The sequence below is a fragment of the Homalodisca vitripennis genome, unplaced genomic scaffold, assembly GCF_021130785.1.
Source record: "Homalodisca vitripennis isolate AUS2020 unplaced genomic scaffold, UT_GWSS_2.1 ScUCBcl_4868;HRSCAF=11293, whole genome shotgun sequence".
NCBI lineage: Eukaryota > Metazoa > Arthropoda > Insecta > Hemiptera > Cicadellidae > Homalodisca > Homalodisca vitripennis.
In genome coordinates this window covers 1,645-73,733 of record NW_025781005.1, presented here as the reverse complement: position 1 = coordinate 73,733, position 72,089 = coordinate 1,645, and the positions used below count along the sequence as shown (strand labels likewise).

The window sequence follows — 72,089 nt, the reverse complement described above, 5'->3', positions numbered from 1 at the left end:
ATTTCTGACCTGCAAAATACAGTACTTCCATTTTCTCCAGATCTATTTTCAGTATTTTTTTTATTACAAGCAAATTTTACATTAACTGAGTTACTATGGTCAAGAACTTTTGAACAGTTACACAATAGATCACTCTGTATATTTTGACAGTGAAGAACTAATTGTTCGAGTGGAACATCTTCAGAGTTATCTAACTCTATATCTGTTTTAAAAGGCACTAGCATACCCCATCCATGTCCTTGAACATAATGCAAAGGCATTGATTGCCAAGTCAACGAAAGCAATTTTGGAGCTATCTGCATTCCTGTGCTTATTAACTGAGGACCTGCTGCCCAATCCATGGATGACAGCTTTGGACACAACTTAGTATACCAGGCTGGATATCCTGGAAGATGGGGAGTCCTTACTGGCAGTAAACTCTTCATTTCTATCAAATCTTTAAATTTATTTTGTAACTGTTTATATTCAGGGCTTTCATCTTGAGTATCATCATTAGCTGTTTGGATGTCTGAGGCAGTGGGCATTTCACTTTCATTTTTATTCTTTACCTTTTTTGTGACCTTCTTTTTTAATACTAAATTTCTAATGTGCCAGTCTTGGTCCCAAAACCAAAGATTCTTTTTATATTCATCATTATGTAACAACTGGCATGCATGGTCAGCCAGTTGAGATAATATCAATTTTGCCTCACCGTCAAGGTCACTGTAAGTCTCATCGCAATCTTTGATATACTGATTCCAATTTGAATTTACAGGCAAATAAGTTAAACCTAACTCTAAGATACCAGCTAGAGATACAGGATGAGGAAATCTTGATAAATACATTGGGAAAAGTTTACAGAGAACTCTGTGAGTAGCAATAACATCATTTGCACAATAGGTCATTAAACTCTGAAAATTGTTTGAGATATCTGTAAGTGTTCCCTCGACGAAAAGATCCCTTTCTTCTTTGGAAAGTTCAGAGCCACAATACAAATTGTGCACTTTACTCAAACTATTCAAGGAACTCAACTTGCTCCACTCATCATCTTGGCCTAGACCTGCTTTAAGCAGATTTTTCTGATAACTTGTAACACCACTCACAGAAATATGAAGTGACATTGTATCTAAAAACCTCAATCCAGTTCTTTCTATCCAGTACTGTTCTTTAACTCGAGCTCGATCATAACTAACATTATGACCTATAACTATTCGAGGTTTCTTACATTTCTCCTTTAAACGGATTCCTTTATCCTCACTGTTACTCTCCAGTGAGATTAGACGATCCAATGTGTAATGATTGTTGGCAGCACTCTGGCTACCACGAATAAGGTCAGAACTTACCCAAGCATACCATGCTTTACTACTGACAGCTGTTGCCAATGTTGGCATTTGTCCCTCAGAACAACATACTTCAACATCAAAAACTAATGCATCTTCTTCTGGAAACTCTACACTGCATGAGCCCTCATTAGTATATTTGGTCCACCCTTCTTTCATTTCCCATACTTTAGGAAGTACAGGTAATTCCACCAATAAATTCATAATGAGCTTTCGATATGAGGCACACTGGTTTTCTCCAATATTATAGAAATGATCTTCAATTGTTTCTCCTTCAAGTTTTGGTAAATTTAAATCTATATCTGGTACTTCTTTAACATTAGACATCAAACCATGTTTTTTTAATTCCATCTTTACTTTATTCAAATCTTGTAGGTTACAAAAATTACTTTTTATTTTATTGCCAAATAAATGATCGCACATAGCTTCAGATATCATCTGTATATTGAAATCATTAAATCTAGGACTATCTTTATCAATGACTCTAAATGAACTCTTAAAACTTGGTGCTGGGTATTCATTTTTTGTTATTTCTATAGTCTTTGAATCCTTCTTCACTGATTCAACCTTCTTTGGTTCAATGACACTGTCCAGCTTAAGTGGTATATCACTTACATGACTGAGACATCTACAGAACACATGAGGAACGCTAGAACGTTTAACGGGTGTCAGATGTATCATTGCTCTTGAATAGCATCTCTTCAGCAACCAGATTGTCTGCAATGGAACCAAAAAATTCCATTACATTGTGAAATCAATCTGACTTGCATTTTTCTTACTTACTTAGGGTAATCACATTACTGTCTATTTCAAGATTCAAATAATTAGCTTATACACCAAAAGAAAAATTAGCCTATATTTTAAAAGGTTGCACAATGTGTTGAAAATTAAAATTTCTTCTATTTCTTTTTCTTTTTTGTTCAAAACAAAAGAAAGCTGAGCATATAATTTTCATAGAACACAACTCTAGTGTGGTCCATTACATGTCCACTGATATCTATCTTCAATGCATACTACATCAAGAGTTCAAAATAGACCTAGTTATTGCCTATTACAGAACTATTAGAAAATGCTCATTTCAGTGAACTATAATACATTACATAGGTCATACACACATTTAGGTTTTGAAATTGTTATAGAAATCAGAATTAAACTATGATATTTTATTATTCAATATGACTTTTTAATCAGTTTGTTTGACAAACTAATATTATAATTATTACCATTACAATACTTTAATCCCTTGAAACAAAACCAAAATTAATCAATTTTAATTTTTTTCTAAATATATATATATTTTTAAAATTGTTATAAATAAATACTTTGAATTTGATTTGAACAAAAACGTTTTTAGAGTAGGCCTATTATTAAATTATTTAGAAAAAGATTCATGAACTTAATCTACTTAATAATTAATCAAAAATGTTAAAATCTTCCACACACAAAAGTATAAAAATTACAACATATAGAATAAAAATATAAATCACGTGCTTACACATGTATATGACAAAAACAAGAGACTTGGAAGGCTTTAATTATCACAGTAATAAAAGTTATCATTGTTAAATCTTAACAAACCAAAATTGAAATTGTTTATTTGTATATAGACAAGATAGAGTTTGATGAGAGTGCATATCTCTCCATGGGATTTAAGTAGTCATTAGGAACACCTATAACTCGGGTTGATATCTTGAGAATGAATTGAGCTAATTTATAATCTTTTGTCTGCCTGTATGTCTGTTTTGCACTGGATATCTCAAGAACAAATTGAGCAATGAACTGGTTTACTCCTACCTTGTAACACATTAGGTTCTAGTTTAATATTTCGGAGGGGTAACACATTAGCCATAATGATCTAAAACCACTTTTCAAATTTCTTAAAATACATATATGTTTTAATTTCTGGAATAATATGTTTTATTCCTAATTGTTCGTAACTGATAATATGGTTGAACTTTAAAGTTATATCCCAAACAGTTCATCAATCTAGGAGACACAGATATCAGTGTTTCTGGGTGTGGGGACTATGGAAGCTCTAATGCTGAAATGATGTAAAGAGTTCATTTTGAACTTCTGATTTTTTTTGGATCTCTTCAGAGCAACATGATTTTACATCAAGTCTATGACATCAGAGTCCAGGCACTGCCTAGAGGACGGTGAACCGAAGATCACTCAATATTCACCTGGCCTATTATTGCCAAAATAATAACAATGCCCAAATTATATAGCCAAAACCCATTTTATTGTCTAAATACACACAATAATTTAGTAATACAAAGTATTTAGTCTAAGTATTGAAAAAATTCAAGTAAGGAATGAAATTGTTTTTGTAACTACGCTTAAGTTTCAATTTAAATCATCTCCAATTCAGATGGTTAACAATAAAAACTCATATAAATTACTTTTAAAACGTGAATACAATTAATTAGTTCTATAATTAATAGTAAGGTTTTAATAGTATTAAACTAATTTTTATATGAAATTGTTGAAATGTAAAATGTGTGATTTAATAAATGTCACTGAACTTCATTGTTACCCCAATAAATAGATTTTCATTCAAGTGCAAAACATTATTTTTAGAGCCAAGAAAATATGGTAAAAAAATATAACTAAAATGTTAATATTATTCTATTGTGTAATTTTTTATAAATAGAAAACAAATCCTACAACTGAACTACTTAAAGGCTGAATAAGGGATGGTTACATAGCCTACCTGTACAAAGCCAAATATCAGAAATATTGTTAATAATCCCTCCAGCCATCAGTGCTAAACTACTTGTTTTTTATATTCTAAATCACAGTACCATTTATAATAAACCCTTCAGAAAAATACAGAGAAAATAAACTTATATCAAGAGATCTGCCTTTTTATAAGATTTCTGGGGGAGAATAATAAGCGGCCTATACTCGTTATTCAATTGCTATCATCGAACAATTCAATATACTATCCAACTTTGATATGTAAAAATCATATATACTCTACGATAAGAATTATAATAACTGTAACAAGAAGAATCTCGTACATTACAATTAAGAGATTTGTTTTTTAATGTTATTGTAAACATAAGTTTAACAATAACAAATTACAACATAACAAAACCAACTATGGCCTAGACTTATATATCAAAGAAACCAGACAGCATTAGGCTATAACTTGCCCAGCTTAATATCAACGATTTATCGCTATTGTGAAATAAAGGAAAGAATTCTCCCCATGGGTTCCCAGGAGCCAAATCCACATGTTGAAACCACTTAAACAGTCGCTTGTGAAAAATATCTGGGTAGGGTACAATAAGCGGACCCAGTTTTTTATATCGAAATTGGCAAACCATATTACTTAATCATAACCATAGATATAATCAATTGATACTGATTATTTTTAACGATTAATTAAATAATCTATATCAATCAATAGCTGTAAACACTCAAATAATACTCAAATAAATACTCTTAATGTATTATTTCAATTTTTGGTACTTTGGGATTATACCGACCACACTAGTATGAAGAACACAAAAATAGAAATTTATAGAAACAAACATGATAGAACGAAAAAACAACTCTTCAATTACAAAATTACAAACTTACAAGCATTTCCAGGTATTGTGATCGTTATTGTTGTCGCTGTTATCTTATCTTTCTCGAGAATCCTGATTACGGCAGACCGCGCGGCATCACGTGATTTGCACGGTATATAATTGCCTTTCCATTACAATTCAATTTATATTTCTGATTAGCCCCTCTAGAATTTGATATTTTACTGATAGGTACTATCTCGAGGGATGTTTTTCTTTCGTCGACATCAGCGCGGGGCAGCACCGAAGGTGCTGCCAAAGCCCGCGCTGATGGCCGGAGGCACTCGCATTTTGGGTGGCGGAATATGATCAAGAATAAAAACAAGTTTTTAGTGTTTTTTTAATAAAGAGTTTAGTTTGGTAAATGTTTGTTTTTGTTGAATTTTTGTGTTTGGAGAAATGTAGAGGTAAAACACGGAAGTACAACAAAGCGATGCACCAGCTGAACGGGCGGCGAGACTCTGCAATCACGTTATCTACTAGACGCTCGACTTTGACCTCTGTCTGAGGATGGGGAGGGGTTTGCGATAAGACAATTCCTGTTTTATATTGACGAAATATTGTTCTACGCTAATCTAGTAATCAGTAGAAACGAAATGTGAAATAACGATTCATGTCTGGGTGTGGTCGGTATAATCCCAAAGTACCCAATTTTTATATAAGTAACATTTGATTACTGTATTAAAAATGACAGTCAATTTTAGAAAACTACATGACATTGCTTTGAAAGATGGATAAGATATGTTTTTCATGACTTCAACATGTTGGACTTGTGTGGAAAAACCCATTATGTGAAATTTGTGGGAAAGAAACAACTGTAACTGTGAGAGGAACAAATATGGTCATCTTCAGTTTTCCTAATTTTGGTTATAATAATTTGTTTGATCACTGCAAATATTAGATTCATATTTTAATTTAAAACATATGATTGTAATTGAGAACTATAGATACTTTATATCGATTGATAGTCTAGCATTTGAGATGCGAATATTAGGTATCGATGATTACATTCTTCAATAAAAAATCGGGTCCGCTTATCGTACCCTACCCAAATATCTAACATATTTCCTCATATTTATCTCTATTTACAAAGTTTAGAAATATTAGTTACTTCTTGCTGTTTATTGTTTACATTAAAATTACTATAACTAATAAGTTAAAATCATATGCTAAGTTAAATAAATTGTAATATTGAATTATTCCTTTGGATAAAAACAATCAAACCATTCGATAATTTAGCATTTGAATAACGAGTGTAGGCCGCTTATTTAAGTCTACCCGTTTTCTGATTTTTGTCAAATTTGTTACAAAACCCGGGTTATAATCACTATTTTTGTTAAAAAAGCAACAGATAATTTTTAATCCCTCAACTTATTTTTTGGCTTCCAAAGGGAAGGTTACTTGTTACAGGAGATGATGTAATTGGAAGGGGTCACCTTAAAAGTGTAAGAATAGCATCTTAATTTTTCTTGGTTTTTCCCCTCAAAAAAAGGCATTTTAATTTTCATGAGCTAAGTAACAAACTCATGACTGACTATTCAATATATAAGAAACTAACAGTTAGCATACAAAGAATGTAATTTAAAGCCCACTAACAATTGTTTAACCTGTGAAACATCCAAAAAAACATACCTTGGGATAATCACAACTTTCGAAGAATGATTATTAATAGGGTATGTATCTTTAATTTACACTTCTTTCCCTCCTTACAGCACTTAAATATCACTTATATTCTAAATTAAAACATGTGAAATCGAGGCATGCAAATAGGCCTAGGCCTAGTAATGTTACTTACCATCAAATACTTTTCTTCTTTAGGACGTTAAAAATTAAAATGTTATATAACTTCAACTAAAACTCCTGTATTCTTCACAACTGTATTTATCAATTGGTTAATTTGTTCATTTACGTGTAAACCAAGCACATTTTACTTTATAACCACAAATACCTAATCAAAACAATGGTGTTGTAATAATTCATAAACTGTAAGTTCACGTTGGTTCGATCACAGCCATGGAGTCTTGCCAATTGCCAACCTACCAAAAGAATAATATTCCCTACACTATATTACAAGAATGCATTAAGGTGGTGTAATATATTTTGGCTATGGAACATAGTTTTTAATATTAATTCATAGCTCGATAAATGTTCATACAGACAAAGCAGGAAATTTGTTTTTCCTTCTACGTCTAATAACATGCATTTAAATAGTGATCAAATGTATAAGATTTTTTTATATTAAAAACAAGTTATTTTCATAAATACTCATGTTCATAAAGTAGACATACCAAATTTATTCCTTCAGAAGTTTTTATTGAGCCTAATTTATACATTCCATACGTTCCTACTTTAAGTTCTTGTAATTTGATATAGAGTATCAAAGACCCTTTTTCCTACTTTTTCTGTATTCAGGGGAGTTATCTTAAAGGGGTATAAATTTAATATTAGGAAAATGCCATACCTAAAATTGTTTGCATTGCCTTAAGGAAAAGAATAAATGTAACAATTAGTACTGTTATAATACTAATTAGGAAAAATCAAAATAAACTCATGTTACATGAGCTGCTTCGCATGGCCAGTTTGCTACTAAGGTACTATATATTCGGGCTCCGAGAGCCAGTGAATACTGTGTAGTACGAGTGAAAAAAATTAAATACACAGATGAGAAAAAGGAAGGTTTTGGGGAGTCGGACATGCCTATATTACCCATGTTAAATTTGCATATTTCATGTCCCTTTTTCTCAAAAACTGTTCACAATAGAGCTATGAACTTTTTACTGTGGTTTCTGTACATCATTATCTTGTGATTGACAACTTTTAGTAAGAAAATATTAAAAACTTTTTTTAATAGTTTACCAAATTATACATAAATAATTTGTTTAAATATATGTGAAATTTATTTTTTATTTTATTTAATATTCAACGGAGTTTCACAAAAAGTTGTCAATTTGCACATCTACGTGTGTTATATGCGTGGTAAAAGTTTCACCTTGATATCTTTAACAGTTTTAGAAAAAAGGTACATATCAGTAAAAAAACTGCTTTTCGGTAAAACGCATTTAAAGGTTTAACAGGACAGTTTTAACATATTTATTACGCTGTTTTACTTTACTTATTGTTGTAAATAAAATCTATTTATGGTGATTGATTGTCCGAAAGTATGAAAATTATAATTAAATTGAAATTATTTTATATGTGTTCGAATTGCTTTGATATATATTACACGAAAAGCTCCACGCCAGGGAGGGAGTCAAATTAACTATTCTGTTAGAAATATATAAATTATCATTAGTATCAAACTTGCAAGCATGCTGTAAATCTAAATATAACTATTTGAGTTTTCTTTTTCAACAGTTTTGCATTATAAATAAAATACAATTGTATGTACGCTATAGTAAGAAATATGGACTACTGATAGCTTTATAGTTTATTCACGACTTTAAAAGTGAAATGGTAGTTGTTATCGAATTTAAGGGTATTAAACACATATTTTAATACAGATTCTGAAAAAAGTTTGTAATCAATACAATTACGTTGTGTTTACGTATCAATGGGTTTAATAAATACTCTTGTTTACACATGACATATAATATTATGAAATAATGCCATAATGTAACTGTTCCGTACCTTAAACTAGTGTTTCGATTAATTGAGAAAGTGCAAACGATTCAAAATAGCCTACATACAGATTATCATTTGTAACTGTAATAATTTTAACTACCTACGTATGTTGTTAATGCTTATAAACCATCCGAACTATATAAGTTAGTACATTACTATTTATTACTGGTCAAATTATATTATCGAACTCTTTAATAGGTTCAGTTAAGAAACTTTCACAACGAGATTAAATTTGCGGCTGAAAAACGACAAGAAAATGCACTACTATGCTATTGTTACTTATTCAGTTCATGTGCTTACAATTTAATTTCATTAACATTTTCTGTATTAAAATATAACTTATATAAAGTATTAAATTTCTTTAAATTTATGGATAGTATCCAATTGAATTTTTATGAAATATTAAGTATGTATGAAATTGTAAACATAGCTGTTAAGGCTGCGCTCTACCACTCTGGTGAACGCTGATGCAAGGGGTTTAAATCTGCCTCATTGTAGGCTCATTTTTTGAGCTATTACAAACATATTGATGTCACTTAAGTAACTAAATATTTGTATACGTGCATTAGTTTTTGAAATTTCAATTTCGATTCAACTTAAGCTGCACATCAGGTGGAAAGTTTTAAAAAAGGGTATTTTCAACGTTTCATAAAATAAAAACGTGAATTTTTATTAAAGAATAAAATACAGACATTCGTAGATTGGAATATAGTAAGAGTAAAACTGCAAACGGTTTATTAAAAATTTCTGAAGTTAAGGTACAATAAGGCAGATATGAAAGGTCTGCAAGCGCTATTCAACGCTCTGTCAGGTGGCGCGCGTGGCGGCTACAGCCGGAAACTGTAAGCAACTCTCCCACCACTACCTGATGGATATTGCCCCTCACCCGCTTTCGCTAGGTTATAACGTGTGGCCTTTCAGTGTTGGTGTTCCTTCAATTTGTTGATTTATAATATCTATTCATACATTAATAATCAAGTTCCTATCTTGCACAAATGAAAAATTGTAGTAAATATTTTGTTTTTAAATAATAATATATTATGAACAAGTATGTATAAAGTATGAACTACAATATTTTTATTTATTCGTCATCCGATCAGTGTGAAAGGATAGGATTGCATAGGATCACAGGCGCCACTGAGCTCACGGGCGGCGGTGTCTAAGGATCGCGCCGCGCCGGGTCTTTCCAGCGGCCATGGACGAAACACTACTTACGCGCCACCGTTGCGCGCCCATGTAATGAATGATCGTGTCGTGTGGAAGCTCTCATATACATCTTCATATCACCGAAATAGTGTTGGCGAACTCTTTCCGTAACAATACATTCGTAACGTGTAACGACTACCTCTACCTCCTGGGGAACAATAAATTATTGATTAATGTCAATATTTTCAAAATATGAGTGACATACCTAATTATGAGGTATTTTGTTTAGGGCAATATTATAGCCTAACTATAATAGGTTTTATTTGACTTAATGTATGATTGCTTCATTTGATTGTTAAACAAATCTCATTACATGAGCAGCTATTACCCATTACAAAATAAAGGAATTAAAATGTTAACATTTTAAATTAAAATCCACTTTTAACTTTTTACCACAAATGCATATTGCCAGAACTAGTTGACCCAAGATATCCTCGAGGGCTTCCTGTGAGAGACAGACTAAATGTTTTATAACTACAATCTTATGTTAGTATAATGCAATAGACGTGACAAGAGCAGCTGATATAGTAATTCATTTAATTCACATGTATACCTATATTATCCCTTACACTACTGGAGAATACGCTGATATGCACTTTATTTACGGGTTTTGTGATGGAAATGTGCATTGAACTCCATGGCAGCCTACACTTGACTAAATTGAGCAGAAAATAGTTTATTGGAGGTAGAAGTAATTCATGTGGACACTGGTCTTACAAAACAAGATAAGGAATGAATGTACAATACTGGTGAAAGTGATAAGATAAGGAATTAAAACATTGATAAAGGATGTGACCATGAATCCGTAACTAGCATCCACAAAATTATTTTAAACTGCTTTACTTTTTTGTAATCTTCAATTCCTTGTTTTATGAGGCATTTTATAAAATATAAAAATTAAGTACAGTTGCTATTAAATTGTTTTAATCTTTTTGTAGCTTGCGTGTTTTTAATATTCAAACCGATAAAAGTAGATAACAGAATACTTAACTATGGTCATATGGCATACTATTTTAAAGCCTATTAAATGGCAAAGTTTTTAATATGACTTGACACATTCTTGTGTACAGCGTGTGGTAAAATGATGGGGTTCAATGATATTTCAGTTTTTCTTAAACTTAGCAACTTTGCCATTTGAATCGACCTGAAGCTTAATTTTCTTTTCTTACCGTTTGAACCGATAACTTTTTCAAAATTTGAATTGAAAATTTAATGGAGAATCAAAAAATGATGTAGTTTGCTCACATATGTCTATACTTCACTGAGAAATATTTACGTACAAAAACACGGGTTTTTTAGAAAAACTGAAAATAATTAATTTCAGACCTAGTTTTTGGAGTTAGACTTTTTTATAACCACCATTGTATCACATTTACATTGCATTATAACCCAAAAAAAGAAAGATTATATTTACAAGAAAATGTGTGGGTTTACATTATGTATCAAAGAATTAATAAAATTATGTTAGTTTTGTTGATAACATTAAAATTATTTAATTTTTTTATGGTTTTCATAACAATTCCTGTCTTGCCCAGTTTTTCCACGTATTCCAGATCGGTAGACACTCTGACCTGACAATATCACTGGAATGATTACGTTTCTGTTAGTTTTCAAATATTTCAGTAGACTGAATTTAAATTAACAAAAATAAAATACATTTTACTAAAACGTTTTATTGCATAATTATAAAAGTATGTTGTACCAACGAGTAACGGTAGAAAAAGTACCGGTTACATTTTCATACTGATTTAGCCGATTTTACTTTGCTCCTATCAGGTAGACTTTGCTCCGTGGGAGACATTTGTTTTAATTTTGAGGGAATTATTACAAACTGAACTTATAGTGTGGTATATTTGATTTTTGTAAGTTGGCTATCCTGTCTTTACATCGAAGCTATTCTTATGAAGCTGTGTCATCATTGGCCTGTTCAGCGATTACTTGAAAATCATCCTATTATTTTGTTAAATTTTGAACAAACAAATTTCACATCTACAAAATAACTTATTCGTCATTTTCAAGTAAGTATTATGTTTTTCTTACCTTAGTTTAAGCATTATTAAGATTAGTGACTTATTAGAAGCCTAGTATTACATTATACAGGTTAAGCACATGTTTTTGTTAAGAGAGGTTAGATTTTTCATTCTATGGGGAAACTTTGCTCTACGGTTTTTTTGGAGCAAAGTCTACCCACTTCACTACATTTTTTACTTCTGCAAAACATGTTATATGCATTGATGTTTTCAGGTGTAAAACATCGACATTTAACATAAATATTATTGAGCCATCGATATATGTGGTCAATATTACCACCAATGTTAACAGGATGTTTTTCAATCGATGTCAACTCCTATTGAGTTCTGAAAGTCTGGTTTTGTTTCAGAATGCCAAGAACGTACAAAAGAAAACAAGGATCGAGGCGATATTGTGATTACAGTTTAGATAAGCTAAACCATTGCCTAGAAGCACTAAAACAAAGAAATTACTCAACGAGAAGCGGAGGCAATCTATAAAATACCCCGTCGAACTCTAATTAACAAGCTCAAAACAGGTACTACAGGTGTTCAACATGTGAAAAAACCAGGATATCAACAAATATTCTCACAAGAAGAAGAAGATGCTTTTGAAAAGTGTATTGTTGGATTTTGTGAATTCGGCTTTCCTTTAACAAGTTTTGATTTACGGATGATAGTACATTCATATTTAAATAAAATGGGTAGAGTAATTAAGAGATTTAAGAACAATGTTCCAGGCAATGAATGGGTGCAGTCCTTTCTCAAACGGCATCCAAAACTGAATGGCTCCAGGTTGGCTTCTAACATAAAAAGAAGTCGGGCTCAGATTGATGCTGATGTTCTCTATGAAAACATTGACAATTTAACTCCTATTGCAGCTGGTGTACCTCCATCGAACATTTTTAATTACGATGAATCAAACCTTACAGACGACCCTGGGAAGAAAAGAGTAATCGAAAAAGGAGGATGTAAATATCCAGAATTGATTTGTAATAGCAGCAAAACCAGTATATCAATAATGATGTGTAGAAGTGCCGCAGGAGATCTACTTCCTCCTTACGTTGTTTACCGTTCAGATAAACTATGGGATTTGTGGACTGAATGGACCAGCTGGAGCCCGTTACAATAATAGCACTTCTGGATGGTTTGATTCCAATATATTCACAGATTGGTTCCAAAGTTTACTTTTACCAAAATTGAAGAAATTAGATGGAAAGAAAATTGTTATTGGTGATAACTTGCCTCCACACATTACTCCTGAAGTATTACAGCTATGTGAACAAAATGAAATATCGTTTGTGTGCTTACCCTGTACTAATAGTACACATCTAACACGGCCACTTGATGGGGCATTTTTTGCCCCGATGAAGAAAGCTTGGCGAAAGATTTTAACAGAATGGAAGGAAAATGCTGGTATTAAAAGTGGAAATCTTGAGAAGTCACAGTTTCCCAGGGAAAATAACTGGTTATAATGACAAGGAAGTGAACATAAGTTCAATGCAACGCTCACTGAAGTCCTGGTAATGGCCTACCCCAGAAGACAACCATAATTACTTATAGGAGGACATACTTGGGGGAAAAATGCACCAAAGAAACCTTCCAAGCGTGGTTCCTATGAAGTACCAGAGCTAAATCATAGTCTTTAGAACTAATTGATGTTGTTTTCAAACTATTTTTAAGTTTTCAACTAATTACTTTGTGAAAGTTACTATTTTATTCATCATCAATACAAAAATACATTCAGTATTACAATTACATCTGGAGCATTCTATACTCTATTATCACCCTACAATGCACTTAATATAAGTTTTTGGTTGGTTTTACTGATACTTTTTATGTTGGAGCAAAGTACAACCCCTTCCATTGGTAGAGTTTGCTCCAATTTTCAACAATTAATAAATCAGCCTTTTTAAAAATATAATACAAAGAAATTATCATAAATTAATTGACTCATATATAATTTTTTTTAAATTGTAAAACATTTTATACAATTAAAAAATTAACAGAAATTAACATTTTCCATTTTGAGTGTCAAGAAATGGAGCAAAGTAACTCCGATTGACGGTATCATGTTTTGCCTAAATTATACTACAATATTTTATATATGTTTAGCGATAGTTTTCATGTGTATCTTTGTAATATTTACTGTCAGTATATTGGGGCAGACTAATGTGAATAAAGCATAGTCTGCTTTATTCGCATGTGGCGTGGGTAAAGTCAAAAGTGGCTGAAGAGTGAAAGGCCTACTAGCCCATCCCTAGAGTCGGACGTCGCGCACCTGGCTCGGGTCCCCCGCTCGGCAAATGTCGGAGGCGCTCGGTAAGTTCCGATCCCTTCCACAGCAACTACTCATTGCCCTCCCTACAACCGATTTTTCCAGCGCTCCAAGCGGATTTTTGAAACATCGTACTGCGATTTCTGGCCTGTGGTAGAGCGCACCCATAATACGTAGCAAGAATGCTCCAAGTCTGAGATGATAGAATGCGGACTTACATGAGGAGTAGTGTGTCATGTCGCTCAGTGTCAATGCACCGACTGAATGCGAACTGCGATTTTTGGGGCGGTAAAAAACGGGGTGGGTCTGAAAAAAGACTTCCTGCAGAGCCGCCTAATGAGATAGGTTGAGATTCAAGGGTTGCAATATAGTGAGATCTACCTGCACCCCTGTCCGCCCAGCTAGAGTCCCGCTATTCGCGAATATCTGGTTCAAGTCCAACAACAGGTCTCTCCCCACTCTGTGCACGCGGAACCCAATACTGCCAGGAGATGTGAATAGTTTCTTACTGTATCAGGTTGTAACCCAGGAAATGGGAGATAGGGCTTTGTTAGAACTAGAGAATAGAGCATTGTATTATATCTGCAATACACTCATTTAATGCCTACATAAAAAGATTGTGCTGACTTTTTAGTACGTATGTGCTGTAACGACTCCTGGAAGAGTCCAGACCAAACGATATTCAATCAAACAATCGGTTCTCTGAGCGTATAAAAAAATTGAACAATACAACTGAACTATTATATTACCAATACGGGGTGGTGTGAAAAAACCTATTAAAAAAGTATAACGTATTTGAAAATGTAAGTAAAAAATCGGAGCGATCGAAGGAAAGTTAGCTTAAATAACAATTGCAGTGAACTAATATAAATATTCTCGAATTGAGATTTGTCCCACAAGTTACTTGTGACCAAGATATAACTCATGTTTTGCCTTTACAATAAGACGCGAAAGGAATTGGAAAGTTATCTCGGAGATCCTAAATAAAGCACCTTGGCGAAGACATGACGCGCTGCCCGTGGCGGTGACTCGGGGTTGTGCTACTTACGTTGCCCAATCATCCCCAACACCGCTACATACCCAGAAGTTAGTTAATAACTTTAATTGAGATTTGGTAATTTATTAATATTTAATTGGAACTGTTTTATAGTGAACTGTTAATTGGTACTTAATATTGAACTTGAATAATTGTTAGAGAGAGTTGTAATCTGAATTGCAGAGACTTGAAAGTGAAGGTTCTACTAGTGTAAAAAGAAGTTTAAATTTATATTTTTTGAATTGTGAGTGTACTTAAAAGTGTACATTTTTATTTTAGTTATTTCCAAGTGGTATTTGATTTTTATTTTAAAACTTTATTATTTTATTTTAGAAGATAGCTCTGATTTTTAGTTTGATATATTTGATTAATATTTTGATTTCTTGCCAAAGGAATTTTTAAATTTACTAAAAGGTTTGTCAATTCTTTATGGAAAATAGAGTGATAAAAATTCTGAAACGTTGAACTTATTAATTTGCCAGTTTAAAATAAATCCATTATTTTTATTTAGAACTGTGATTTTTATTTTAGACAAACCAGATAATATTTGATAGTTAACAAATTTAGTAATAAATTGTACTGAATATTCACTAGGAGCTTACTAATCAAAAAAATATTTTATATCGTCTTGGATGTCTCATTGATAATTTAAATATTAATACTCTGGTATATTAATATCAACAATCCAAGTCGTTATAATAGGATATCCATAACTGGAGTTGTTACCCTTGTGTCCGACTATGATGATCATTTTGTTGGAGTCGATTTGTCCATGTCAGTTACCTAAGAGCAGTAATTTTATTATTCGAGAGAGTCATGATTTTTCAATTGAAAATTTTGTACTTTTTCAAAGCTGATTGAACAAGGATCTTGTGTAGATGTGTATTTTGCTGAAGTTCAGGAAAAATATGATGAATTTTACTTTGATTAGTGTTGCCAAAAAACTTAACATGGTTGGATCACAAAAAGGAAAAAGCAATTTGACAGAATTTAAAAAATGTATGAAACATTCTACATCTGCTAAAAGATTAATGATGTAAGGAAAAGTTATGCTCAAATAATAACAGTTTAAAAACCTCTAAAAAGATTCTTTGACCACAAAAGAACTCCTCAAAAAACTATATGGAATTTGAATGCTAAAGATAGAAAAACAAGTATGTGAAATTAGAAAATGTCTCTGTACAAAAAGAAGGCAGACCTACTGTGGTACAAGAGTTGTGGGAAATATATTTAATGAATATTTCTGAATAATGTAAAAAATACATATGCTACTAGCATGACAACACAAAATGATTATCTCTGTTGTTTCAAAAACAAGTGACAAAACCTCTTTTATAGAGCCACATATTCACTTAAGACCAATTAATAAATTTTAAGTTGAGAAATTAATAGCTAATCTTACAAATATATCTTCAAGTGGGTTTTATGAAATCCCAATTTCTGTATTGAAACAGAAAATTGTTAATAGAACAGGTAAGTTCTATACTAGCACATCTTATAAACTCTTCATTTGTTTCCAGTATTTTTTTCTAACAAGCTGAAAATAGCACAAGTAATACCAATTTACATTTAAAAGATGACAAGAAAAATGTTACTAATTATCAACTTAAGTTACAGTTTCATTGTATTATCAAAAATATATGAAAAAATTGTTTACAATCAATTAATAGAATTTTTGAAAAATAATAGCCTTATAGATAATATTTAACATGATTTCCGTTGTTACAGGTCAGTAACCACAGCATTAGTATAATTTCTTGAATCAATTATAGACTCAAAATAAAAAGGACAACAAACTATACGAATCTTTATGGACTTGTCCAACTTACAAGAGTGTTATACATTTAATTTAATTAGGAAATTAAACTACTTGGGAGTTTTAAAAAATCATTGAGTTGGTTCAAATCATATTTAACTAAAAGATCCCAGAATGTAGAAATTTCATTTCCAAAAAATAGTTTCAAGGGTAGTATCTGACCTAGAAACCATTCAACTTTGAGTTTCTCAGGAATAGATTTTGAGCCCTTTGCTGTTCTTGTGCTACTTAAAAAATATTGGTTCATCATTCTCAAGGATACCCCAGGGTAATATCTGCCTTTATACAGATGATTCTATATTGAAAATACCTGGGATGTCTACAAATCAAGTTGATGAACTTTCTAACACAGATCTAATGAATATTAAAGGTACGTAACTGACCATAACCTCATCTTAAACATTAAAAAAACTGTTTAAAATATTTCAAAACGCATAAAAATCAATGCCAAGCAGAACCAACTTTATAATTTGACAATCAATTCATTTAAAGGCAAATAATGAACTTTCTAGGTATAATGATTGATGAAAATTTAAGCTGGGATCAACGTGTAAGTAAAATATTATTGAAAATTCACTCTGGAATATATCCCCTGTCAAAAATGTTCAACTATTTGCGATATTTCAACATTAAGAATGATTTATTTTGCATATGTGCATTCTCACATAGCATATGGCATAAGTATTTATAGATTAGCTAAAAGATTTACCATGAATCTAATTTTAAAAACCCCAAAAATATCAATTAGAGTTATATTGAGACTGGGCACACAAGATTTAGTTAAGGAGCAATTTATAAATCTTAAAATATTTAGTTATTTATTAAAAAAGTTATTTACTCTTTGAGTGAGTTATTTTGCAATACACTGTAAAAAACAAGTTAGACTTAGTGACCTAAAATAGGAAATCTTACAAGGTATTTAGTATATACCTTGTAAATACCAAACAAATTAAATTAATATACATATTTTAATGTATTACTTATACATATGACACTATTCAATTGTGTTACAGGCACAGATTATGAATAAATATTGAATTGATTATATTAAATTGAACAAAAGTAAATATGTGCTAGAGATTTTGTAGGATCATGAGTAAACTGTTAAAAGGAGTTATGGTTAAATGTATTTATTCAGTATAAAGAAATTATGTTAAAATTACAATCTTAAACATATAACATCACTATAACATCACAATAGTTATCATTAATTACATAAAAAATATATGTATCTCATATATCACACTTTACAAAACAAGAATTGATAAAAAAAGATGTTATTCTTCATCGGAACTGGATGACGAGAGAATGTAGTCAGGTTGAGCAGAGATGGGCCTCTCCTCTTCGTTAAACCTGTCAGGCCAACAATTCCTGTCTTTGAAGAACCGTATGTGCTGTTTTGACAGTACTGTAATTATTTCAGCTTTGACCTAAAACAGTACAAATCAAGAAATTGTTAATATTAGTAAATAAGGTGTTTTAAAACTCTATAATTTATAGTACATCATTATTTTTATGTAGTGAAGAAACAACAGCCAAATATAAAACAATCAGCAATGGCTATTCTTTGGTTTATATGGAGATAAAATCCCAGAATGTACAACTCAACCCTCTTCTTATCCTTCTCAACTAGTCAATAGTATTCAGCCAGACTGTCAACCTATTCTACACATTATCGGCATCACTTAAGTGGTAGTCATCACCATCTTATAATCTTTAACCCTTTGACTATTACTACTGTAGTGCCACCTACGGTAATCTGGATAGCCATGTGGGAAGTGCAATGGTGCTAAAGAGTTTTCAGAATAACATCTATTGAAAAAAAATCTCTCTCGCCTTAATTACGTATTCAATCTAACAGAAAGAAGAAGAAACACTTTCAAGTAGTTTCCATCCTTAGATCACAGTTACTCCTCTGTTTATTTCTTTTCGGTTCTAATTTACTGCCATGTGACCTTGTTCAATCACTTGTCCTAAATGATAAGCTGATTCTATTTGTATTTGTGTACAATTCTGTTTCAAAATCTGATACAATTGTGTTGTAACCTAATTTTTACATTGCGGGTGACCTGATAGTTGGAAAACGTTTTTTGTGTTTAGCATGAGTAAATAAACATAGGTGTCTGTGTAATTACTAACACATGCATGGAGTGTAGTTACTGTAAGTGTTTGTGAACAAGGAAAATTTGTTGTGCACTTTTATAGAGAAAAAACCACCAGTCACAGGGTTAATCAGAAGAGAATGTAATTGATATTCTCCAGCACTGCTTTGACAATGGTCATGCTGAGAATGCCTCAGTTCTAAGTTCCATCTTGTCAGAGTTAGAGTGTAAAATGTACGTTGAATAAATACAAATAGAGCTAATATTAAAACAAAATGTCAGTATATTGCTTATTTTAATTGATTAGTGGTTTTAAATGAAATAATGAGCAACATACACACTTCAGGTCAGCATATTTGTCCTAATTTACTCCTTTAAAGTTTTGTGTAGAAAGGAGAGCAAAAGGAAAGAAGAGGAAAGAAACAATACACCAATAGACAAGAAAATGATAGTAACCTGAAATCATCAACAACAGCACGCACCACTTACCCAAGATCCCATAATCTCAATTTATTATCTGGCAGGCTAGAAGTTGAAACGACCCGACATAGATAAATATTGTCAATTTGCCAAGCCATGTCAGTAATGGTAATCAGGATAAGTTATTTCTCATTGTACGATTAACCAATACATTCAGTCATATTTCACTATTTTCTGATATAGCTGGATTACTTCTTCAGTGTATGTAATATATTTAAAACACTTAAAGTATTTTTCTGTATACTATTCTATGTGAGCAATTTTTGATGTAACTTACCTTATCTCCTTCCGGTATCCTCTCCACCAGAACGAAGTCTCCTCGTTTGACCCATACGCTTTTGCGGAACTTACTGGGCATAGAAACAAGGAAGACATCACCAGTGGCACTCTCTACATCATGAAGATTATTGCCCCGACCTGCTTTAACACGCACAATCTCTTGTCCTTCACTCGGCACCCGGAGCACAGATTGCTGCAGCTCAGCATACACATGTTTTCTCTTGGTGGATGAAGACATTTTCATCTACACAGATAAAAAATAAATTAATTGCATTATCTTTTTCACTATTCAATATATAATCTTCAATCAATAGTCTTAATTGTAATGCATTACACAGTTAAGAGAATAAATTTAATAATCAGCTACAACTTGTGTCATAAAATCCTGTTAAAAAAATCCTCAGATATAAATTGAGGAACAAAAAATTAGTTAAAGGTTAAAAGAATACATTCTAGAATTAATGTAAATTGTACAAGTGCTTAATACAGAATTGCTTATTTTAAATATGAGTACAGTGAGTATGTAGTGTGTAAAAATGACATGACAACATTCCTAACAAAAAGAAATTCAAACAAGAATTCCAGAAGATGGAAGAGATGTTCCATCACACGACTTCAAGGGTTGAACATCCTTAAATCAAGCAGGACAACTTTTAAATGTTTTAAAATTAAAGGCAATAAAATTATGCCTACCTTCATAGTTTCTTATATTATGGAATTAATGTATAGGACAATGGTAACACAAAAAATATTAATTTAAAAAAATCGTGCAATCAAGATTATAGCTAATGTAAACACAATGATTCACTGTAAACCTTTATTTAAAAAGTATGGTATTCTTACAGTACCTGCACTGTATATTTTAGATATGTATACAAAAATAAATTTACAATGCCATACTTACGATTAGATCAGTTCATAACCATATGACTATAAACTCAAATTGTCTTAGAATATCTCAATGTAGTCTTAAAATTGTTTTGCAGAAACAGGCATTAAACTCTACAACTCTCTTCCTTCATATCTTAAATCTCTTAAATGATACTGCTATACACTGTGAAGATGTTCTGGCAATAAAGAATTTGAATTTCACACAACTTAATTAAGAAATTTAATATTATTTCTCTTTTAGTGTTGAAGCAAGTTAATATGTTGAAGGAAAATTTACATTTTTAATTTCAGACAACCCGTAATAATAATAACTGTGCAACAATCAATTTTTACTGTCTAGTTTTTTTCCTGAGAGGAAGGGAGAAAAGGATTGAATTTCGGATCTATTACTTTACAAAAATAAATCTATGTATTAATAGCCCATACAAAGAGTACACATCATTACAAACATTGCTTGGCCTTTGGGAATTGAAGTAGTTCCTGTAACTCTACGTCAAGAATTTAAAATTTTTCACTGCTTAATCAAAATACAAATGCCGATTTTTTTTTTATTTCACATCATGATAGTTTTTTGACATACATAGTGATAGTGCCAGACAAGAGACGACAGGTCAGTAGTGTGCACAGTAGTCGATCGCACTTTTCCCCCACTACAAAATTTGTCTCTGCCAAGTTCCGGTAGTCATTTTGTACTGAACTACCAGTACAATAAACATGGCCACTCCTATTGATTCTCCTGCCAAATGCAAATTGAGGAGTGATATTCTTATTATATTATTCCCGCAAGTAGAAGAGAGTAGTTCAGCAAAAATCCATCGGAGAACGTGTGGTGTTTACGGAGAAAACATTGAGTGATGGTGTTGTTCATGAATGGTGTTCAAAGTTTAAAAATGGCCAACATGACGTCCATGTTGAAGGAGGTTAAAGACGCATACATACCACGATGAAGAAGATTTTTAAAATCAATTGTAACAGAAGATAAAACATGGATTCTTTATGACACACTTGAAACAAAACAACAATCTCAACAGTCAGTGGCGTAGCGAAGGGGGGGTCCTGGGGGTCCAGACCCCCCCGAAATTTTAAGACGTATTAAAAAATAAAGCATGGAGCAGGAGAAAAAAGGAGAGTTATCATTTACTCTTGTCTACAAACATTAAATTGATTGATTTAATTGATTAAAGTGACCGTTGTTAAAAATATAATTGTCCTTTCGTTTAAATCATAAAGTATCAAACGATACTTTTGGGCTCGGCCTTTCGGATAGTGTAGTGTAATCACGGTATTGCTATAGAGCGCGGTCACGTGACGTGGCAAAGCAACCTAAATTGTAACACGGCGAACATTCGACCTCCAGCGCTCGTTGTGTAAACAACTACTGGAACAACATGAGTGACATCTTCAAGAAGATGGCACAGCGTGCCTTTGGAAGCGCCGGGAAGCCAGCTAAGAGGCCTAGCTCTACACCTGCCAGCTCGGCGCCTAAGAAGGTCGCTGCTCCAACAAAGGGCCTTTTTAAAGGCCACAACGTCACCACTGCTACTGTGACATCTGACCAACCTACGGCTTCGGTTTCTACGCCCAGGATACCCTTGCTGTTCCTGGACAGTGTTCCGGACTGGCCTACCCACGCCAAGAAGTTGGAGGAGTTGGCGCGGGACGGCCTGACGACAACATTCCACGGTGCTCACTATCGCTTGAAAGTGACCACCGTGGAGGACTTCAGGGCAGTTCAGCGGTACCTATGTTCCAAGAAGCTGCCCTTCTACACTCACAACCTTGGGCGTGAAAGATCGCTTAAGGTTGTGACCAGCGGACTGCCCGACACCGATGATGTGGAGCTCTTCGATGTCTTAACTGACGAGGGCTTCGCCGTCGACGAGGTTGCACGACTTCGGACAGCCAGGGGACCTACCAGGAGCTGGCTGATCACGCTGACCAGGGACAGTGAGCGAGAGAATCCTGACACCAGGCGGGCTTGCCAAATCTACAACGTGACAAGCCTGCTCCATGTCAGGGTCTCAGTCACTGTCTACAAGAAGCCGGTCGGTCCGCCGCAGTGCTATCGGTGCTAAGGTTTTGGCCACGGCTCCGGCAACTGCGGGAGGCCGAGAAAATGTGTCCGCTGGGGGGAAATCATCTGAAGATGAACTGCCCCAAAGTCTCGACGGAGAAGGGTCACTGCTGCAATTGTGGCGGCGATCACAACGCCAACTATCGTGGGTGTCCAGCCTACAAGGAGGCCAGAGCGGCAGCTGTCCAATTAGGCCGCAAGTTCCCGGCCTACCAAACCAGCGGCGAGGCTATCAACGGCCCAGCCGCCCAAGCGACCAGCGCGAGATGAGTCACCAGCGGACTCCGTATCGGAGAGTGAAGCTGAGGACGACATGCCGCAGAAGAAGAAGCGCCGGAGGAAACCAGAGAACCCAGCCAACCGACTTCCTCGCCCACCGGCATCTGTGGCTGACCTTCCGGTCACACAGAGGCCAGGGCGACTCCCAGGCAGAAACTAGAGTGGCCACATGCACCAGCCACTCTGCCGCAACAAACGGAGGCGCCAGCAGCTGCTGCAGCAGCAGAACCAGCCGCCCCCGCCTAGCGCAGCCTACAAGCCGTCTTGAAATAGCTGCGCAGCTGACCGCCCTCACCCGGCTCTTCAATGAAGCTGTGGCCCTCAGTGGCACACCGACCAACTGCTAGACTGCTGCAGGAGCAAATTGTACAGTTGACAGGCAAGTCATTGAGCTCAACTGCTCAGATACTGCCCACAGACCAGGAGGAGCGCCCAGAGGCCATCCTAGCGACCCGACTTGGACTTGGACAGTTTAAATTAGCGACCACTTCGTTCAAATTCGTCTTGGGGACGTAAAATGGCTGCTTAGAATTAAGTCACGACGTTTATTTTAGTGTCATTAAACTGTAGACGTGTATATAATTATCGAAAAAAAATATATAAAAGATCACTTTCGGTCGGAAAATAAACTTTAAAAGCTCTACTGATAAGAAGTTCCGACTACTTTGGATTTCACTGACTGAGGTTATTTGTCTTTGCCTACATTTTCCTTAGTATATTCCGATCGGAAGTGATTATGTTTGTTTTATTTTTCTCGATAATTATATCTTTATTCGTCGGCGTTGAATTAATACCTAAAATCAATGTCCTAACAAAATTATAAATACCACTTTTACCTCAACCACTCAACCAGTGAAATCCAAAATCGTCAAAACTTGAATCTTTAGAGAGCTTTTCTTCGGTATTTACCGACCGGAAGTGATTTTTTGTCGATAATTATATAGGTAGTCGAGTACAGTTTAATGATAACAATAAATCGTCGTCCTAACTCAATCAAAAAACCACGTTTACCTCTATAACCGAAGTCCGAAGTAGTTGAAGTTATAATCATTAGAGTTTTTCAGGTGTAATTTATTTCCGACCGAAAGTGATTTTTTGGATTTTTTCCGATAATTATATACTCGTCTACAGTGTAATGATACAAAAAATCGTCATTATAACTCATTCATAAATACCTCAATCAGTGAAATCCAAAGTAGCCGAACTTCTAATCAGTAGAGTTTTTCCGGTACATTTTCCGACCGTTAGTTTGATCTGTACCCGAGCAACGCTCGAAAATTGCCCTCCTTTTCTAAAGGGTTTCGGCCGTCAGTGGCCGAATGTCCCCGAAGAGGTATTTCATTTTATCCACAGAATATAGTTGTGTCAAATATATGCTTAAGTGAAGCTCTGTTTTGTTCTTTTTCTTTCTTATCCAGTGAATCCAACGTCACTTTGGAGCCTTATACTCGGCCAGAATCGAACTCCGTAAAGTTTCTGTAGCTATACAAGAAAATTTGTGGTACTAGAGTTGCTATGAGAGTTGAATTTGCCTATTACATCTTTCCACTTTCTATAAGGCGTAGTTACTAAAGCTCCATATTTTTGGTATTTACCTTTTACCAGTGAACTCATTGGCAAATAACACACAAAACGTCCCCCGGATCTTCCAGTTCCCCCCCCCCCCCCGAACGAAATTTCTGGCTACGCTACTGTCAACAGTGGATGCAAAACATTCACAGAACAAATCCAAAATTTTAAGCAAACTTTCTACAACCGAAAAGTTATGGCTACAGTCTTTTGGAACCAAAAAGGTATGTTGTTTGTTGAGTTCGTGTAGCCAAAGGACCATGATTAATGCACTTGTTTATTGCCAAACCTTACAACGTTTGTAACCATCCATCCAGAACAAGAAAAAAGGCATGCTGACGTCTGGAATTGTTCTGCTGCATGACAACGTCCACCCTCACAGTGCTGGTGTAACCCAACAGTTTTTTCAACAATTTCAGTTGAACATTTTTTGACCAATCACAATACGGTCCTGACATAGCACAGAGCGACTTCAATCTTTTTTTCTGAACTGAAGAAACAGCTTGGCACATTCCAACTACTCAGAAACTATATGACAAGGTCACAACAACTTCATTTTGTCACTGGCTGCACATTTTATGAAGAGGGTATTTGGGAAGCTTATCCACAGTTATGTCAAATGTCTTAAATTTTAAGTTGATTATGTTGAGATGTACACATAATAGTGAAAACATTTTGGTAGTAAAATAATTTTTTCTATTCACTTTTCTTTTATTTATAGTCCATAGGAGGTTGAAAAATAACCACCCTCATATTTTGAATCTCAACCTTACCAACTACAACCAGTGGGTGTTCTGCCCCAGTGGTGTTATCAAAGGTACATATAGAAAGGTTTCTTTGTTTGTTATTAATGTGAGAGATCCCTTCCATCTGAACAGCAGTGTGAATAAGTTACACACATTTTATAAGTCTTAAAACTCCATATATTTTTTTTTTTATTCCTTCCTTACTTACAGGAATGGAAGCATAGAAGTGGAGAAGGTAGACACGCACTTATAAGGAAAAATTATTTCTAGTTCATTTTCGCAAATCAGCAGTGTTACAATAAAACCTTTTTCTTCAAAATAAATTAATTAACTGTAGGTAATTATTAAGTCTTATATGTAGATTTCATAATTCTCAGTAAAAAATACTGTTTAAATCTTTTAGACTACTAGTTATTTTTTATTTACCAATTTTTTCATTAATCACTTGTCAGTTACCATTTTAAGCCTCTTTTGTATGTAATGAATTCTACCTATATTATCCAAATGATCTTAAAATTTTACATTAGTTATTAAATATTGTTTTACAGTATAATAAATACAAAAGCTCAATTCATTCATTCAAAATTTCATTGTATAGACATGAGTATGAACTGTCATAAGATATATATAAATATATGCAATGTTATAATGTTGTAAATGCTTTTTTCTGGGAAATGTGTTTTACTGAACAAATGTTACACCTTGTTTCACATTGAACAATAATAGTAACAACAGTAGTTCTTTTGCAACTATAAATGTGTACAAATCGTAATGTTTGAAGCACCAGGGTGCAACTTATGTTGCTTTTCTTAACATTATCGTTAAGATTTTGTTACGTGCTGTATTGTGTGAGATCCACCTAGCTTCTACAAATGTTCTACTTATGACGCTAAATCTGAAAAAACCTCTGATGCACACATCTTTTGATTTGCAACGCCTGTCTCAATTGATTTGTGAAATGCACTATGCTCAGCAGTTAGCATGCTCTAACCTCAAAGGATCTATGATTCCAACAAAGATAAAGGATTTATGTGTTTGTGAACTCAGAACAGGAAGAAAAGGATGTCTAGATATCTTCCTGTAAATATGACTAACTCACCGCTGAAGCCGATGTTGGTAAATAAAGAAATTAATACTATGATCAGATAACTGCAGTGACCAGAACAAGAACCAGTGTATGATAGCAATGTATCTTGTGTTTTTGGCCATTGGTATATGTACAGAAATTGTTCACAAATATCCAGTAAAGAGACACACATTTTTAAGTTGTGACAGAGACTTAGCTATAATAGAAAAACGTAATATTAAATGTAATCCTATACTATTGTGATATTTGTAACTGAAACATAACCGTAACGACTACTCTAATGACGACTTTTGGGAATTTACCTGAGATCTGTCTCTATAACTGTACATCCCATACAAATTGGACATATTTATGGGTTTTACCCATAATGCCTTGAGAGCTCTATTCATTCGTCGTTCACGCTGAACCGCACGTATGGTCGAGGGGATGTCATATTCAACCCTATGGAAGCAATGTTACCCGCCGCCTTTGTGGTCATGACACCTCCAAGAGTAGAGATGTGGACACAATACCGTTACCGGGAACAGGACGGTCTCTCGTGCGGTAACCTCCTTCCTTCACATATGCTATTTTTGAGGGATTTACGCAGAGCCGAGTTTCAAGAAGAAACACCGCAGTGTCCCACGCCACTTATTTGCAATATTCTTTTATATATAAACATATATACAATAAACTTCGATCATGGAATATAACTTCAAAAAAATTATTTATTTCTTCAACTAAACTTAAAGGGCTTTATAAATGTGATTATTTTGAAAATTTTCAAACAATTACCATGAAGTGAATTTAATATTGTTTATAAACATATAAAATTGCTTTCTGCTAAGGTAGAAACTATGAACTCTGATCATTTAAATATTTGCCAAAGAAATTTTACAGTTTTGGCGTTTTAGAGTCGCTAGTGCTCACGACTTAAAATTTATAACCGCCGTTTTTAAGTCCAGTTACAAATACAGTTCAAATACTCGGTCTGGGTAGTCAACGTACAGATATATACTCGTAATACAAATACTCGGTCTGGGTAGTCAACGTACAGAGGTATAATACAAATACTCGGTCTGGGTAGTCAACGTACAGAGATATAATACAAATACTCGGTTTGGGTACTCAACGTACAGAGCATAATACAAATACATGTAGTGCATTGTCATGAACGCAGGTGCTTGATCATTTCAGTACACGTTTAGAGAATTAAGTTTCAAAAGAACAATACATATTACAAGGCGTATGGTATAAAATATATTAATGTGTTTCAGAACAATGTTGTGACATCAAATTAATATGAGTAGTTTCGCATAGTGATAAGTCTTTTAAACACAAGGCGTTTTAAAATTAATTCAAACTAAATGTTTGCCACCACATGAGTTGACAAATCCACCCGATATGAGTTATAAACTTCACTGTAACAGTTAAACTAAATGTCGAGTTAATCGTTTTATAAAACACACGGAAAACATATTACTTACAAATTACCTACGTCGGTTGATGATATTTATATAATTAGAGTGCAATACAATTTGAATATCTGTTAATGTTGAAGTTTAATAGTATAATCTAATATACAAGTAGGTACCCTGATAGGTACTGATTGCATTGACATAACATTAGTTTTAAAAGAATTGTAACAGACCAACGAAGAAGTCTACCGCCAACAGTCTAAAGTAAGAACACGCATACTCTATTTAGTCATCGCGATAGAAACGGAAACACATTCTGTTTCATAATTACAACGAAACTTTTGGAAATGGGGGAGCTATATTATTTTTTAAATATGCATAATATTTCAGTTTGCACTCCTTGTTATATAAAACAATGTAAAGTTTTTTTCAGATCTAGTCCTGCTTTTAGGCTATAAACGCATTGTAAATATACATCTCTTTCTACTTGACTATTATTGTGAATAGTTTTATTCATTGTCAACTGTTTTTGTTTTTATATTTAAAAGCTTAGTTTAAAACTTTTTGAAGCTCCAAGAATTCAAGAATTCCAAAAATAAAATTTGAATAGTGAAATATTTTGCGTGAATACTTTCATAAATTTTTATTACAACTAACAAATATGGGGAAACATTACTGTAAAATAATTTTAACCCAACACATTTAATAATTCAATTTCATAAAAATAAGTTAGGACTTGAATAAAAGTACGTTATATTTTCCTGAATATTTCTGTATAGTGGTTATAAGAATTTGTATATTTTGTTTAAAGTAACAATTAAAAAATCGTTTTCTGTATAAGTTAACAATATTCATAAATAATTTCAGTATACAATTAACAAAATCGTTCATGAAAAGCATAACTACTAACCTTACTCAAGGACGAGAGTACTCCAACTGGTGGTAGTGAACTGTTGTATAATCAGCTGATCAGTTGTCGCGAGCACTACAAGTAGTCGACTGACCTAACCTCACAACTAACCCTTGCCTCACTACCGCAACAATCTGCACAACTACCCCTTCCCTCCCCTCCTATGCTCGCTATCTCTAGAGATAGCTGTGGTGGGGGCACCAAAGGGTTGCGATTTTCACTTTCCACAATGTCTGTCGATTTCACGTAAACTGGTGTCCTCCAAATTACGCACTCCCGTCCTTGTAGACGACACTGATGTTACTTTCACCCTTTCCTTCATAGACTTAGCGCAGAGGGTGGTCGGTATTGTGTCTTGACTTTCGTATTGATCTTAACTTTCATTCATACAGTGTTGGAGGAATGTGTATAAAAAATATCGATGTTTGAATAATCCAACGATTGAGAAATTTAAAACAGACCCACTGTCTGTCTTACTTACAAACTGGGTGTTTTACTTACAAACTCACTAACGCATATGATCTAATCGTTACAACTGTTTGCGGTCACTTCTATTATTAAGATTATAAATAATGTTTACTTTTAATCATATATCTTATAGGTAACCATTAAAATATATATATACACCAGTTTCAAGTGTATGTTTCACAATTTACAAACCAAAGGTCATTTCAACCAGCAAAATATTATTGTCAAATAAAATAATTTTTATTCGTTAAATATAAATACATTGTACATAAACACATCATGCAATATAGCACAGATTATAATACACCTAAATATAAATTACAGTGACAGTGCATAGTTTAAAGATATACATGTGGTGTCTAACTTGTGACTCTTGGTTGAAAGGTAATTGAGTAATTAATACAATTTCCCTATTTAATACAGTAAATTCACAACAATTACGGAAAATAGCATTTTCTTACTTTATTTTTGGGGTTTCTATATTGACGGATTCTTTAATGATTGTCAACACAAGCATCTTAAAACATTTTCATGAAACTAACCGTATATTTTCAATCAACCGATGGAGAGTAATGGAGCGTATAGATAAAGAAACTTAAAGTTGTAAATCAATATAAAGGACAAGAAATCTCTTATATCTTTTACTACCCGTAATATAAATGACGAATTATTTAATAGATTAGTTTATCAAACTATTAATAAGGGACGAGATTTTAAACTGATTTTGAAACAATTATTCGTGTTTTAAACTTTGTTCAGGAATGGTTTCACTTCTTTTGAAGAGTATAGAAAAAAAGTTTCCGCAATAGAGCTGGTTCTTGCACCTTTAAAAATATTATTTTCTTGTATTCTAGAACCAGAGTAAATACAAATTAAGTTATTAGTTTGTTCTTAATAACTAAATACTATTTTAACGTTATAGTCATCCCTTCTAATTATTTATTCTAGATTTCAACTACTGAAAGTACTTAACACAGTCATGCATTGATATTTCAGTGTTTTGACAGACAAATAACGAAAGAACAATAGTTCAAGTGCTCTTCTCCGAGCATAATAATTTGTTCACTAAATCAAATAAATTAGGCAACTAATTACGTGCTAAGGATCCAGGGAGGGGGGTGACAAACAATAGGTAACGGTGCCCGGCAAGGGTCGAGTCTAGCTCTTCTATCGGGTTGTTTATTGCTCACCCTCTTGGACAGAATTTCGCCAACTTTATTGCGCGCCGACTCTACTACACTTTCTAACGGTGCCAGGGCGTGACTACCTACACTCGGACAAGTGACAATATTACGGTACATGTAGACAAAGCGTTTTGGCCCATTTTTTCACCAGGAAACGTCATTGGGGTCGTTGCGCACGCTACAGAGGAATATGCCGAATTTTACTATGTGCGAAAACGTGTGCTTTTTATACGTACGATATGTGCAAGCATTTAAACATTCCGCACAGTTTTATGCTTAGTTGTGCAGAATTAATATATTTTCAATAAAGTGTAATTAATTGTGTATACTAAATTGATTTGGAATACAGCTTAAGATTGATTAATTGACTATCATTTCGGAAATTGTGTATTTTATAAAATATTCACCAGTGTATTTATGGAGTTGAACCAATCGGCTTTCTACAACAAAGTTGAAGACAACGTTCAACTCTACCCTTTACATAGCATGTATCCATTTAGATATATCTGACTGTGGTTACGCTCAGCACTACATGCTGCCCATAAAATAGTTGTACTCTTGAGGAAAGCTATCATTTTTAACTGAAACATAAACGTAACGACTACTCTAATGACGACTTTTGGAAATTTACCTGAGATCTGTCTCTATAACTGTACATCTCACACAAATTGGACATATTTATGTGTTTTAACCCATAATGCCTTGAGAGCTCTATTCATTCGTAGTTCACGCTGAACCGCACGTATGGTCGAGGGGATGTCGTATTCAAACCTATGGATTCAACGTTACCTGCCGCCTTTGTGGTCATGACACCTCCTAGCGTAGTGATGTGGACACAATACCGTTACCGGGAACAGGATGGTCTATCGTGCGGTAACCTCCTTCCTTCCCATATGCTATTTTTGAGGGTTTTACGCAGAACCGAGTTTCAAGAAGAAAAACCGCAGTGTCCCACGCCATTTTTGCAATTTTCTTTTTATATATAAACATTCGTTTATATATAATAGAATAAACTTCGATCATTGAATATAACTTCAAATAAAAAAATTATTTGTTTCTTCAACTAAACTTAAAGGGCTTTATAAATGTGATTATTTTGAAAATTTTCAAACAATTACCATGAAGTGAATTTAATATATTTATAAACATATAAAATTGCTTTCTGCTAAGGTAGAAACTATGAACTCTGATCATTTAAATATTTGCCAAAGAATTCTACAGTTTTGGCGTTTTAGAGTCGCTAGTGCTCACGACTTAAAATTTATAACCACCGTTTTTAAGTCTAGTTACAAATACAGTTCAAATACTCGATCTGGGTAGTCAACGTACAGAGATATTATACAAATACAGTTCAAATACTCGGTCTGGGTAGTCAACGTACAGAGATATAATACAAATACATGTAGTGCATTGTCATGAACGCAGGTGGTTGATCATTTCAGTACACGTTTAGAGAATTAAGTTTCAAAAGAACAATACATATTACAAGGCGTATAGTATAAAATATATTAATGTGTTTCAGAACAATGTTGTGACATCAAATTAATACGAGTAGTTTCGCATAGTGATAAGTCTTTTAAACACACTTGCGTTTTAAAATTAATTCAAACTAAATGTTTGCCACCACATGAGTTGACGAATCCATCCGATATGAGTTATAAATTTCACTGTAACAGTTAAACTAAATGTCGAGTTAATCGTTTTATAAAACACACGGAAAACATATTACTTACAAATTACCATAGGCGTAATTTGGGGGTGGCAAGGGGTGGCAGTTGCCACCCCAGAATTGTGGAGCCCGGTATTTTGCCACCCCAGAATTTTGAAGTAAATGTCTAAATAATTTACATATAACTTACTTAAAACTGGAAAATACAAGTCTACCAATAGGGAACCTTTTAACTTTATCAATTCTCCATTAATTTTGCTTAGTTTAGCACAGAAAGATAGCACGTCTTTTAAAAACTTGTAAATCATAAACTTAAAATGAAATATTGGTGTAGTAGAATTTACGAAATGAAATAAGGAACATTAAATGCGTGAAGAGCGAGAATGAGCAATGTAGGCTGCTTCTCGTCTGCCGTCTGGAAACGGCAACTCTGTAATACACAGTTGGCGAGGGAGATTTGGCAACAGGGCACCTGTTGTAGTATATTGTCTTTACAGCTAGAAGCAGACAACGTCTGTCGTGTCGCCTGCCTACTTTAACCTTACTCCTCAGTAGATGTATTCGATTAGTGCAGTTGCAGTACGATGTGAATTACAGGGTACGGTCCAATAAGCGGACCCGGTTTTTTATATCGAAGAATATAATCATCGATACCTAATATTCGCATATCGAATCATAGACTATCAATCGATATAAAAGTAATAACAATCATATGTTTAAATTAAAATGTGAATTTAATGATAACAAATAATAAATGAACATAACCAAAATCAGGGAAACTCATAACTTTAACTAAATGAAACAGAACGAAAACGTTTTTACTAAAGTTGTGTCCACCATTACCTTCTTTTTTTGCATCTGAAGACGACCATGTTAGCTCCTCTGACAGTTACATTTGTTACCTTTCCACAAATATCACATAATGGATTCTTAGGTACTAACTCAACATCCTGAAGCCATAAAAAACATATTTTATCGTCTTTTAAAGCAATTTCGTGAAGCTTCCTAAGATTGACGGCCATTTTAATACACAATGTTACGTGAAATTTAAAATATTACCTTAATTGTATTATTTGAAAGTGTTTACAGCTGTTCATATAGATTATTTAAGTTGTTAAAAATAATTAATCAGTATCGATTGATTATATCGATGGTTATGATTAAGTTATATCGTTTGCCAATTTCGATATAAAAAACCGGGTCCGCTTATTGGACCGTACCCGAATTACATTTCAAGTGAACCGTCGTATGATTGCATGGACTAAGAGATGGTAAGTTTAGTTCAGTTATTTCTTATTTCGTAGGTTAAACTTAGGTGTTGGTCAGTTTCTGGAGTTTCCCCATCTTTGTTTACATCCAACTAGGCCTAATGCTGAAAAATAGAAAATCTTTTTACTGACTAGATTTCAATAAATGGCCCCCAAAAAACATAACCTCAACTTCTAACTTTATTAGTTCTGCCAGTTAGTTCTGCATTGTTACGGTTATGGTTTTAGTTGTTTAAACATTTTATAGGTGTAATTGGTTGGTATAGGAGAAGTTTTTGCATATATAAGGGAAGTAGCTTGTTTTATAGTACGGTATGGAATACTAGGTTTATTTTTGTTTGTTTGGCCACCTAAATGCTTTTACCGATGTCATATAACCTCACATTTAACGCAACACTACTTTAACCTATATATGTAAAAATAACAACGATACCATCCAATCACCTGAAATTAAGTAATTTCAGCTTATACCTCTAATTAGGTTATGTTACTGTCATTTTAATAACTCCCGCCTTCCTGTGTTTGACAGCTGTTTTTTGCAATGCCGTGGCTGTCAGGCTGCAGACGTTTGTGTCGAAGAGCCAATGACTAAAAAGGTCATACAAAATAATTAGTAAACATCCAGATCTTTTATGGTCTTGCAATTATTTAAAATACATGTTTTACAATCAACTCGTAGAGTAAGGCACTAAATGAACTTTATCTTTAGGCAAAAAAAGATTATGTGTAATAAAAATACCAGATTAATAGCAAATTTTAAACTATTTCGAAACCTGGTAATGTAGGCAGACTTGGGTTTTCGTGTACGCCTACAGCTTCTTAAGTACAGTTTACAGTATGCAAATAAAAAGTATGACTGTTTTACTCATTGGCTGTTAGGCTGTGTTTATTCCGATACAAATTTTACACAAAATTTCCCAAAATTACAAAACAAAACTTTGGTAGATAAATCAAAATAAAGTAAAAATGAAGAATAATGGTTTTCTTAAAAACACCGTTTTTGAGATATCTACCATTTTGTTTTATTAAATTTTTATTTATATCTCGAGAATGTTTTGACCGATTTAACTCAAACTTGGCATGGTTTTTATCTAATACAATATCCATATTCAGAAGAATTACCAATTTAATTCAATCATTAGTTTCAAAATGATTGCCATTTAAAATTTCTTAACCTAAATTGTATGAAAACCATAAACTTGAAGTCAAATGTCAGGGCATCTTTTTTGTTGCCCTTTCAATCCCCTATCAAATGGTACGATGTCAAAACAAAGAGATGAGAAATAGTGTCACACACAATAGCGCCCAAAATCAAAAAAATTGTGCAAAGCCTATGCATGTTATATTAGACTTGTATTAATTTTAGGTTTAGGACTCTGTGTTCTAGTAGCATTTTGCCATTATTTAAATGTTCTTTTGCTATTCTTAATGGGGTTTTTTCAGGCTCAGAAGAACAAAAAAGGGCAGAGTTCGTTGCTGTCCTACTTTAGCTCAGGCCCAGCAAACAAAAAGAAACGGTTAGAAGATGAACTACCAGAAGGAGTTGTTTTGGAACATGAACCAGAACCGGCTGTAGTAGACGTTTTAGATTCGTCATCGGCTCAGTTAACAACCACAACTACAAATGAAGATACCACAACTACTCCTACAGATGAAGTGCAGAGTCCTAGCTGTTCCTCTAGTTCATCTGACCAATTGACAATCACTGTAATTAATAAACGTGATCCTGCTCATGGCCCAGGTTTGGCTAAGGCGTTTTTTAGGGAAGGCTCATTCCAACCACGAGAATTAAATTTCCCTAAAACGGATGGTAGGAAATTTAGGCCAGAGTGGTATAAACTGTATCCTTGGCTGGAATACAGTCCTCTAACTGACAAAGCGTTCTGTTTTGCCTGCCGTTCGTTTTACAGCCCAGAAGAAAAAAATGCAGAAAATGTATTTACACTCAGTGGGTTTTCCAAATGGAAGAAAGCTGTAAAAGTATTTGAGAATCATGAAAAGAGTAACTCGCATCGAAGTAGTAACACTAAACTCAGTTCTTTAAGAGAAGCCGACAAAAGTGGCACTGTTATTGAAAAAGTAAATCAAAAGTATTCAGAAGAAGTACAAGAAAACAGATTGTACTTAGAGGCTTTGTGTGAATCCCTGATATTTTGTGGGAGACAATCTATTGCTCTAAGAGGTCATGACGAATCTACAGATTCAAAAAACAGAGGAAACTTTTTGGAGCTGATGAGGCTTCGTTCCAAAGATAATAGTTTAGTAAACAAATTCTTTGTAGAGCATCGCAAAAATTTTCAATATACTTCAGCGACTTTCCAGAATGAGCTTCTGTCCATAATTGGGGAACAAATTAAGTTGCACATTGCCAAAGAAGTTAAAGATGCAAATGTTTTTGCCATTATAGCTGATGAGACCCAAGACATAGCAAAGCACGAGCAAGTAGCTATTGTCTTGAGACATGTTAATGATAAACTAGAAGTTCATGAGTCGTTTGTGGGGTTTTACCGTGCTAGAAGAACTGATGGCGATACACTGGCAAATGTACTTAAGGACGTTTTGATTTCACTGGACTTGAATATTAAACATCTGCGTGCTCAGTGCTATGATGGGGCTTCGAACATGAGGGGTCCCTACAAAGGAGTGGCAGCTAGAATTATACAAGAAGCCCCCATGGCAATGTACATTCACTGCAATGCACATATATTGAACTTGTGCATTGTAAGCTGTTGCACAAGCGTGAATTCAATAAGAAACACCTTCTTTGTGCTTCAAAGTCTTTACAACTTCATTGAGAAATCAACTAAAAGACATGCTGTTTTTGAAAACATTCAAAAAAGTGCAAAAAGCTTTAGTGGTGGAACAGCAACATTGAAGTCTTTGAGTGATACCAGATGGGCTTGCCGTGTCGAAGCAGTGCGTTCTTTGTTAGATAATTTTGATGCCACTCTTACGACACTACGAGAGATTTCTGAAACAGACCCTGACAGTGGTGGACAAGCCAATGCTTTGTTGAAAAATATGGAGGACTTCAACTTTGTATTTGACCTTCTATTACTCAGGAGAGTTCTAACACAATGTGACATACTGTCAAAGACCCTTCAGTCAAGCAGTGTGACCTATGAAGTTGTGAAATCTGTAAAAAACAGCACACTTGAAGTTTTGCAATCCTTCAGAACAGATGAGTTTTTTCACCAAGTTGTTCAATCACTGCACAGAAATTGCTGACACGTGCGGGTTTAGAGCTGCCGAGTTGCCAAGAAAGGGCAAAATTCCCTCAAAAATCGGGGGTGGGAGTAAAGCTCCATTTGAATCTGTACAACAGTACTACAAAGTTTCAATCCTCTGGCCAGTTATTGATATCCTAAGCGAGGAGATAGAGGCCAGGCTTCAAGAAAACAACCTAGATGTACTTAACCACTTAAGCAAAGTTCTAGGTGGAAGTGATATAGACACAGCCAGTGTACAGTATGTGTGTAAATACTATAGTTTAGACTATGACATTCTTCTGTCTGAACTAAACTGTTTTAACAGAACGGAGGAATCAAGAAGCAAAAGTATCCAAGAAAGAGCTGACGTTTTTGTACAAACATCTTTGAAAAGTGTGTTCCCTATGCTTTTTGAACTTTTTCGTTTGTACTATACAATTCCAATGAACTCGGCATCGTGTGAGAGATCCTTTTCATGCTTACGGCGGTTAAAGACATATACTAGAAACTCTATTGGCCAGGAGAGGTTGTCTTCGTTAGCCCTTTTGGCTATTGAAAGGAGTGTAGAAATAGACATTTCAAAAGTAATTGATGACTTCAATTCAAGCCAGAAGAGAAGGCTTCATTTTGTTTAAAACTAACTTGTGGATGCAGTCTGGTTACATAGAATAAAGTGAAATTTGTTTGATCATGTTTACTTGATTTTTCCTTTTATAAAAAACAAACGGGCTGGGCACACATAAATTAAAATTGGGCACACTTTTGAGTTGTGTGTGAACAATAATTACCTCACTTGTGGACCTTGTGGTTTAGTTAATAACTCAATTCATTAAAAATTATTGTTTTAGGCTAAGTTGTTAGCAGTAAAATTTTTGTAAAAATAGCTTGAAAAAGCTTAAAATACTAACAAATTTAAAGCCAGTTTCTTACAATTTTCCGGGGGAGGGCCCCGGACCCCCCCTCCACCTGGGGGGTATTCCATACCCCCCAGTAGATCTTGCCACCCCAGTTAAAAAGCTGAAATGACGCCCATGCAAATTACCTACGTCGGTTGATGATATTTATATAATTAGAGTGCGATACAATTTGAAATTCTTTTAAAGTTGAAGTTTAGTAGTATAATCTAATACCAAGTAGGTACCCTGATAGGTACTGATTGCATTGACATAACATTAATTTTAAAAGAATTGTAACAGACCAACGAAGAAGTCTACCGCCAACAGTCTAAAATAAGAACACGCATACGCTATGAAGTCATCGCGATAGAAACGGAAACACATTCTGTTTCATAATTACAGCGCAACTTTTGGAATGGGTGAGCTATACTATTTTTAAATATGCATAATATTTCAGTTTGCACTCCTTGTTATATAAAACAATGTAAAGTTTTTTTTTTTTTTATCTAGTCCTTCTTTTAGGCTATAACGCATTGTAAATATACATCTCTTTCCACTTGACTATAATTACGTGCTCAGGATCCAGTTCCAGCGGGACGCATCATGATGATGTCCGCACCCAGTCTGCACAAACACTTGATTCAGAGAATACAAACATATCAAAATGACGGTATATTCGCTAAGTGATAAGTGTATTGTTGGGAATATGAGTTCTGACAGCTGGAGAATTGCCCCGGCCAAAGGTCGAGTGAAACGTCATCGCCAGGGTTTCTGTAAACAGACCATGTGTACTCAGGCTTATGTGATCACATAAGTCTGGCTAACAAATATTGCTATTGTCTCTGTATTAGATAGCTTTCATAGCAATCTATTCATTCCCATCACCCTAATGGCAATATTTGCTAGTAGTGTCCCCATAACTTTGAACCTAATTTTAAAGCTTTCTTGGGAAATCCTAAGGTTTATATTGAGAAATATTAAAATATAATGCAAATGTTTAAAAGAATAAAACATCTTTCGAAATGGCAAAATAATTTCTCCTTCATTCAGAATCATAATCCAATTTAGATTATACTAAAATTGTAATATTGTGCTTATAGATAAAATATATTCTTAACAAATTCAAAACAAAGGAACGTGAGGTGAAAGGCTTGCGATTAATCATGCACCAATTATCAGTTCTTTAATTCACTACGAATAATGTGTAATTAATTTGATACTATTATATCGCCGTCCAGTTCTAAGGTTGTTACAAATTGTCATGTCTAGGCCTTAATTTGAAATAATTGTTTGCTTAAAGTTTCATGTAAAATTGATATGAAAGTCATACATGAAGATGCTTTAAAAACTTTAAATGCGGTTTATCCCAAACTGCTGTAACAGTACATGAACATAAGAATGTCTATATAAGAGATGTTTTATAGCCTTTCATCACCTAAGACAACGTATATTACTGTACCGATTGTATTAAATTGTAATTCTGGGGTAACTGGATTACCGGTGGAAGGAGTAGGCCCAGAAGAATGATAAGGACTGGACAGTACAAAGAGGCTGCTATCAGCGAGGCGCGCATCGCAGATGGCAGTGTTTGATAACGAAATTGAGGGTGGGGTGAGGTAGACGTGCCGTACCTCCCGTCTCAGTTGATCGGAATTTATAATAAAGTAACGAGTAGACTTTGAAAGTGATTAGAGTTAATTTTTTTGCTAATCGTCACCGAACCTGCGGGTAAGTGAACCTTTTAACTGGTTAACCTTTAACTGGTGTTTGGCTTCGGTTACAGCAGCATCCCCCCCACTCAAGAAAGCTATTGTTAAAATAGCAATAAATGGCAACTCTCCAGGTGCACTAATAGACACTGGAAGCACTGAAAGTTTTCTGAGCTAGTCGTCTTTTGTTCAGAGGCATAAATTAGCAGTCACCCCATGAATAGGGACAAGTATCGAAGGTTTCTACTTCCTTGTGCTTTAATATAATTGGAGATTATACTGTTAACACGAAAATCAAACAACAAGAATACAACATTGTTAAATTTGCTATATGAACTAATCTCTGTGCTGATTTTACTATTGGTCACGCTATCTTATCCCTACATTCTTCAATCCTCCTTGATTTAAAGTAAAAGTTCTTGGGGTAAAACTTCTCTATCAATATTCAATATGCTCGTTAGCACAAGCCAAAATTAAACCACCGCCACTCTTTGCTGACCTCTTTTGTAACACATTATTTTGGCATATCAATCCACTTCTCTGCATCCTTATATTAATGGAGATTTTTTTAACTATGTAATAAAGACAATGGTAATTAAATGTCAGTTTGCGAGAACTTTTCTCTTTCCATGAGTTGATACTACTAATCCAAAATAAAAATTTTTTATTGCAGCATATTCGTAATGCATATTCATGACAAGTTAAAAAGAAATACTTAAAAATACTGAGTACTGAATGATAGTTCTCACTCTATGAACTTACTACACTCCACACTAAGATCGTGTAAAATAAGATGATTTTTTCCCAAAGTATGGGCGAAATAAAAGTGATATAAACACATGTTAGCAATTGTCATCTTTGTTCCTATGGCTTAGATTATACAAATATACAGCTGTTTTGTGTGAAGATGAGGAATGAGGAATTCAGGTTAAGATGACTGATGAGATGATTGAGCTTGAGCATCGAAATCGTTGAAGGTTATGTTATTACTTGAACGTTACTTTGTGGATTTTATGGTTAAGACGCAAAATTGATGTGAGCTGTACAACATTAAACATGATTATACCTTTCATGTGTCTCGCGTAAAGCTTTGATACTCTTGCATGGCCAAGAAGGTTCTAGAGATTGATTCGTTCTTTCAGAATTGCAAGTCATTTAGTAACTTGCATTGACCTAGCTTATATATAAAACCTTTTCATTGCCAACTAGTTTAAAAGGGGCATTTCCTTGTGTGTTGAAGTTGTGTCGTCATTCAACACAATACTAGTGTAAAACGCAATAATATTGAATACTGCTTATATTTTTAAAATCAGTGAAATGGAGTTTCCTCATTTAGGTAAACAGTGTGCAGAATCGTCTTGTCAGAAATTGGGTAAGTTATAAAAATAGCAGAGACTACTCTGAAATAGATATTTAGGTTTTTATCAGTGTTATAAGTTTGTTGTATTTCTAAAATTCATAAAACAGCCCATTTTATATAGACTTCTTACCTATATAGCCAATAAATACCTAAACTAAGGTATAATTTTCTCTTGTTGGGAACCACAGAATCAGAAATTATATTCATAAATATGACATAGAAATGGGAGGAGTTCAGAAAGCAACCTCATTATCACCAAACACAAACAATAGTTAATTGTAAGTCACCCGATCTTTGATAGAAGCTTTTAAACCCTGTTAGGGGTAGCCTAGCAGTGAGAAACTGGCCATAGATTCCATCCATAAAAAGAACTAATCCGTTGACTTGAATCCTAACCTGGTTCATGAACTACTCCTGACCTAGTTCCTGAACTACAACTAACCTAGTTCCTGAACCAGTTCAATCACTTCAGGATTAAATTATATTATTAAAATAAAATTTTATAATTTAAAAAAGAACAAATACAAAAATATCTATAGATTATACTTAATACATTACTTTGAATACATGGTCTACTGTATTATATTACTACCCTCATTTTAGACCTCTTCTATTTTTGGACAAATACCAATCTATGGACGGCCATATCTCAAAAACGTACGAGCCAATTTTGATAAAACTTTCTGTACACATTCACTACATGGTCTAGTATACTAAAATATAAGCCTCATTCTTAGGCCACGCCTATTTCCGGAGCTACATCGATTTTACAGGCAAAGTGCTGACAAAAACCAATCTATGGACAGCCATATCTCAAAAAACGTACGAGCCAATTTTGATAAAACTTTCTGTACACATTCACTACATGGTCTAGTATACTAAAATACAAGCCTCATTCTTAGGCCACGCCTATTTCCGGAGCCACAATAACTTTATAGGCCAAGTGCTGACAAAAACCAATCTATGGACAGCCATATCTCAAAAATGTACGAGCCAATTTTGATAAAACTTTCTGTACACATTCACTACATGGTCTAGTATACTAAAATACAAGCCTCATTCTTAGGCCACGCCTATTTCCGGAGCCACATCGATTTTACAGGCAAAGTGCTGACAAAAACCAATCTATGGACGGCCATATCTCAAAAATGTACGAGCCAATTTTGATAAAACTTTCTGTACACATTCACTACATGGTCTAGTATACTAAAATATAAGCCTCATTCTTAGGCCACGCCTATTTCCGGAGCCACAATAACTTTATAGGCCAAGTGCTGACAAAAACCAATCTATGGACGGCCATATCTCAAAAATGTACAAGCCAATTTTGATAAAACTTTCTGTACACATTCACTACATGGTCTAGTATACTAAAATATAAGCTTCATTCTTAGGCCAAGCCTATTTCCGGAGCTACATCGATTTTACAGGCCAAGTGCTGACAAAAACCAATCTATGGACGGCCATATCTCAAAAATGTACGAGCCAATTTTGATAAAACTTTCTGTACACATTCACTACATAGTCTAGTATAATAAAATATAAGCCTCATTCTTAGGCCACGCCTATTTCCGGAGCTACATCGATTTTACAGGCAAAGTGCTGACAAAAACCAATCTATGGACAGCCATATCTCAAAAACGTACGAGCCAATTTTGATAAAACTTTCTGTACACATTCACTACATGGTCTAGTATACTAAAATACAAGCCTCATTCTTAGGCCACGCCTATTTCCGGAGCCACAATAACTTTATAGGCCAAGTGCTGACAAAAACCAATCTATGGACGGCCATATCTCAAAAATGTACGAGCCAATTTTGATAAAACTTTCTGTACACATTCACTACATGGTCTAGTATACTAAAATATAAGCTTCATTCTTAGGCCACGCCTATTTCCGGAGCTACATCGATTTTACAGGCCAAGTGCTGACAAAAACCAATCTATGGACGGCCATATCTCAAAAATGTACGAGCCAATTTTGATAAAACTTTCTGTACACATTCACTACATAGTCTAGTATACTAAAATATAAGCCTCATTCTTAGGCCACGCCTATTTCCGGAGCTACATCGATTTTACAGGCAAAGTGCTGACAAAAACCAATCTATGGACAGCCATATCTCAAAAACGTACGAGCCAATTTTGATAAAACTTTCTGTACACATTCACTACATGGTCTAGTATACTAAAATACAAGCCTCATTCTTAGGCCACGCCTATTTCCGGAGCCACAATAACTTTACAGGCCAAGTGCTGACAAAAACCAATCTATGGACGGCCATATCTCAAAAATGTACGAGCCAATTTTGATAAAACTTTCTGTACACATTCACTACATGGTCTAGTATACTAAAATATAAGCCTCATTCTTAGGCCACGCCTATTTCCGGAGCTACATCGATTTTACAGGCAAAGTGCTGACAAAAACCAATCTATGGACGGCCATATCTCAAAAACGTACGAGCCAATTTTGATAAAACTTTCTGTACACATTCACTACATGGTCTAGTATACTAAAATACAAGCCTCATTCTTAGGCCACGCCTATTTCCGGAGCCACAATAACTTTACAGGCCAAGTGCTGACAAAAACCAATCTATGGACGGCCATATCTCAAAAATGTACGAGCCAATTTTGATAAAACTTTCTGTACACATTCACTACATGGTCTAGTATACTAAAATATAAGCTTCATTCTTAGGCCACGCCTATTTCCGGAGCTACATCGATTTTACAGGCCAAGTGCTGACAAAAACCAATCTATGGACGGCCATATCTCAAAAATGTACGAGCCAATTTTGATAAAACTTTCTGTACACATTCACTACATAGTTTAGTATACTAAAATATAAGCCTCATTCTTAGGCCACGCCTATTTCCGGAGCTACATCGATTTTACAGGCAAAGTGCTGACAAAAACCAACCTATGGACAGCCATATCTCAAAAACGTACGAGCCAATTTTGATAAAACTTTCTGTACACATTCACTACATGGTCTAGTATACTAAAATACAAGCCTCATTCTTAGGCCACGCCTATTTCCGGAGCCACAATAACTTTATAGGCCAAGTGCTGACAAAAACCAATCTATGGACGGCCATATCTCAAAAATGTACGAGCCAATTTTGATAAAACTTTCTGTACACATTCACTACATAGTCTAGTATACTAAAATATAAGCCTCATTCTTAGGCCACGCCTATTTCCGGAGCTACATCGATTTTACAGGCAAAGTGCTGACAAAAACCAATCTATGGACAGCCATATCTCAAAAACGTACGAGCCAATTTTGATAAAACTTTCTGTACACATTCACTACATGGTCTAGTATACTAAAATACAAGCCTCATTCTTAGGCCACGCCTATTTCCGGAGCCACAATAACTTTATAGGCCAAGTGCTGACAAAAACCAATCTATGGACAGCCATATCTCAAAAATGTACGAGCCAATTTTGATAAAACTTTCTGTACACATTCACTACATGGTCTAGTATACTAAAATATAAGCCTCATTCTTAGGCCACGCCTATTTCCGAAGCCACAATAACTTTATAGGCCAAGTGCTGACAAAAACCAATCTATGGACGGCCATATCTCAAAAATGTACGAGCCAATTTTGATAAAACTTTCTGTACACATTCACTACATGGTCTAGTATACTAAAATATAAGCTTCATTCTTAGGCCACGCCTATTTCCGGAGCTACATCGATTTTACAGGCCAAGTGCTGACAAAAACCAATCTATGGACGGCCATATCTCAAAAATGTACGAGCCAATTTTGATAAAACTTTCTGTACACATTCACTACATAGTTTAGTATACTAAAATATAAGCCTCATTCTTAGGCCACGCCTATTTCCGGAGCTACATCGATTTTACAGGCAAAGTGCTGACAAAAACCAACCTATGGACAGCCATATCTCAAAAACGTACGAGCCAATTTTGATAAAACTTTCTGTACACATTCACTACATGGTCTAGTATACTAAAATACAAGCCTCATTCTTAGGCCACGCCTATTTCCGGAGCCACAATAACTTTATAGGCCAAGTGCTGACAAAAACCAATCTATGGACGGCCATATCTCAAAAATGTACGAGCCAATTTTGATAAAACTTTCTGTACACATTCACTACATAGTCTAGTATACTAAAATATAAGCCTCATTCTTAGGCCACGCCTATTTCCGGAGCTACATCGATTTTACAGGCAAAGTGCTGACAAAAACCAATCTATGGACAGCCATATCTCAAAAACGTACGAGCCAATTTTGATAAAACTTTCTGTACACATTCACTACATGGTCTTGTATACTAAAATACAAGCCTCATTCTTAGGCCACGCCTATTTTCCGGAGCCACAATAACTTTATAGGCCAAGTGCTGACAAAAACCAATCTATGGACAGCCATATCTCAAAAATGTACGAGCCAATTTTGATAAAACTTTCTGTACACATTCACTACATGGTCTAGTATACTAAAATACAAGCCTCATTCTTAGGCCACGCCTATTTCCGGAGCCACAATAACTTTATAGGCCAAGTGCTGACAAAAACCAATCTATGGACGGCCATATCTCAAAAATGTACGAGCCAATTTTGATAAAACTTTCTGTACACATTCACTACATGGTCTAGTATACTAAAATATAAGCCTCATTCTTAGGCCACGCCTATTTCCGGAGCCACAATAACTTTATAGGCCAAGTGCTGACAAAAACCAATCTATGGACGGCCATATCTCAAAAATGTACGAGCCAATTTTAATAAAACTTTCTGTACACTTTCACTACATGGTCTAGTATACTAAAATATAAGCTTCATTCTTAGGCCACGCCTATTTCCGGAGCTACATTGATTTTACAGGCCAAGTGCTGACAAAAACCAATCTATGGACAGCCATATCTCAAAAACGTACGAGCCAATTTTGATAAAACTTTCTGTACACATTCACTACATGGTCTATTATAATGAAATACAAGCCTCATTCTTAGGCCACGCCTATTTCCGGAGCCACACCTATTTTACAGGCCAAGTGGTGACAAAAACCAATCTATCTAGGTTATGTGCTAAAAAAATCTAATCTATTAAATCAACTCACCTGGAAAATCGTAGAGCATATTTAGGTTAATCCTCGCATACATATTGTAGCCACTTTATACATTCTTACATTCATACTTTACATGTATTTGAAGTAACTGTAAGATAAACTTACTTGTAGGTAAACACTTTTTAACACTACTTTAACACACTAACTTTTACTTTTACTTTAACACACTACTTTTACACTTTTTAAACACTACACTAAACAACTAATAACAACTATTCCATACGGTTTCTTCTGCCAGTTTTCATTATAATATATTGAATGTGCAGAATAAATTGCATTTAACCTACGCCAGGGACTGTTCACTGCTAAATGCCGGAGCTACCGAACCACTGTCCACTAGCGGTGAGACGGTATTTCAGTAATCAGTACTTTGTAACGGTTACTTTTCTACAGTATCTGTAACGGTTACTGAGAACTAAAAAATACAGATAACAGGTACTTTGTATCTAGTACTCTGTTACAAGGTACAAAATATTTTCTCGTACGGATTACTTTACTAGTCCTGAAGTATAGAATAGAATTTATTTTTGAAAATATTACAATAACACATTATATGCATTGGTATACACAATGTACAAACCTAATGAGCAAACTTAAATAAAAATGTAACATTCTTGTAAATAAAATTAAAACAAAAACACTCGTAAATTAAAAGAAATATTTTCAAAAATAACTAGGGCCTCTAGAGGCAAGTGCCTGTGGAGAGGTTCCTTTTATTACAAAAATATTTTTAGCTCAAAGAAAATTTCAATAAAACTTTGATTTTTTTATAAGCTCCTAAAAAATTTATTAAAAGTGTGCTGCTGCAGTTACAAAGCAAATGAAAATCCACTTAAATAAATTCAAACTAAAATTTACTGTTACTTTCTTTAATTAACTAGGAATCTATGCAGAGAAGAAAATCTAATTTATCAAAACCCAATAACCACTTCTTTAATGTTTTTGAAAATAACTTTATATTCTCACAACTAATAATTGAAGAAATGATACTAAACATTTTAGGTCCCAAAAAACAATAACTATTTGAAAAAAATGCTAAGTTAGGCTTTGGAACTGGTATTGGTTCTTGCTTTCTTAATTTGTTTTTGTAACTATTTTTTAATTTTGGTAAATTGCCACTTATGACATAAAATATTTTTAAAACTTTATAAAACAAACATATATTTAAGGGGAAGAATATTTAAATCAACAAAAAGAGGAAAAGATTTCTCCATTCTTCGTTTTCGTTTAATCAACCTTATGAATTTCTTTTGTTGAGTTAGAAGTGGCTTTAGATTTGTTTCATAGGCTCCACCCCAACAAAATATTCCATAGTCAAGCCTACTATTGACCAAAGAGAAGTACAGCATTCTTAACACTTCTTCAGTGCAAATGTATTGTAAAAAATAAAAAAAATCTTAAAATATTGTTTAGTTTGCGTTTTAAAATTTCAATATGTGTCTTCCAGTTGATTTCTCTATCTAGCATGACTCCTAAATATTTTAAATTTTCGCACTGGGATACTACAGCACAGTTCTGTGGGTACTGAATGTTACTACACAAACAATTGACACATCGATACAAAATTGAATTACTAAAAATTTGCTGATCTGTTTTTAAACTAAAATTGATGTACTTAGTTTTCTCTGGGCTTAATAACATGTTATTTTTTGAAAACCACCACTGCAGTGCTTTAAGGTCTGAATTCATCTCTTGCTCTATATCATCCCAATTATTTTTCACATACGATAAAGCTGTATCGTCTGCAAAAGATGTAATATTTCCATTTAAATTTGAATCACAAAGATCATTTATGTAGATTATAAAAAGTACTGGGCCTAAAACTGACCCTTGAGGTACGCCACATTGTATAAACCCGAAGTCACTAAAAGAATTATTAATTTTTACACATTGTTTTCTCTTTGTTAAATAGCTAACAAACCAATAATAAATATTCCCCCGAATACCACATCCGTATAACTTTTGTAAAAGAATTGTGTGATCTACAGTATCAAACGCTTTTTTAATATCTAAAAATAAACCACTAACTTTCTGCCCTGAATTTATTCCTGTATACACATTATCTATGAAGCTTCTTAATGCTGCTTCAGTATTTAAACCTTTCCTAAAACCAAATTGATTGTTGCTGAGAAAATTAGTTTTTTCTAGAAATTTAATTAGCTTTTTCTTCATTAACTTTTCAAACACTTTAGCAAAGGTAGAAAGTAAAGAGATTGGTCTGTAGTTATTACAGTCGGTAATTAGGCCACTCTTATGTAAAGGAATCACTACAGCTGTTTACAGAAGTACTCATAAACTGTGTTTAATTAAATAAACAGTGTTTATTAGGGAATATACTCAGTATTTTCAGCGTTAAAAATACTGATTTAAAGTATTCTAGTATTTAAAACGTTACAAATATGAAATACTGATTTAGAGTTCTAGTATTTAAAACGTGAACAGTAAGGAAATAATGCTGGTTTCAAGTATCCAGTGTTTGTACTCAGTATCGCCGAGTAACTTGATTTGTTATGTAATACATTAAATGATAAATTCAAGAATATTATCATAGCCGGAGATTTTAACATCAATGTTTTGAACAAAGACAGTACATATAGGAATTGTTTTAGTATTTTTAAATTCTTATAACTTAGTTTATAAAGTAAATTTTCCTACTAGAGTTACCTCCGAGTCAGAAACCAGCATAGATAACTTCCTCACTAATATTACAACTGAGAAATTAAAAACATCTGGCCTTATAACATGTATATCAGACCATGATGGGCAATTATTTGAAATTCTTGGTGTACAAAAATACTCTTTATTATGTGAATTTAAGGTATTGTAGAAAGTTTTCAAAAACTAACACAGATTTATTTTTAAGGCTGTTGGCTAGTGAAAATTGGTTAGAAGTTTACCAGGCTAGCGTAGAAACCAAGTATGATTTTTTTTACTCAATATTTGTTTCATGTTTTTTAAATTAGCGTTCCTAAATTAATATCTGTTGAAAAAGAGAAAAACCTAAATAGTTTGATTTCAGATTATGTAAAAATTAAAAAGGAAAAAATTGCACAATTGGAGAAAACATATAGGGTTTGGAAAACTAATGATTTAAAACAATTAATTAAGCAACTGAAAATTGAAAATAAAATTGGTTTAATAAAGCTCCGGAAATAGGCGTGGCCTAAGAATGAAGCTTATATTTTAGTATACTAGACCATGTAGTGAATTTGTACAGAAAGTTTTATCAAAATTGGCTCGTACGTTTTTGAGTTATGGCTGTCCATAGATTGGTTTTTGTCAGCACTAGGCCTGTAAAATCGATGTGGCTCCGGAAATAGGCGTGGCCTAAGAATGAGGCTTGTCTTTTAGTATACTAGACCATGTAGTGAATTTGTACAGACAGTTTAATCAAAATTGGCTCGTACATTTTTGAGATATGGCTGTCCATAGATTGGTTTTTGTCAGCACTTGGCCTGTAAAATCGATGTGGCTCCGGAAATAGGCGTGGCCTAAGAATGAGGCTTGTCTTTTAGTATACTAGACCATGTAGTGAATTTGTACAGAAAGTTTAATCAAAATTGGCTCGTACATTTTTGTGATATGGCTGTCCATAGATTGGTTTTTGTTAGCACTTGGCCTATAAAGTTATTGTGGCTCCGGAAATAGGCTTGGCCTAAGAATGAGGCTTGTATTTTAGTATACTAGACCATGTAGTGAATGTGTACAGAAAGTTTTATCAAAATTGGCTCGTACGTTTTTGAGATATGGCTGTCCATAGGTTGGTTTTTGTCAGCACTTTGCCTGTAAAATCGATGTGTCTCCGGAAATAGGCGCGGCCTAAGAATGAGGCTTGTATTTTAGTATAGTAGACCATGTAGTGAATGTGTACAGAAAGTTTTATCAAAATTGGCTCGTAAGTTTTTGAGATATTGCTGTCCATAGATTGGTTTTTGTCAGCACTAGGCTTGTAAAATCGATATGGCTCCAGAAATAGGCTTGGCCTAAGAATGAGGTTTTTATTTTAGTATACTAGACCATGTAGTGAATTTGTACAGAAAGTTTTATCAAAATTGGCTCGTACGTTTTTGAGTTATGGCTGTCCATAGATTGGTTTTTGTCAGCACTAGGCCTGTAAAATCGATGTGGCTCCGGAAATAGGCGTGGCCTAAGAATGAGGCTTGTCTTTTAGTATACTAGACCATGTAGTGAATTTGTACAGAAAGTTTAATCAAAATTGGCTCGTACATTTTTGAGATATGGCTGTCCATAGATTGGTTTTTGTCAGCACTTGGCCTGTAAAATCGATGTGGCTCCGGAAATAGGCGTGGCCTAAGAATGAGGCTTGTCTTTTAGTATACTAGACCATGTAGTGAATTTGTACAGAAAGTTTAATCAAAATTGGCTCGTACATTTTTGTGATATGGCTGTCCATAGATTGGTTTTTGTTAGCACTTGGCCTATAAAGTTATTGTGGCTCCGGAAATAGGCTTGGCCTAAGAATGAGGCTTGTATTTTAGTATACTAGACCATGTAGTGAATGTGTACAGAAAGTTTTATCAAAATTGGCTCGTACGTTTTTGAGATATGGCTGTCCATAGATTGGTTTTTGTCAGCACTAGGCTTGTAAAATCGATATGGCTCCGGAAATAGGCGTGGCCTAAGAATGAGGCTTGTCTTTTAGTATACTAGACCATGTAGTGAATTTGTACAGAAAGTTTAATCAAAATTGGCTCGTACATTTTTGAGATATGGCTGTCCATAGATTGGTTTTTGTCAGTACTTGGCCTGTAAAATCGATGTGTCTCCGGAAATAGGCGCGGCCTAAGAATGAGGCTTGTATTTTAGTATAGTAGACCATGTAGTGAATGTGTACAGAAAGTTTTATCAAAATTGGCTCGTACGTTTTTGAGATATGGCTTGTCCATAGATTGGTTTTTGTTAGCACTTGGCCTATAAAGTTATTGTAGCTCCGGAAATAGGCTTGGCCTAAGAATGAGGCTTGTATTTTAGTATACTAGACCATGTAGTGAATGTGTACAGAAAGTTTTATCAAAATTGGCTCGTACGTTTTTGAGATATGGCTGTCCATAGATTGGTTTTTGTTAGCACTTGGCCTATAAAGTTTATTGTGGCTCCGGAAATAGGCGTGGCCTAAGAATGAGGCTTGTATTTTAGTATACTAGACCATGTAGTGAATGTGTACAGAAAGTTTTATCAAAATTGGCTCGTACGTTTTTGAGATATTGCTGTCCATAGATTGGTTTTTGTCAGCACTAGGCTTGTAAAATCGATGTGGCTCCGGAAATAGGCTTGGCCTAAGAATGAGGTTTGTATTTTAGTATACTAGACCATGTAGTGAATTTGTACAGAAAGTTTTATCAAAATTGGCTCGTACGTTTTTGAGATATGGCTGTCCATAGATTGGTTTTTGTTAGCACTAGGCCTGTAAAATCGATGTGGCTCCGGAAATAGGCGTGGCCTAAGAATGAGGCTTGTATTTTAGTATACTAGACCTTATAGTGAATGTGTACAGAAAGTTTTATCAAAATTGGCTCGTACGTTTTTGAGATATGGCAGTCCATAGATTGGTTTTTGTTAGCACTTGGCCTATAAAGTTATTGTGGCTCCGGAAATAGGCGTAGCCTAAGAATGAGGCTTGTCTTTTAGTATACTAGACCATGTAGTGAATTTGTACAGAAAGTTTAATCAAAATTGGCTCGTACATTTTTGAAATATGGCTGTCCATAGATTGGTTTTTGTCAGCACTTGGCCTGTAAAATCGATGTGTCTCCGGAAATAGGCGCGGCCTAAGAATGAGGCTTGTATTTTAGTATAGTAGACCATGTAGTGAATGTGTACAGAAAGTTTTATCAAAATTGACTCGTAAGTTTTTGAGATATGGCTGTCCATAGATTGGTTTTTGCCAGCACTAGGCTTGTAAAATCGATGTGGCTCCGGAAATAGGCGTGGCCTAAGAATGAGGCTTGTCTTTTAGTATACTAGACCATGTAGTGAATTTGTACAGAAAGTTTAATCAAAATTGGCTCGTACATTTTTGAGATATGGCTGTCCATAGATTGGTTTTTGTCAGCACTTGGCCTGTAAAATCGATGTGTCTCCGAAAATAGGCGCGGCCTAAGAATGAGGCTTGTATTTTAGTATAGTAGACCATGTAGTGAATGTGTACAGAAAGTTTTATCAAAATTGGCTCGTACGTTTTTGAGATATGGCTGTCCATAGATTGGTTTTTGTTAGCACTTGGCCTATAAAGTTATTGTGGCTCCGGAAATAGGCGTGGCCTAAGAATGAGGCTTGTATTTTAGTATACTAGACCATGTAGTGAATGTGTACAGAAAGTTTTATCAAAATTGGCTCGTACGTTTTTGAGATATTGCTGTCCATAGATTGGTTTTTGTCAGCACTAGGCTTGTAAAATCGATGTGGCTCCGGAAATAGGCTTGGCCTAAGAATGAGGTTTGTATTTTAGTATACTAGACCATGTAGTGAATTTGTACAGAAAGTTTTATCAAAATTGGCTCGTACGTTTTTGAGATATGGCTGTCCATAGATTGGTTTTTTGTTAGCACTAGGCCTGTAAAATCTATGTGGCTCCGGAAATAGGCGTGGCCTAAGAATGAGGCTTGTATTTTAGTATACTAGACCTTGTAGTGAATGTGTACAGAAAGTTTTATCAAAATTGGTTCGTACGTTTTTAAGGTATGGACCCTTTTATAGGGTTTTCTCAAAACTTGCCTTTTAATTGAGTATAGTCTTGAAAAATTGCTGCTATAAAAGGGGATTATTATCATAAAAGTACTGTTTGTTCATTTAAAATCTTTATTTGTAGTATTTATCTTCACGTTATTAATTAAATATATATTTTGTATGGTTTGAGTTGATGAACTAGGTTATGATTCATTTAGGAACTAGTTCCCCGTACTCGTTCTTTTTATGGATGGAATCTATGGCCAGTTTTCACGTCGGTGGTAGCCTAGGGTACGAAAAGCGGACCCGGTTATTTACTGTATATCGAAGAATGTAATCATCGATACCTAATATTCGCATCTCAAATCCTAGACTATAAATTGATATAAAAGTATCTATGGTACTTTGGGATTATACCGACCACACCTGTATGAAGAACACAAAAATAGAAATTTATAGAAACAAACATGATAGAACGAAAAAACAACTCTTTAATTACAAAATTACAAACTTACAAGCATTTCCAGGTATTGTTGTCGCTGTTATCTTATCTTTCTCGAGAATCCTGATTACGGCAGGCCACGCGGCATCACATGATTTGCACGGTACATAATTGCCTTTCCATTACAATTCAATTTATATTTCTGATCAGCCCATCTAGAATTTGATATTTTACTGATAGGTACTATCTCGAGGGATGTTTTTCTTCCGTTGACATCAGCCTATAAATTTTCATGGAGATTTAATGGTAAATAAAAAAGTTACAAATTATTTTCGAAACGTAAGCGTCCTTCATTTTGCGATATCCATAGGTTAGAATTTGCGGAAATGCAAAACTTTGAAAGGCTATAAAAAGGGAACGGTAAGAGGTACAGTATTAAAATTTGGCATGGTGACTTATCTTCATGGGTAGAACAAACAAGCCAAGTTTCATCAAAATCTGAGATGGTAGGTGAGAAAGTGATTTTTCTTTGGTTGAATTGATGTGGAATGACCCATTTGGAAATGTTTTTGGTAAATATTTTATATCATAAAGCATTATGCAAGTGAGTGATTAAAGAGTAAATTAGGCTACTATTACTATCTAAAACAAAATTTATTATAAAAGCAACTTCATTAACTGGCAACAGGTTTTAAATTGACCCATGATCCCTCTGATCCAGCAATGCAGGACTGAACCATCACGGGTAGAAGGAGAAGGCTAGTTAACAGTCTGCTGTCCTATGTATACACTATCTGACTTGTTTCATCATCCTTGGTCGGATGGTGGACAGGGTTATGTTTGGGTTTGATAGTGTGTGGTGATAAATGAACCTCACAACACAGAGTTAGCCTAACCTCTGGTATATTACCTTCGCTGTAAACAGTGCAAAATGGATTACATACCGTGTTAAGAGTGTTGTGCGCCAGACCAAGTTCGATAGTCCATAGAGCATAGTGCATTTTGTGTTCTAATCTCAGGCTAACCTGGTACGGTTTGTCGGTCGGAGTTGGATAGTGTATGGAGGGCTTTACACTAACCAAGGTCTCAACACTATCTGACAAGTTCTGATATGTTTAGTCAATGATTTTCAACTGTCAATAATTTGTTAGATTATTAAAGTAATATACTAAAATACTTTTACAAGATAATATTAATGCAATAATATAAATCTGTACTGTTAAAAATGTAAAAAACATAGGCTACATTCTGTAAATTTTTTAAATTTATCACATCAGTGTACATACATTACTATTAAATAAAATAATTATTAAAATGAATACAACCCCACTTATTGTCCGACATTTTTGGTAAACCAGTGGTATATTGGATGTATATCTGTCAAACTACTAAGAGAGTACTGGTGTATTAATATTATTTTGTCAGATTACATTCTACATTTTAAATACTTTATTTCTTTTAGACAAATGTAATTATTATCCTTTGAGGAAGATTTAAACTCAATTAGCCTATATTGTATGTTTCAGATTTTCTTCCTGTAAAATGTGATGCATGTGAGAAAATATTTTGGTAAGTCTGAGTTGTTATTCATAAGAATCATGATTACCTTAGCCAATTTAATTACCAGCACATTAGGGTCCTAGCAATTTACAGTATCACTTGAACACAAACGTTTGAAACTCTTACCTCATTAACTTAATTGTTGTTCATCAACGTGATGTCAAATTTAAAAAAAATTTAATTAGAGTAACTTAATAATTATAACGATACAATCAATAAAAACATTGTATTTATAAAAAATTTATAAGAAGTGTTGGAGAACAAGAAGGTGAAGGAGAGAACTAATATAAGGAGTCATATTGAAATGTTAAAGGAGGTCATTATTAAATGTTTCTGTTAAACTATACATATATTCATTTGAAAAGTCTTTAAATATCTGTGTAGCAGGAAGATTTAAATAGCTTACAAAGGAACTCCACTTTCTGAAGAAACATTTTAGTACACTACACTGACAGTCAGATGCCGAAGTTAAGCGTCCAAGTGGCAAGGTTAGAAATTTCTGAGAGAATAAACAAACTTTTTGTAAAGTTGCAAGGTTTAACGATCAAACGTAACTGGACAGTTGGTGAGTTTTTTTGTCCATCCTTAGTTTTTTATGGAGAACCTTAGTGTATTTTGAGTGGTCACCAGCAATGCTAAAGTATTATGCTAATTGTATGCAAAACACTTGCAAACACAGCTATCGTGCCTCTAATACTCAAGATGTCAAAGGTAAATGTAACATAATAATACATCCTGTTTAAAGAAGACAGCCTGGCTTCTTCTTCCGATTTATTGACAGTATGTCAAGGATTTACAATTACGTTGCTCTTCCAAAATATGCCACTTTCTTCCAAGCAAATGTAAAAGCAGTTGAAAAATGTGCATGGTGGTTATATACCAAACGATTAATGTGCATAGATATCAATAACATCCAAAAGTAAAGTAGCTGTGAAGGCAATTTGTGATTGCACTTTTATGAGCCATGGCTTGTGAAGCAGAGTAGCCTATGAAACTGAATAGAAGGAACAAACTGCATTTTGGATGGGAGTCTGGTCATGGGAGGTTTCATTGGGATGTTAGGGGCTTGTCAGTAATACATGCATCAGGTACCAATGAGACAACTTTGTTTTACTTATCACCTACCTTAATTGACATAGCATGAACCACAAAATAAACTTGTTAAAAGTTCATAGCACATTGTGCTGACTCATTGATATCTTGCTGTTAATTTCATTTGAAAGTATAAACAGGGAGGTATATTTAATAATGTTAAAATATTCTACTTTTTAAATTAATGTATTAAATATTGCTATAAGAATGGCAATTTTTACACTTTCTATAATGCGGCAAACAGCTGTTTAGATAGTAATAAATTATATATATAGACTAAAAATTATATTTGTTGTATTCTTACATGTTGTTCAAATGTACCCCACCAAGAGTACAGTTTCAGTTCTGTGAAAAAATGTTTTTTAAACCATGTAAGTTTCAAAAGGATCAAATATACATGTATTTGTTTAAATATAAAATTTTGTAATTAGGAGTAATTTTATATATATATATATATATTATTATTTGTTTTTTTTATTGTTTATTATTATTTTATTTATATATATATTATTTGTAGTAAATTACTTTACAATTAAAACAAAGTGTTTTTAAAACATTGGCACTATATTTCGGTGAAAACCGTCTTCAGGTGCAAAAATTGTATAAAATATAAAAGAAAACAGTACAAACGAAAGTAAATAAACAGTGAATAAGTAATAATAATAAATACAGATGACATGAACTAAACAATTGTTCTATATGTTGATTTCAAATTTAGACGTTTTTGGCTAAGTTATCTGATGTTGAGTCCATGTGGAATTTTGCTCTTTAAAACCAATTGGTGTGCTTGTTCTAATGTTCTGAGGTAAATTGGGTTTGAATTTGTATGTACTTGCCGAATAGGTTTGACTGAATATGTATTTTCAAAAGTTTCATTGTGATTTATACCATGAGTCACGACAGTTTTCTTTAAATCTTGGTGTTTATAATCAAATCTGTGTCCTGTCATTCTTGTCATATATATAAAACAATAAGAAAAGAACAAAAGAAAAAGCACATCAAAAAACTTATTAGGATATATCTGACAGGAAGGTTTTGATACAAAACATTTGGTAGATGTTGTATATATTGGTAGGTTAACAATATAACAGAATCCATGTTATCTCTACGTTTTATAATTTACCACCTTCTGAAATATTGTGTAGGTAATATTTTAAAGGCTTGAACAAAGGATGAATAAATATACATCTGTAGAAATATTTGAAGTTGTTATTGTGCATGTGTGGCCGATATTTCCAGATCGGTTGTTATTCTATTTTTCCTTTGTTCTTTTCTCATTATTTCATCTTGTTAAGAATGGGAACAACTTTCTTATAATGTTTGAATGTAGTCACGAACACATGAGTTATATGGGACACAACTGTGCCTCTGCCTACAAGAAGGATGTGCAGGTTCCTGTCTGTCCCCTCTGCAATAAGCCAATCCCAGTTCGTCGTGGAGAGTCCCCAGACATTGCTGTGGGGGCCCACATTGACACAGATTGCCAGTCCGACCCAGCCAAGAACAAACGGAAGGTCAGTGTGATGTTTAATAGTGTATAATTTCTGTACTTTCAGCAGTAATGTATTACATTTACAAATATTTTCAAAAAAGTTTCTTTTCCCATGTTTCCCTTACATAAAGAAATTACATAAGGATAATGTTACTAGAAAATCCCTAAAAGTAAACAAAATTTAAGTGTCCAAAAAAGTGGAGGAACAAATAAGTAATGGATAATTCATAAAGTAGAAAATACTCGACATAAATTTTGTATTAGAAGAAATAATCAACGTATTACAAGCACTATGTTTTTTTAATTTTTTAGGTGTTTACCAACAAATGTTCCATGAAAGGCTGCAAGGGGAAGGAAATAGTAACGAGTAGTCTGTAATGAGTGTTCTCTCAACTTCTGCCTTCGCCATCGCCACACTGCCGACCACAAGTGTCAAGGAAGACAGGCAGCAACGCGAAATTTAGCTGCGTAAGTTGTGTAATACAGTTTGAAAATGTCATGGAATTAGGAAAAATAGATTATTTCAAATAGTTTAAAAACAATATTTAATATGCTTTTAATAATATCAATGAACTTGTGATGCAAGTCTTGACTTAAATGAAGATTATGTTTAATGCATGGCCCTAATTAACCAATCAACAACCTATATTTTATACAGAATATATTGATATAGTATACTACTTTGTGTAACTTTTTTTTTATTTCTGTACATTTTTTTACCATTTAAAAAAAAGATAGATATGTGTCATTCTTTTTCTTTAATATTGGTAAGAATTTGAGGGTGAAATCTTATTTGTTTAATAATGTTTAAAATATTCTACTTTTTAAATTAATGTATTAAATATTGCTATAAGAATGGCAATTTTTACACTTTCTATAATGCGGCAAACAGCTGTTTAGATAGTAATAAATTATATATATAGACTAAAAATTATATTTGTTGTATTCTTACATGTTGTTCAAATGTAACCCCACCAAGAGTACAGTTTCAGTTCTGTGAAAAAATGTTTTTTTTAAAACCATGTAAGTTTCAAAAGGATCAAATATACATGTATTTGTTTAAATATAAAATTTTGTAATTAGGAGTAATTTTATATATATATATATATATTATTATTTGTTTTTTTTATTGTTTATTATTATTTTATTTATATATATATTATTTGTAGTAAATTACTTTACAATTAAAACAAAGTGTTTTTAAAACATTGGCACTATATTTCGGTGAAAACCGTCTTCAGGTGCAAAAAATTGTATAAAATATAAAAGAAAACAGTACAAACGAAAGTAAATAAACAGTGAATAAGTAATAATAATAAATACAGATGACATGAACTAAACAATTGTTCTATATGTTGATTTCAAATTTAGACGTTTTTGGCTAAGTTATCTGATGTTGAGTCCATGTGGAATTTTGCTCTTTAAAACCAATTGGTGTGCTTGTTCTAATGTTCTGAGGTAAATTGGGTTTGAATTTGTATGTACTTGCCGAATAGGTTTGACTGAATATGTATTTTTCAAAAGTTTCATTGTGATTTATACCATGAGTCACGACAGTTTTCTTTAAATCTTGGTGTTTATAATCAAATTCTGTGTCCTGTCATTCTTGTCATATATATAAAACAATAAGAAAAGAACAAAAGAAAAAGCACATCAAAAAACTTATTAGGATATATCTGACAGGAAGGTTTTGATACAAAACATTTGGTAGATGTTGTATATATTGGTAGGTTAACAATATAACAGAATCCATGTTATCTCTACGTTTTATAATTTACCACCTTCTGAAATATTGTGTAGGTAATATTTTAAAGGCTTGAACAAAGGATGAATAAATATACATCTGTAGAAATATTTGAAGTTGTTATTGTGCATGTGTGGCCGATATTTCCAGATCGGTTGTTATTCTATTTTTCCTTTGTTCTTTTCTCATTATTTCATCTTGTTAAGAATGGGAACAACTTTCTTATAATGTTTGAATGTAGTCACGAACACATGAGTTATATGGGACACAACTGTGCCTCTGCCTACAAGAAGGATGTGCAGGTTCCTGTCTGTCCCCTCTGCAATAAGCCAATCCCAGTTCGTCGTGGAGAGCCTCCAGACATTGCTGTGGGGGCCCACATTGACACAGATTGCCAGTCCGACCCAGCCAAGAACAAACGGAAGGTCAGTGTGATGTTTAATAGTGTATAATTTCTGTACTTTCAGCAGTAATGTATTACATTTACAAATATTTTCAAAAAAGTTTCTTTTCCCATGTTTCCCTTACATAAAGAAATTACATAAGGATAATGTTACTAGAAAATCCCAAAAAGTAAACAAAATTTAAGTGTCCAAAAAAGTGGAGGAACAAATAAGTAATGGATAATTCATAAAGTAGAAAATACTCGACATAAATTTTGTATTAGAAGAAATAATCAACGTATTACAAGCACTATGTTTTTTTAATTTTTTAGGTGTTTACCAACAAATGTTCCATGAAAGGCTGCAAGGGGAAGGAAATAGTACGAGTAGTCTGTAATGAGTGTTCTCTCAACTTCTGCCTTCGCCATCGCCACACTGCTGCCGACCACAAGTGTCAAGGAAGACAGGCAGCAACGCGAAATTTAGCTGCGTAAGTTGTGTAATACAGTTTGAAAATGTCATGGAATTAGGAAAAATAGATTATTTCAAATAGTTTAAAAACAATATTTAATATGCTTTTAATAATATCAATGAACTTGTGATGCAAGTCTTGACTTAAATGAAGATTATGTTTAATGCATGGCCCTAATTAACCAATCAACAACCTATATTTTATACAGAATATATTGATATAGTATACTACTTTGTACTTTTTTTATTTCTGTACATTTTTTTACCATTTAAAAAAAAGATAGATATGTGTCATTCTTTTTCTTTAATATTGGTAAGAATTTGAGGGTGAAATCTTATTTGTTTATAATGGGATCAGATCAGTAGAGGTGGGTCGTTGCAGTTGAAACCATCTTATTAACAAAGCTTTTTTATTTGTATTTTCATTGCCGTGCACTTGATTCTTCCTCAATTTTGCTAGTGCTGGAGATTTTATTTCTATTAAGCATTGTTTTAGCCTGTGATGTTATACATTTAAGGAGGAGCTCTTATTATTGGAAAAACTATTTTTGTAAAAGAAACACAATTATCCGATAATCTAATTCTAATCCATGAGGTCTTTCAAAATGAAAGAGGCCACTGTCAGTTGTTTTTTCATCATTCTTCAATATTCAGCTGTAGCGCAGAAGATTGTTTCCTAATAAAATTCCTTAAATCTAGTTCTTTTGCTTGTGCCTTCCTTTGTTTATTATTTTAATTTGTCTATATAGTTCTGTGTTTTTACATTCTCCAAGACACAACCGTTTTGAATGCCATTAAAAGAATTGATGTACATTGAATTTTATATTTAGGTTTGTCAATAAAATAGTTGAAGTACTTGACCAAGGAATAGTATAGTTCACAGTTAGTACCAAAGGTGGCCTTTTTTGGGTTGAAATCGAAAAACATGAAAATTGTTTGTAAATTCGATCAAGAACCAGAAGACAAAATAGTATGACATATGGACAGTACTTTTCATTACACTGTCATAATTACCCAAGTATAAAAAAGATTGCACAGTATTATGGTTGTCACAAATAAATTATACCACATTGATGTTTACATCATTTTAACATTTGTATTGCTCACTAAATTAATTTAAATATGCTGATTTCACTGTTAAATTATTACTATTGATATAAACAGAAGGCCACGAGAGCAAATGGTGTTACATGTAAACCAGAAAAATGTCACATTCAGTACTCTAATACTACTAATATTGATAATATCTACTTTTGGTACAGTGGCAGATTTAGTTATATGTGTTGATCTTAATGATTTATAAGTATTTTGTCGTAAATCTTGGATTTAAAATTGGATGCAAACTGGAAGCATTTGAACTACATTACAAAAATAATCAGTAAACTTAGTTTGTTTTCGTTTGCTTTATGTAAGCCGTCGCACTTCATAAATACTTTCCCATTTTCATTACATTGTACTACAAGATGTTTTTATCTCATCAGGTATTGCTGTTTTCTCTTTATTTGGAGCTTTAGCAGTTCTAGAATGCAGTATGTTCACTATCTTCAAATGAAATCATTATACCTGGTGTGATGGGAGTCTTGTAAAAACATCCTTATTTCATAATGAAATCATGACCTGTTGTAGCACATAAATTATGTGTTTGTCTGTGTTTGTTAAAAAAAACTCACATCCCTTTAAACTGACTGAAGTGTAGTACAGCGTATTCATGTAGTCCTTGCTTTAGTATTCATGTACATCACTCATAATCATTGTCATCACACAACTAAGAAAACATCACTCATGTATATTCAAGAGCAACTGTTTTTGTATGTGTTTCAGTAACTAAAAGTAAGTTATTTTGAAATCAGATGTACTATACAAACTCATAAATATATCTTATTATGCTTGAAATAAAAAGATAATGTTGTCATGTTAAGGTTTGTTTTTTACAGACAAGCAGCTACGGCTCGGCTTGCAGCGCCAACCCAGACTCCTGCAGTTGCCTCCGTCCAAGGAAGTTTGGTGAGTAGCACGCTAAAGTACAGTAGATTACTTCTAGAATCAAATAGCTTTTATAAGAAAAACTAAGCCTAAGATACAAATCTTTTTATTGTATGAAATTAACTTTGCTCAAGTAATAAGTACGTAAACGCTTACCTTGACACAATTATGTTACTTTTTTGCTTCTTTGATTAACAAAGTACATACTATATTTACATTTCATAGCTAAATTTATTCAAAAAACTGTTACAAAGGCAATTTAATATTTTTTTATTTCAGTTCCAAATCTAGGATTCAGATAATATTTTTGACACAAATTGCCTCATCATAAATGTCATGACACTTCAGAACAAAAATTGTCAACCAACCTTTATGTAACAAACTTTGCTATGCTGAACGGAGAAACAAGCAAATATGGCAAGTTAACAGAGGTGTCTCCTAGTTAAATATAAAAAACCAGACCTCTGAGAAAGATGAAAAATATCTTTTTATCTAAAAAGTAAAAAGTTGCTCAAGATAAGATTGGTAACAAGTGTGCACCCAACATAAATTTGTATCAATAATTAATTACATGCATTACTTAAGTGTCATATATAACTTAAATCCTCATTTAAATAATATTTATATTAACATATATTTTATGCCTTACTAAATTGTAAATAACTGTACTAAATTTTAAAATGGTTTTAAAAACACAAATTTTAGAAAATAATTAATATAAATTTAATGATGGTTTCTAATATTTTAATAATTTTAACTGGTTTACATATAAATGTAGAGTGAAGATGAAGCACTGGCTCGAGCAATTCAACTGTCGATGATGGAAGAGAAACACACAAACAAGAGCACAACTCCCGAGGAACAGTTGGCAGCGGATGCAGCCCTAGCTCGGGCAATAGCAGAGAGTGAGCGTACAGCAAGACGACCCATCACAAGCAACACTCCTAGCAATAGCCGGTCTAACTGTGCTGTTTCATAAAACACTAAAAGCACACAATACTGTTATAGGCTACATCCTTACAGCCACTATGACACAACAACTTGGTATTTTTTACACTGCCAAATATTTAAAAACACTGTATTTAACAAAATAGATACTGTACATTAAGTTATTTTAGGCTGTTTGTTTTATTGGAAATATCTACTAGCTTTAACTTATTTATTTTAATTGTATTTCTGTGACTCCTACAGCATAAACCATGTGGAAGAGAAGGTTGTGAATTAATATTTCTGAACTTTAATATTGCTTTTATCACTTAGTTCCTGAATTCATTATTTCATTGTATTTTTAATGTGTAAAACATAAAACCCAGTGCATAAAAAAGTAAATTAATATCGCATGCTTCTTGATTTCTATTTGAAACTCAGAATTCTTTAGCTAAAACAAAAATTATGAAAATAAATAGCTTCAAAATGTACGTGAAGAGAAAGTATAAATTTTTATGTTACTAAATTTGTCAATAATAGGGCCTCTCTGCCAAATGTATATAAGTAGAACTACTGTTTTCCATCATGTCTTGTATTGTCATCAGTTTTGTAATATTCTAATCAATGTGATTGGTTTGTACAGCATAAGAATACATTGGCAAGTGTGAGATTCGCATGCTTTGACTGGAAATAAAAGATTGAAATAAATTTATGTAGGCCATATAAATGTAAATTTCAATCAATTATAACTAGACTACTTGTGTAGTAGTTCTGTCCTCAATTAGCCTAGTGCAACAATTGTATTAAAATACTGTTAACTTCATCATCAGACACCAAAGAAATATATGCATTTTTGTTATTCATTAATACCTTTGACTTCACAAGAGCTTAAACCTCATATTCATATAAGGGTTGTGTGACAACAGCCAGTTATGTATGTACACCAATGCATAGGTAGCATGATGTTCTATTTTTTTTTTTTTTTTTTTTTTTTTTTTTTTTTTTTTATTATATGTTAATTTTGAATCCTCAAGTTATTTCCTCTTGTGATCTATTAAATTTATATCTAATAAATGCGAATGTTTGTTTGTATGTTCCGTTATAACTCTGGAACCAATGCACGAGACATCGTGAAATTTTGTACAGTGATTCTACATGTTCCTGGAAGTAACATAGGCATACATACTAGAGTAAATTTGGTCCAATTTAAATAGTTTATTTAATTAATTTTTTAATTATAAATCGTTGTTGATGTTAGAGTGTTTTATATTGGATTCCGACAGACTGCGCTACGACACATAATACAAAGCGAACTGATACTTAACAGCTGTTAATACTTTCAGCTGAAGTTCATCAAAGAGGCAGAAACATTTGTTTACATTTAAAATTTAGAAAATTTTTATTGTAAAGTGCTTGATCAGTAGTGTAATGCAGGTTGCATAGAAGACGTCATTGCCTAATTTTAAATTCAGATTGCACCAATGATCAATAATAATATATAAAAAATCAATTTTTGTGTGTTGTTTGTCCTTTATAGACTCAGAACTATTGGACCGATCACTATGAAAATTTGTATTTATTTGTATTTTTCTATGTAGAAGGTTTATATGCAATGCCCATTGATGTTACTCACCACCAGGCTGTACTGCAAGATATAAAAGTTATCAAAGCGCCTGCACATTATAAACTGCAATTACGACACAGTTACGTATATTAAATAGCCAAACACTATTTGAAGGCAAAGAAATATACGGGCAAAGCTTAAGACACGCGTGCGAAGCCGTGGGAAACAGCTAGTTTATATCTAATTCAAATTTGTTTGTTGCTAGTCAATACAATAATACTATTGTGCATAACTACTGTTGTCGCTGCTAGAACATTTAAAAACAGCAACATTATGACGATTAATGAAAGATCTTCTCATAGAACATAACATAATCAAATTTAGTACTTTTGAACATTAAAACTTTAATAAAAAAACTGAAACTTGTATATACTGTAGCCATTTTGTGATATAAGTCCAGCTGTGTTCTATGTGCAGTCCTGAAACTGAATGTAATAAAGCTGCTCAAAGATGCATAACAAGGATCATACATTTTGCATAATGTTTATTCATTGAATGTTTTTTGGAGCTCTAAAGAGAAATAACCATTATTCCAGTTCTCTCCTCATACCAGTTTTTTTCAACACCCAACTGAGCATAAAGTGCCTTCGTGTTTTATTTTTTGTTCTATAGTAGTTATTTTCATTTATATAATGATTATTGCATGTTATTTATATTACGATAACATTTTATCTTTACTTATTTACAATTATATTAGTTATTTTAGTTTTTAATTAGAAAAAGGATAATGTGGTACAAAGAAATTGCCTTTTACTACTAAAATACTATCATAAGAATGTAATTATATAACCAAAACATTCCTATTTAGGTAGAACATTTAAATGGTGGTATATTTGGAAATGTGATTTAATATTAATAAAACACAATGTTACAGTAATTCACTTTATTGAGTAAGGGTTAATGATTTTTAAAATTTATAAATCTTTGTTAGAAAGTAGAACAGTGAGAGATTTTGAATGTGCTCATTAATTGTGTTTTATTTGACTGTGATGTGTTTCCTTGTTTTATACAGTAATTTATTTGTTTTGTGTTGTGGCTACCTGTATTTATTTTAATGAATGTCTTTCCTATCAAGTCAATTATAATGAAATTATGTTCTTTGAAGGGTGCTTTAGTGTAAGAGGATTAGTGATATATATATAACGTATTTTGAACTGTAGGATATTTTAATCCACTTAAACTTACGGGTCACTTTCAACAATGTTACCCCTCTTGTATTTTAACAATCACATTTAATTGCAAGAGCTTTAAATTCACTTCACATGCATGTTTTATTGTGTTGGGAGATTCAATAAATGTCTAAGTTGTTATATTGAAATTGTTTGATTGAGTTAATCCAAAATCTGGTAATTTAGCAATTTTTGATGCTAGAATTATATTACAAAGATCACTAAGTTGGTTATAGCACATGAAACATATCCACTTACAACATAATTTATTTGTTTTTGACTCTTAAATATAGTACCAGTCAAAAGTTAATAATCTACAATTTAAGATTTAAATCTAATTAAAAGTGTCTATTGTAGACTATACGATTTAAACTACTAATTATACTTTAATTAATACATAAAAAGAACTATGAAGAAATTGTCAGTTAAATTACGTAATTTTTTTCTCCAAGCTAGATGCATAGTAGTCTTTTTAAGGTGTTGGAGTCACAATTTTACAATGGAGTCAAGTCTTGTGGAAGTATGTTGAATAGTCATGCTCTAATATGGGAAGGATTCTTGGAGAAAGTTTAGTTCTATGATGCATCAGTGAGGAGAAGTCATTGCAATGTTGCATGTGATGGACATTGATAGTTCTCATTCAAGGCAAGTTTCCTTGTGAAACAGCACTAGTGATGTAGATATATACCACTGTGAGAATGCTAAGAGTCTTAAAGGCTTCTTTAATGCTACCTTAGGTTGAAGGCCAGCCAAGGCTCACAGAGCACGCTTTGTATAACAAGGACTTTTGAGATTATCAATTAAACAGCTTTCCTAGAGCATAATCCCATAAAAAATATGGGATTCCAAGAGAGCTTACAACTTGTATATTCTTCATCACAAAACTTGCAGAACTGAGTCTTTCAACAACACAGCTTGTAACTGTGAAGCTTTCATTAAAAATGTTCATCAAACATTATGCCTTGGTTACTTCAACCCTTTGTAGATCTGGAGGATAATTAATTTCATATTTTAGTCTTCCTAATGCCAAAAGTCTTGTCTTGGAGGAGTTAAAAACAAGATCATTATCATTACAATACTGCTGTGCCATGCTCACTGCGATGTTGTGTTAATGTCCAAGAGCTCAATGGAGTTACTGCAAGTTAACAGGACAGTACATCAGCATATATGATTGGATAGGATAAGTTTCTGAGGTAGTTTGGAAGATCTGAAGTGAATAGTACAAACAGAACTGGGTCCAATACAGAAGTTTTGAGGGACACCTCTTCAACGTTTGTGGTTTTGATATTACAAATCTTTCAGTCCCGTTCGATATTTTTTTTTATTTCAATTATTTTTATCCCTCCCTGTAAGATAGCTTTGAAACTACAACATTGAACTTTCCTCCAATCGCAGAGATTTGATCTTCTGGATTATTAGATTGTGATCCAGAGTCAAAGGCTTTGCTGAAGTAAAGAAAGATACTTCTAACAGTTTTACCAGGGTTGTCAATTATCTGTTCAATAAGTGCACTTTTGTTTGATTTTTCAATTATTTTAGAAATAGTTGGAACTAAGGATATGGGCCTGTAGTTTTTTACCGTCTGCTCACTTCCTTGTTTATGGAGAGAAAAATGTTTGATGTTTTAAATTTAGACGAAAAGTTCCCTGGGACAGAGTATTTATTAATGATGTCAGTGAGGGGCATATCCAATAAATGCAACACTTAACCACTTAGAGTTGATACCATTAATCTGTGTAGAAGTTGTTGATTTTAGTGGAGAGAAACCATATTTAAGACCACCTCTATATGTAATACAAGTTGCCAGTATTTAAGAGCTTCCCTTTGGGTGAATTATTCATTATTGGTTTTATGTATGTTAGTTTGGTGTAACATTTTCCTAGCTGCAGCCTTGAAAAACATATTTAATGTTCACTTACTTTGGCAAGATCATTAGCGAATTCAACTACAATGTTCATCTGCCATGTACAATTTGGAACTACACTAGAGAACAATCTCTGACTGTGAATGTTCCAGATGGCTTTTGATTTATTTTGGGATCTAGCGATGAAAAGTTCATTTAAGTATGGAATTTTTATATGGTAGTGCGAGAAAAAGAGGAGATTTTAGCTGTCAACCCTCCACTGAGGGAAAGAGTCACAGATTGCAAATGTTTTGAAGATTTAGTATTAAAAAATTATCTGTAATGGATTTAAAAATAAAACGTCAACAATAGGTAACATAATTTTCTAAAGCTATGCCTAAAATTTCCAAATTTGTTCAGGAAGCGTTTTTTTATGTGTTACTAGAAAAAGGATAAAAATACAATTATTAAAGAATGTAGGTTTTATATTTTTTTAAATTTAATAAACTACAGAACTTTTACGCAAAAACTAGTTTGTTCTACAAGATATAATTTATTCAAGTACTGATGTAAAACAACTGTATTCATTAACATCAACTAGTAACAATATTTATTAAGGACCTAATAAGGGGATAAAATTAAAATCGTACCAATGTCCATCTGTGCGAAAACTCTTGATAGAAAGGACTAGAGGCTTGAAAAATTGGTAAATAAGTTCCTCTTGGTCCAAGGAAGATTTGATTTGGAGTCAAAAGATAGTCTGTCCATCTGTCTGTCTGCCTTATAACTATTAATTAATATTTTAATTTTGTAAAAAGACCTACAATAGTACAATATTAGTCTAAACCCATAGTAATAATAAACATTTCCATTTGGCTTAGGGTACATTAAATAAGTGACTTAACTTACTTTAACATATTTAACTTAACTACTTTTATTGCTGATATCTGAAAGATAACATCATTCATTTTTAGGGAATCGACTTAGTAGTAGAGCCAGGAAATAATAATAATATTTATTTATTTGCCATAAGAATCACAAAAGATCATTGACAATGTCATTTAGCTGCTAAGTAAGCTTAGTCATGAGTCCATCACATATTCAAACATGGTCAATCAGTATTTTATAATCAATCAAACACAATATTAAAAAGGATTACAAATATTATATGTTAACTACAACCTAAAAATATTTACATAACTAATACAATGTAAGATTACACCTTGTGAAAATCCAAATCATAAATTTCCCTGCATAAATCAACATAATGATTTTAACATAATAACCCTCCATTTAACTGATACTATCCAATATAAATACCAAACAGTACCCATCAAATACTCCGTCAACAACAGCCTCTCTCCGCATCAGCTAAGTATACATCCTTCAAGCAAAGACCAGCAAAACATGATTAACAAAAATGGTGATTTGTAACAGGCCTCGTGCAAAGTTCTAAAAGTCTATTGGATCAATGACAAAAAAGTCATCTAGTTTATAAAGGGGATGTTCTAATAGCCAGTTATAAAAACTTGTTTTTAAATTGCAGGATTGGATATTTATCCATAAGTACCTTTAATTTATTGTAAATTTTCATAGATATAATGGTATGGCTACTTTGGCATTTACTCAGTCTAGAAAACGCTATGAGGGCTCTATCCTTATTCCTTGTATTATAGTTATGAATATCATAATTATATTTATAACTACTTTTATTTTTAATTGCATATAGGGTTAAGTCATAAATATAGAGAATTAATTACTGTTTGTATTTTCATTTTAATAAATAAGGGTTGACAATGTTCATATTCTTGTGAATTTGTTAAAGCCCTTAAGGCTCTTTTTTGGAGTATTAATATTTCTCCTATTCTGCTACAATTTTCCCCAGAGTATGAGCCCATAACGCATTATTGACTGAAAATATGCAAAATATGCTGTTCTGTTATACGATTCCGGGATTTTATTAGTGAGACTCCTCAAGAGATAAATGATTCTATTTAGTCTTGGATTAATCGAGTCAATGTGTTGGCTCCATGTTAAATGGTTATCAATAAACACTCCCAAAAACTTGACTGCATTAAGGTAATCAGGATTCTCAGGGATATTATTTTTTTAAACTAAATATAATTTTTTGGGTTTTATCTTGATTTAGAAGAAATCCATTGGCATTGAACCATGTGGTGGCACCCTGAAGAGCGTTTTCAGTTAATTCTTCCAAAGCATTAATGTCTGCAGTGGAATTCACCAGAGTTGTGTCGTCAGCATATAATATAGTTCTGGCTTTTATAAAATCAGGGAGGTCATTTATTGATATTAAAAAGAGGAGAGGTCCTAGGACTGATTCCCTGAGGTACACCGAAGTTGACTTTTAGTTCTTGGGACCAAATACCATCAATTAGAACTTTTTGACTTCTATTTTGTAAGTATGATTCAAAACTTAAAGGGGGAGTTTTCAACACCATAAAACTTAAGTTTATTTAAGAGGTAGTCATGATTGACACAATCAAAGGCCTTGCTCAGGTCACAGAGTGTGGCCTGAGCATAGGCCTTGTTTTCAAATGCCTGAAAGGCTTCTTGTACTAATTTATCTATTGCATCTACAGTTGACATCCCCCTTCTAAAACCGAATTGTGTTACATTAAGGTAGTTATTTACTTCAAGATGCATACTAAGCTGGTCATATACTATTATTTCAACAATTTTGGATATTATTGGTAGTATTGATACAGGGCGGTAACTTTGTGGTGTACTTACTGGCCCTTTTTTGTATATTGGACATATCCGAGATATTTTGAGCTGGCAAGGAAATACACCTTCTTCCAATAATTTGTTTATGCAGAATGCTAGAGGAAACGGAAACTGTCTGAATTATCTTTTTTAAAACGCTGTTAGAAAGGTTATAAATGTCTTTACTGTTGGAGTTGTTAAGTCTCTTTGCTGCTTTTATAAATATCCTGGGGGTAATGTAGTTCCAATTAAAGTTAGCTTTACTTATTTGTTTCCTACTTAGAAGATCATCGAATGTCACGGGAGTTCTTAACAAGTTTTCTCTGAAAACCATTAACAGATTCAATAAAAAAAGTTATTAAAATCATCTGGTGAGAGATTAGACTTGGAATTACTGGGAGTTGAATTGTTATTCTGTTTAATCAAATTCCAGGCAGCTTTGCACGTGTTGCTACTATTTTCAATATACTGAGCATTCGATGCTAATTTTGCATTCTTAAGAGCTGTTCGATATTGGTATTTAAGATTTTTCATTTGGTTTACCAAATCATCATTAGGACTAAGACTATTTTTAATAAGGCTGTTATAGAATAACAGTTTATTTTTCATTGAGGCCAGTTCACCCGTGTACCACTGATGTTTATTTTGATTTTTTGTATTTCTTTGTTTACTGTTTTTTATTTTAAGGCTACTATTTAAACTGTCTAAAAAGATTTCAAAAAATACTTTTTAAAGTTTTGACAAGCATTTAAGTTATTACTGAGATATAGCTCCCAATCGTATGTGGCTAAGTGTTCCTCGAGCAACTGGACACTTTTGTCCGTAAGAACCAACTGTGGGGTTAAACCAGCATTAGTTGGTTGCTCCAGCCTGGAGTTATTCCTGGTTTTAATGGGCACACTTATTATCAAACCGTCATGGTCTGAAAAGGGACAGTTAAAAAGCTCACATTCTACTCTATTGTTTGATGTATTTCAGATTTGAAGTGATGTCAATTTGATGAGAGTGGCAGATTATAACGCCAATTTGCTATGTGTCACCCCCCCCACGTTGGTTGCGATAATTTGCTGAAAGTCAGTTCTTTAGAGTTATTGACTCACCATGTAGTTGTACGCCCCTTGTCACCAGTGGCACGTTGTTGTACCATGTTGCTCATCATGGTATTGGTCGCCATCTTGCCCAATGCTAGCTGTATTCCCTCGGTATTACTCAAAAAATTATTAGATTTGAACGTCTCTGGTGTTATCACCAGAGACAAGTCTGTGTGTATGTCAGGGTTCCAAAATATGTTAAGTAATGATTACAAAATTTAACATCACTCCACACTTTTTATAAAAGGGAATATTTAAAGAAAGTCAAACCAAGTGACCACGAGATTAATTTATTAAATGTCACCACTCTCAACACATATTATAATTTCACTCACCTTGCAGTGCTTTGATAATTTTAAAAGTCTAAACACAATATCCCATCCTTGATTAAATTTCAATATACTATACAAACAGATCATTACTATCCCAGGAGAACTAACACAACCTCCTTGCTTCGAGTCTGGTGAAAGAAGAGCGAATCTCCGTATAAAACGACGGATACCGACTCAAAACAATACTCATTCCCTCTCTCGTTCAAATCAGCGTCTTCACGAATAAATTTAATTTAATTCTTTTTTTTTATAATTGTCGAAATTTATTACGTTTACTATAATTAAATCAATTTAAGTATTTCTCTTTTCTTTTTATTATTTTTTCAAAGCTTTTTATTTAAATTTTTAGCAACATGTGCTTTATGACGTCATCAATATACAAGTCATTCATACCACAATTGACTTTTCTGCGTAATTCTATTTAATGTTTTTGTAAAACACGAATTTTGGTTATGTTTACTTCATTTTAATTAATCAAATCTTTTCCCGAATAAAGTTCAATAAATTTTCTTCGTTATTAAATAAATCTCAATTCCGACAACATGTGATTCACTGACGTCACAGTCTGCCCAATTCCCCCCCGCGAATATTCAAATGTCGTAATTTGACCTGTTACATGTTTAAGTTAGCATTTATAGATATGTTATCTAAACACAATTTTTACCCCTAGGTGGGCATTTTATTTACACAATAAAAATTGAATTGCCTTAAGATATTCTGAAATTGTTTAGCTGTAGGCTTATTAGTTGTGACATCAAAGGCCGAGTTCAGGTCTCCTCCTATAATAAACTGTATAGGAAGGCCAGGATAATAAAAAGTTTAAGAAATTTTTGTATATATTCTAGAAATTTGTATGATTTTCCTGATGTTGAATGGTATAATGATGCAATAATAACTTTTAAAATCTTCATTAATTACTGCGGACACTTCAAAATTTAGTTCTTCACACAGTGCACTAGTGTCAAGTTT

The 72,089-nt window shown here is 33.4% G+C and overlaps 3 protein-coding genes across 7 annotated transcripts in view; 1 reads left to right on the top strand and 2 right to left on the bottom strand.

Annotated features, from left to right (window-relative positions):
• The window catches only part of LOC124373131 (DNA polymerase subunit gamma-1, mitochondrial-like), a 22,116-nt gene extending 15,201 nt beyond the window's left edge, over positions 1-6,915 (bottom strand). For 2 of the 5 annotated variants that reach the window (XM_046831522.1, XM_046831521.1), the window contains exons 1-2: positions 6,690-6,915; positions 1-2,036 (exon numbers count right to left, since the gene is read on the bottom strand). The exon at positions 1-2,036 is cut by the window's left edge. In XM_046831522.1, coding sequence (XP_046687478.1) covers positions 1-2,036; positions 6,690-6,692 — 2,039 coding nt within the window. In that variant the 5' untranslated portion in view covers positions 6,693-6,915. Of the gene's footprint in view, positions 2,037-6,689 lie in introns of those variants that run through there. The other 3 variants (XM_046831523.1, XM_046831526.1, XM_046831525.1) reach the window with 3 other exon arrangements.
• An 11,059-nt stretch (positions 6,916-17,974) lies between these two features.
• On the bottom strand, positions 17,975-28,871 carry LOC124373132 (probable RNA-binding protein EIF1AD). Its single transcript, XM_046831527.1, has 3 exons — positions 28,675-28,871; positions 19,720-19,965; positions 17,975-18,290 (listed from the first exon to the last, which is right to left on the bottom strand). The coding sequence occupies exons 2-3, from the start codon at positions 19,963-19,965 to the stop codon at positions 18,138-18,140; spliced, it is 399 nt and encodes a 132-aa protein (XP_046687483.1). The 5' UTR covers positions 28,675-28,871; the 3' UTR covers positions 17,975-18,137.
• Positions 28,872-40,269: 11,398 nt separating this feature from the next.
• Positions 40,270-63,200, top strand: LOC124373133 (AN1-type zinc finger protein 2B-like). The gene is given in 9 exon segments (XM_046831528.1): positions 40,270-40,449; positions 54,212-54,254; positions 56,668-56,851; positions 57,142-57,195; positions 57,197-57,297; positions 58,644-58,998; positions 59,289-59,446; positions 61,362-61,431; positions 62,189-63,200. Coding segments are annotated over 9 exon segments (1,221 nt in total). The 5' UTR covers positions 40,270-40,394; the 3' UTR covers positions 62,390-63,200.
• The last annotated feature ends 8,889 nt before the right edge of the window (positions 63,201-72,089 follow it).

Coding starts and splice junctions, on each gene's coding strand:
- LOC124373132 (XM_046831527.1), bottom strand. CDS start 19,965: ATGAAAATGTCTTCATCCACCAAGAGAAAACATGTGTATGCTGAGCTG. Junction 18,291..19,719: donor GGATACCGGAAGGAGATAAG/GTAAGTTACATC, acceptor GTACTGTTTTAG/GTCAAAGCTGAAATAATTAC.